Source organism: Leptodactylus fuscus, chromosome 5 (genome assembly GCF_031893055.1).
Source record: "Leptodactylus fuscus isolate aLepFus1 chromosome 5, aLepFus1.hap2, whole genome shotgun sequence".
Classification (NCBI taxonomy): domain Eukaryota; kingdom Metazoa; phylum Chordata; class Amphibia; order Anura; family Leptodactylidae; genus Leptodactylus; species Leptodactylus fuscus.
This window is the reverse complement of record NC_134269.1, coordinates 49,499,240-49,562,652: the sequence shown is the minus strand read 5'-3', so window position 1 is coordinate 49,562,652 and position 63,413 is coordinate 49,499,240. Positions and strand designations below refer to the sequence as shown.

Here is a 63,413-nt window from a genome sequence, read left to right as displayed (position 1 = left end):
GGTACCAATTGAGCATCGTTGCAACGCCAAAGCCTACCTGAGTATTGTTGCTGACCATGTCCATCCCTTTATGACCACAATGTACCCAACATCTGATGGCTACTTTCAGCAGGATAATGCAATGCCATGTCATAAAGCTGGAATCATCTCAGACTGGTTTCTTGAACATGACAATGAGTTCACTGTACTCCAATGGCCTCCACAGTCACCAGATCTCAATCCAATAGAGCATCTTTGGGATGTGGTGGAACGGGAGATTCGCATCATGGATGTGCAGCCGACAAATCTGCGGCAACTGTGTGATGCCATCATGTCAATATGGACCAAAATCTCTGAGGAATGCTTCCAGCACCTTGTTGAATCTATGCCACGAAGAATTGAGGCAGTTCTGAAGGCAAAAGGGGGTCCAACCCGTTACTAGCATGGTGTACCTAATAAAGTGGCCGGTGAGTGTATATATATATATATATATATATATATATATATATATATATATATATATATATATAGGGGTTTTACGGGGAAAGAAATCTTTTTTTTTTTTTTTTTTGAAAGGACTGTTAGTGCTAGTAATGGGTTGATAAGTATATCCATATACCCTTAGCAGTGATTTCTGGGTGTCTCTGACTGCTACCGCATCTTCTGCCTTTGTTCACATGCTGTCACTTCCTGCTGTGCAGCTTCCTGTGTAGCTGCTACACTAGTTCCCTCTCACTCAGCCCCCAACCTCTCTCACTCTGTTACAAAACCCTCCCTGTCTCACGAACCCATCCCATCCTCCCTGTCTCAGTAAGACTAGCGATCCCGCCCATTACTGGCTCTGCCCACTCTCCCTGTCTCAATAAGCCTAGCAATCCCATCCATTACTAGCCCCTCCCACCCTCTTCCCATCTCCCTAGATTACCTATTCCGCCCACTGCTAGAAGACGGTAAGAGAGGAGGAGCCATTCCCCGGACACAGGGAGGCTTGGTAAGTATTGATGGGGATTGAGGGAGAAGAGTGATGGTGATGTTCTGTTTTGAAAGTGGTGAAACAGAACGCCACCGGATTATTAGAAAGTGTCCCTGGGGTGGTCACATGACTACTACAGGGATATTAGTAATTATAGATTTTTTTTCAATTTAAGCAAATTAGAAGTTAGGGGAGGGGGTTAGCTTAGAGGTTCATTCTCAGTTTATCCTGGATGAACCCTTTAAGTTTCTATTCCCCAGATGTGCCAGTCTATTCTTACAAGCCTCAAAACTGATGTCCTGCTTTTGCAATAGAGACAATTTCTCTCAACTCCTTACCTTGGGCGCTGCTTGCATTTAAGAGTGTGTTTAATGCCCCATAAAGCCAACCTGTAGGATTCCCACTTGTGAGAACCTGAGGAACGAATCCAAAGAGTTGCCTTAACCTTGTAAATGCCACTGAGGTTGTCTGACCGCTCACTACACATCGAGGGTCTGTCCCTTGCAATATTAACACCAGGTCCTGAGCAGTACGAGGAGGCCACTTTGGGGAGACGGAATCAACTGAAGGACCTCCTGTAGAAGGTGCTGGAAATCCAATGAGACCTTAGGAGAATGACATGATAATAGGTAAATGACGTCAGCTGAAATGGAAACTATCAAATTATATACAAAAGTTTGATATTGTTGAACTATACTTAGGAAACATTGACAACATCTGATTGGTGGGAGTCCAACACACCAGACCCACACAGATCAGCTATTTAAAGAGACCACAGCATTGAGTCTCTGAATACCACAGCATGATATATTATATAGGCTGTGCTCGGTATTGCGGCTCAAGCCGATTCCCTTGAAGGGAACTGAGATGCACACAGGTCATGTGACAAATGGACGTGACATTACTGACCTGTAACGCAGAAGCGGTACTCATTGAGTGGTAATGGTTCTATGGAATAGGGGAGTTGTTGGTTAGAAAGGGACAAGTGCTATCAGGGGAGTAACAATGGAGGGTTTGGGAGTAACTGTTGCAGTAGTGCCCTCATCCTGAGAGGGTCCAGATGATACCCTACCAAATAAGAAGACACCATTAATATCAATAACACCTGGTAGACGTGGATGGGAGAGCGCTGGTACAGATCTTGCATTGGTACCCAGAAGATTCAAGTGCTGTCGTATGGACCTTCATAAATATGGAGTGTTCCAAGAAGCACCAAAATTCTAACTCAAATATCATCCAACTACAAGTGTCTTGCTTCACCACGAGACAAATATTTGGCTCAAAACTTGTAGACCAAAAAATGTAACTTGTGTGCTATAAAGAACAAATAAATGGCACATACATCAAAAACCTTACAATTTTTGGTGCAAAGTAAGCAGAATCAAATCATCTCTCGCTTACTGAGAAGACAAACAGGAACACAACAGGAATTTCTGGTGCACCAAGTAATTTGTCATAAATTCATAAGTTTACACCATATAGACTTGGTCTACTTTGCACAAGAAAATCTGTGCCATATTTGTTCTTTGTTGTTTCATAAATGTGCCATAAAGTTAGAGACTTCTAAACCGCGTCCATTCTGCTGAACATTTTTCGAAAGTGTCACGCCCCGTCGTATATTTCTGTTCGTTCTGGTGCAGACTGTTCATAAATATTTTGTAAATGCCGTGCACCATAAATTTTGGCGCATAGGTAGACAGCAAAGTGTTGGTCTTCTATCGATAAATATGCCCCTATGTTCTGTTCCTTGATCTCACATATTGAAAAATACTAGAGATGAGCAAGTACTATTCGAAACGGCAGTTTCGAATAGCACACACCCATAGGAATGAATGGACGCAGCCGGCAAGCAGAGGGTTAAGCGGCAGGATGCCAGCCCTGTCTGCGTGGCGGCCAGCTCCATTCATTGCTATAGGTGCGTGGAGAATCTCCTTTCTGGAGAATCTATGAAATTTGATTTTACCTTCTCCTCATATTCTTATATCCTCCATGCTCTATTATTGCAGCTAAACATCATATTCTTACCTGTCATAAGTCCCAGGAGAAGAAGAGACCCCATATGATCCATTGAAACTTCAGAGATTTCCCTTTCAAATAGAAAACATAGTAAATTAAAAAATTTGCAGAGCATCCAAAAGATTTTACCCTGAAAATTAACAAAAACTTCTCATAAATATTCTATAACAGATCCCAGATTGCTATGGGACTTGTAATAAGAGGAGGCCGTTAGAGGGAGTCTATCAGTCATTCCGTTATAGGGAGTCTATCAGTCCAAAATGGCTCCCGACTCAATGACAGTGCTATGTAATGGCTGTGAATAGGAACAAAAATATCTCTTTGTGGCAACAAACCGATGAAGCAATGCAATGATCACATAGCATACATAGCTCACATAGAACTCAATGGGAATCCATATGCAGAGAATTTGCCCAAGGTCAGTGACTGAGGACAGGTTTTACTCTATGTCTTTGTGGAAGGAAGCTGGGATCTAACATATCAATTTTTGGGTAAAGACGACAGTATAGTGTTATAAGTGGATAGAAATGGTTTAATACAGACATAGATGTCTGTAGATGACAACAAACCTAAGTGTAGGATCTAGTGCCAGACAGCTGCTGCAAAGGCAAACAAGATCCTGGGCTGTGTCGAAAGGGTCATGGCTGCACATAAGAAAAAATAGTTCTGCTACTATAGAAATAACTTGCCAGACCACACATGCAGAGGCGTAACTTGAATCTCCTGGGCCCTAATGTAAAATCTGTAATGGGCTCCGTATCTACTGTGCGTCATATAGAATAATGGAATATTTTATGAGTCTTCTAAGAATCCAGGACCCGGTAGCAACTGCTGCTGCTGGAACCCCTATAGTTACGGCACGGCCCAAATGGAATATCATGTAGAGTTTTTGGAACCTGTGCACAAGAAAGACATAGGGGAGCTTAAACTGATTCAAAGGTTGGCAACCAAAATAATACATAGAAGAGGTGGACTACCATAACCAGAGAAATGATCAAAACTAGGGTTATTTATAAGGCTGTGGAGTCGGTAGGCCAAACCACCAGCTCTGACTCCTCCATAAATGGCTGATAGCCATAGTCAGACACAAGCATTAAAGCTCTTCTTATTCAGGAAAAATCTTGTGAAAAGTAAATAAATAAAGTAAATGAGCGAGTACTATTCAAAACTCCCATTTCGAATAGCACGCACCAATAGGAATGAATGGACGCAGCTGATATGCAGGGGGTTAAGCGGCCGGCCCCCGGCAAAGTCGGCGTGCTGGCCATTTCCATTCATTCCTGTGGTTGTGTGCTATTGGAAACAGCCGTTTCGAATAGTACTCGCTCATCTCTAGTAAATATGCAAAAAACTATACATGGAATTCATTATATAAGATCGATAACGAAAATAATTCATCTTACTCTTTTTATTTTGTAGCCAAAGTTAAAGTCTGTAACTTTTTTCTGACTCCACCCAAAACTGGCAAAGTCCGACTCTGACTCCCCATCCGGGGTTATGTAATTTGGTACAAATCTAAATATTTGCATGCAACTCAGAAGATGGATGAAGGCTCTGCTGGGATCGAACATCCTATTAATAAAATATATCTGGTGTAATAGAAAGATATTTGGATATCTAGCCATGCGGCATGTTCATAGTATCACTGTACAGCAGTGTCTGTGCTTCTTAGTATCCACCTACTGACCCTAAGCATGCAGTCACTACATATAACCCTGAATGCGGAGTACTCACCGTCTACTAGGGCAGATCAGACACTAGATCAGGACCCGCGCTTCTTTGCCATAACATCCTGTATTAGATCATGGAGGTTCAGCTGCAGGAATATCTCTGATGGATCTGGAAATATCTGTGTCTTTCCTTAAACACTTCTCCATCGTAGGATCATAAATAATAAATCTTTTGTAGTGTGTGGGAGAGATGACACCGAGAAGGTGCAGCAATCCCCTCAGCTCATATTGACCATGCAGGAGAAAAGGTCAGGTTACCGGATTAGGCGAAGGATTATGTCGCTTCAAAAGCAAATGATGTTTTGTAGATCTGCAGTCCTGGAGATTTTTAGCCTTGGATATTTATCTGCTGTAAGTCCATTATACAGTATATGTTGGTTGTATTTTTAGGAATAGCATACAGTAGATCGTGATCATATGGAGGCTGGAGGATACATTGCAGAATTTGTCTGCAGTGGCGTAACTAGAAATACAAGGACCCCAAGGCGAACATTTGACATGGGGCTCCCCCTCATGTGAAGTCACCAAGTAGGCCCGAAGCCTGCAGGAACCTAGGAGAGGTAAGTAACTGTTTTTTTTTATGTTGCCTCACCTCTCCTAGCCCTTTATGATCATTATACTCGGGGGTCTGAAAAGATGGTTCATTATGACCACCCCCTTCCATATGACCTGTGGATTCCATGGCCCAGATGTGTGACGACTGGCATTTTCAACACCAGGCTTCAAATCCCCAGCACCTCATTTATAAGGAGGTGCACCCTCTGCCAGGCTGTGCAACTGCACCAAAATCTCCACCAGTTTCTATTTGGCATTAAAAGTTAGCAACTTTTTCATCCCTTGTATGCCAGAAAGTTGCCATATGGGCATCGTAAATATCCCAGAGAAAGTGAAGAGCTGCTCTTGCACTGACAAACCGGTCTTTCCATATAGACTTGCATGTACTGAATTTTCCCTATACTAACTGATGACAAGAACTATGACAATATCCATTGTTTGCTGGAGGTCTAGCAGATTTCATATTAAAGGGATTTTACCACCTCAGCAACTTATCTTCTATCACATTGGTGAGGGTCCGCAGGGACCCCCCGTGATCATAAGAATGGGGGTGTTCTCTCTATTGTGAACAAAGTGCTGGTCAAACAAGTGCACCCCCACTCCCTTCATTTCAATGGGACCACCAGAGATAGCTACAGTAGAGTGCTCAGATATCTCCAGAGGTCTCATTGAAATGAATGAGACAGGAAAGGAAGGGGTGGGGGGGTGCCCGTCTGACCACTGCTCAATTTGGAACAGGGAGTAAAACATCCCCTGTTCTTGTGATGCAGGGTCCTGTGGATTTGCTGAACTGGAAAAACCTCCTTCAGAACGGGACTACATGTGGCCACAGAAAAAAACGCTGCGTTTTACAGTCCCTGCAAAGTGGATGGGATTCGCTAGAATTGCAGAAAAAATATGCGCAGTGGACGCAGTGATTTCCAAAACTGTTGCAGTTTTTAGAAATCACAGCATGTCAATTATGCCTACGAAAATGATGGCGGTTTCCCTATGGATATAATGGAAGCAGAAAGTCCTCAGAGGAAAGCTCATGGCGTCCCCAGAATCGGTTGTTAAAAATTTGAGCCCCAGCCATGATTCATTTCTACATAATCTGCCACATGAAAGGCGTTATGTTCTCAGCTTTTCCTGAAACCCATCAGAAGAGTTTATGTATCACACTGAAAGCAAATGAGAATATATAACATGACTTCAGCCCCAACCCTTCACGGACGTTGCATTTACTAGAGTAGACACCCTGGATATTGAACGTCTTTGGCATCAGTCACTGCTCTGAAGGAAATCCATTAAAAAACCCCCAATCTCTGAAGGAATCCCATTAGAAACCTCCGCTCTCTCATCCAGTCCTCAAAGTTTATGTAGTGGATGGAAACTAGAAAGCCATAGCTCCTGTCACCTAATGATCTGACATCCTCAAACGGTTACACAATAGTGTTGTAGCAACAAGCAGATCAGTTACAGACTAGTCAATTAGAATTTAGTAAGACGCACTGGAGCGGAGCGCACTAGTAATACTAGAACCAGACTACAAGTTAGTATTCATGGAACATGTTTAACACACGCTGTTATTTGTACTAATCACGAATGTATTTTTGGGCTGTACCTATCAGGGTCAGGTAGCAGTGCAGCTTACCCAGTATACACTACTACATATAGAGAGACTCATGGGTGTCATCCGTGTGGGTCTGGTTATCATCGACCCAATGCAATGAAATGTGTTCTAAAAAATGGCTCCTGTTTTTTTTTTTTTTACAGAAATGAAAAATAAATTCGCCATGGGTTAAAACCACTCCCACACATCCCTAAGAGGATCTTTGGATGCCAAGTGGTTAGTGTATTTGCATCTGCAAAATAGCCATTGATGTATAAATAAAGCCTTAGGCCCAGGGTTCAAATCTGCGTTCGGTATTCTCCAAGCGGACTCCCCGATTGGAAACTTATATGCATTAAAAAGCAGTTAGCTAAGAAACCACACGGACCCCATTATAGTATATAGTGGTTTCCGTTCGGTACTGCAAGAACCACTTTTCTCTCTGTATGTTTCACACAGGAACCGAGCTGAAACCACACAGACCTCATTGTAGTCTATGCGGTCTGTGTGGTTTCTTAGCTAACCGCTTTTTAGCGTGTGTAGGTTTCCATTTGGGGGGTGTCCCTAAACGGACTCCCTGATTGGAATACCGAACACAGATGTTAATCGGAACTTGGGGTCAATGCTCTATCGAGTCATGTCCTTTAAATGGCATACACACAACATATCCATAAGGTATAATAGAGTGTTTTTAAAGAACCCCAAAAAATACACCACACTGGCAAGTGATTGCAATACGGCACCATCTGCTGGATTTTTGCGGTTCATTTTTATGTTACAACATTGGCCCAATAGAAGATCCTCTGGAGGGCAGTTCCAACACTATATTCCATGCATAGAAATTTTTTTTTTGTTATGTATATTTTTCGTTTTTTTGCATGTGCTGACATCTAATGGCCGGTGACTACACTGCACACTGCTCCAAAAGCAACTGCTTTTAGTAAAGATCCACTACTCGGGGTCTGCCATCAAATGAAGGTCCAAGCTCAACACATCCAGTATTTACCTTATTTTTCAGATGTTAGATGTGTCTGACTATATGACACACTTAAAGGGCTCTATCAGCAAAATCATGCTGATAGAGCCCCACATATGTGTGCATAGCCTTTAAAAAGGCTATTCAGGCACCGTAAAAGTTATATTAAACTACCCCCCCGTTTTAAAAAAATAACCTAAAAAAGAATGTGCTCTACTTACCGAACGTGCACACTGGGCGAGCACTCAGGGTGTATCTTCATCTTCATCCCCGCCTCTTCTTCCTCCGATGTCCTCCGGTCCCGTCTTCCTCCAGCGCTCGCGAACGGCCAGTGATAGCCGGGGCGCATGTGCAGTAGCCGTAGTAGAAGCCGCATGCTACTGGGCATGCGGCCAGGCCGTTTTTTCATATCAGTGTCAGCGAGCGAGCGCTGGAAGAAGACGGGACCGGAAGACATTGGAGGAAGAAGTGGCGTGGATGAAGATGAAGACACACCCTGAATGCCCACCCAGCGTGCACGATCCGTAAGTAGAGCACATTCTTTTTTAGGTTATTTTTTTTAAAACGGGGGGGTAGTTTAATATAACATTTACGGTGCCTGAATAGCCTTTTTAAAGGCTATGCACGCATATGTGGGGCTCTATCAGCATGATTTTGCTGATAGAGCCCCTTTAAGGTTTATACAAGAAAAATCAGAAAAAAATTATTTCATATTAATTTAACTTTCTTGGTGGTCATTAGTGTTTGGGAGTATTTAAAATACAAGTAATTAAAATAGTATTTGTATTTTGTAATGAAAATACTTTTTTATTCAGTATTTTGTATTTGTAATTAAAACACGTTTAGGAAGTATTTTACGTATTTTAATTACTGTATAAATTCAAAACAAATGTTGGAATTTAAATAACCCGCCTCATCACACTTAAAAAAAACAAACAACAGCGCGAGTGACTTCATCACTCTCGTTTCTCGTGCGAGGTGCGATGAGAGGAGGGAAAATTCCAGCGTGTTCCAGCAACACAAGTCCACCTTGTAGTGAAGCGTGATTTATTTTTAGTTTTTAATCATCACGATCACGTGATCCATTCCATAAAATTACTTCAAAAATGGAAGAAAATCGTAATACCAGTGAAGGGGACGCAAACAGCAATGATCCAGATCTCGAAGACCCACATCTCCCTGCAATTTTGGACAGAACTTTTTTCAAAATTAACAAGACTAAATCCAAAGCAGCAGGCGCAGGACAAAAAGAGTCTGCTTACTGCAAGGCTTGTCCAAACACGTTCATCACGGGTCAAATAAACTCAACTTCCTTAAGCACTTAAAGAGGACCTTTCATGGTTTGGGGCACATACACTTTAATATACTGCTGGAAAGCTGACAGTGCGCTGAATTCAGTCAGCTTTCCCGATCTGTGCCCCGGGTGAAGAGCTATCGGTCCCGGTACCGTAGCTCTTTACAGTCAGAAGGGCGTTCCTGACAGTCAGTCAGGAACGTCCTTCTCCACAGCAGCGCCTATCGTGCTGTACAGTGTGAGCGTGGGGAGGAACGCCTCCTCCCTCTGCTCACAGTGCTCGTCCATAGACGAGTATTATAAGGTTCTCTTTAAGGGTAAGTTATTTAATTACATCATGGTTTGGTTTTTATTTTACAATCCCCAACCCCGAAGCAAATTTTTAAAACCAGACGTACGGTTTAGGGGTGCGTGAGTTGACTATAGACAGTCCACCTCGTACAGATGTCTCGCTATGGCTGATGAGCTGAGACTATAGACAGACTCTATACTGCAGGGGTGCCAATACGTCGATCGCGATCTACTGGTAGATCGCAAAGGATGTATGGGTCGAACGCGAGATGCAGGGATCCCCGGTGTCTGCTTGTTGACAGTGAAAGGTGAGAGTCATCTCCGGACAGCGGGGATCCCTGGGCAGCCACAGAACGCCGCTGTCTCCTGCTGTCACGATCCGCTTGGCCCTGCCCACATGCCCCCCCCCCCCAGTAGATCTTTTGCCTTGGTCAGCTAATAAAGTAGCTCACACACTGAAAAAGTGTGAGCACCCCTGCTATACTGTATAGACAGGCCACCTCGTACAGATGTCCTCCTATGGCTGATGAGCTGGGACTATGGATGGACTCTATAATGTATAGACAGTCAGCCACGTACAGATATCCTTCTATGGCTGATGTGCTGGGACTATAGACAGATTCTATACTGTATAGACAGTCCACCTCGTACACATGTCCCCCAATGGCTGATGAGCTGGGACTATGGACGGACTGTATAGACAGTCCACCTCGTACACATGTCCCCCTATGGCTGATGAGCTGGGACTATGGACGCACTGTATACTGTATAGACAAGCCACCTTGTACAGATGTCCCCCTATGGCTGATATGCTAGGACTATAGACAGACTCTATAATGTATAGACATTCCACCTCGTACAGATGTCCCCCTATGGCTGATGTGCTGAGACTATAGACAGACTCTATACTGTATAGACAGTTCACCTTGTACAGATGTCCCCCTATGGCTGATGTGCTGGGACTATAGACTAAGTGATAAAAGACTTTTTTTTTTTTTTGGACGATTTATTTATTTATGTAGATTGTGAGCCCCACATAGAGATCACAATGTACATTTTTCCCTATCAATATGTCTTTGGAATATGGGATGGAAATCCATGCAAACACAGGGAGAACATACAAACTTCTTGCAGACGGTTTTTATGGCCTTGGTTGGATTTGAACACCAGGACTCCAGCGCTGCAAGGCTGCAGTGCTAACCACTGAGCCACTGTGTGGCGATTTATTTTTTACCACACTATTAAAAATAAAAATCCAATTTCAAATAAAAAATTAAATTATATAACATCTAAACAAATAAATTAATATTCTTTTTTAAAACAAGTTTTGTAAATAAACTTAAAATTCTTTTTCCATTTAGCCTATGTTCAATTGTTCCATTTTTTTGTTTTTAGTTAATTTTTTGTTTAAATTTTTCAAGTATGTTAGTATTTTTAAAATACTTTTAAAATAGTATTTAGTATTTCTATTTAAAGGGGCTCTATCAGCAAAATTTTGCTGTATGAGCCCCACATATACGTGAATAGCCAATAAAAAGGCTATTCAGGCACCGCTAATCATAATTTAAACTCCTGTCCCGTTTTAAAATAAAACAAAAACATATATGTAAATCATACCTGAACAATTTAGTGGTAAACAATACATTAAAAAAGACTTATTTTTTGTTTTCAAAGCCATTACCGGTACAGTGTGAATGATATGTTACCTGTATTTTGTAGGTCATTACAATTGCAGCTGTACCAAATTTATGTCTCTGTTGGTAATACATATATATTATACTGTATTGGGTTACACAGGACTTATAAAATATACTTTTATTCCATTTTTTTTTTTTTTTTTTTTTTTTTTTTATAACCCCAAAGCGACACAGGATTTAATAGTACATCCTGTGTCGCATGGAGAGCTCAGGGCGGATGCCGGCTACATAATACGGCCAGCACCGCTGCTAAAAGAAGGAATCGGTGCCCGCACTGATCGCAGCTGTTAATCCTTAGACACCGCGGTCAAATGGAACTGTGGCGTCTAATCTTTCACCGATCGCCGCCCACCAGAATGTCATCAGAGAGCGAGATTGGTTGACATGACAGCTGGGAACTTCTTGAAGGCTCTCAGGCTAGTCATTGCATTAGATCAGGGGTGCTCACACTTCTTCAGCATGTGAGCTACTTTATAAACTGGCAAGGCAAAAGATCTACTACCCACTTCTTGTGGGCGGGGCCGGGCATGTGGGCGGGGTCGGACGGAGCGTGAGAGCAGGAGACAGCGGCGTTCTGTGGCTGCCCAGGGATCCCCGGTGTCTGCTTCTTCACAGCGCAGGCTGAGAGTTATCTCTGGACACTGGCAGGCTGGGAGTGCTTGTTCACAGCGCAGGCTGAGAGTCGACTGTATGAATTAGGCCTGAGACTTAGGGTAAGTTCAGAAGGAGTTTTTTGGGCCAGAACCTGAGGCGGAAGCCACAACTGAACTGCACCGGCATCCAGCCGCACGCTCTGCATTTGGCCTAATGAATGGGCCTAGTCCGGAGGATGGTGTGTTTTCAGGCCGAATCGCGAGGCAAAATGGCCTGAAGAATGAGCACCTCTTGTCTTTTTTTCCAGGAGCTGGAAGAAACGACTCCCGGAAAAAAGACCTGAGTGGCTCCCATTGATTTCAGTGGGAGCCATCTTTTTGGTCAGGATTTTCAAGCGGATACGGCCTCAAAATCCTGACCAAAAAAATCCGTGTGAACTTAGCTTTAGTTTGGTGGTGCAAGGGAGTCCTCTGTCGTCCCTTTGCACTAAACCAGTAACCATACAGTTCCAATAAGCTTACAATGAATAGACCATACACAAAGACCAGACACAAATAGAAAGGAATAAAACAGCCACCCGGAGGAAAGGTTAAAATCTTCATTAATACACTGAAAATATGACAGAACTCATGCTTTTTCTTTAAAATCAAAAATACAAAAATTAAATGTTTTCCTAAAAACTTACTAAAAAAAACTCCTTACTTTAAGGAGTGACTTGAAAATGAATCCATGTGTAAATTTATACAATAAAATGGCATACAGTTAAACAGGTAATATACATAGAAACAAAAAAGGATGAACAGCCTCCTCGGTAGAGCTTTAATTTCCAATACTGTACTCTCTGAACAAGCTTACAAAATACAAACCTCTTTTTTTTTCTTTTTTTTTTTAGAAAAGGAGGAAGAAAAAAAAAAAAAAAGAAAGAAAAAAAGAAAAAAGGAAAAAAGTGCCTTCTCTTCTTTCTTTACACGGCGAACGCACCACTGAAACATAGTGCACCCGCCAGAAACGGCAAGCGACCTTGCACCCACACCTTCTGCACTTCTTCCCTGCAGGACAGAGCACCTCATACAAAAATACCCACCATTCAAATTAGCTGCATCAGTACCAGAGCTGTGGATGGATACGTCTAGGAGGGAGAGGCTGCGTGTATACATGTGTGAACGTAAATATATATATATTTATATGTGTGTCATGGGTGTACGGATCTGCATGTACAGACAGAGAGGAAAGTAGGTGAAAACAGAATCCTGGCCTAGTCACAGGTTATACATCTCCCTCCCCCCTGTACTGTACGCAGGCCCCACACCTTCTGTACAAGCCTCCATAGTCCCACTCTCTACTTTGCCTTTTAAAAGCTTTATGTTTCAAAAAGGTACTAGAATGGATTACAGATAAAATATAAAAGATATATGTATTTCTAAATGGAGCTTACATGGATTGAACCTTAAGAATTTAATTTTTATCTAAAAACAAAAAACTAAATAAAACAAAAAACACATTATGCAAGCAGAGAATAGGAACAGCCAAACATATCATACAAAATAATAAAATAAAATTTGGCTACTAGAACAGATCGAAGCGACTGAAATACAAGGAATGGATAATGAATAATCTACACTAATAAGGATCACTGTGTAGGAGGTTAAATCCGAAAAATTGAGAAAAACCTCTCCGTTCCTGCTGACACGGACAAACTATTCAACAGCGGATAGGATGCAATCTGCAGCTCACAGACAGCGGGGTTTCTCTCGGAGACATAATTCCTGGGAGGAGGCCAAGCTGCCCAGTGATGTGCCACCAAACCAGTCACAACACGTCACGGTGAAACCGTTCCTTTTTTTTCCCCATATATAATTTTTTTTTTCTTTTTTTTTTTTTTCGTTTTCTTTTTTTTTTTTTTTAGACAGCAAAGTAAAGAAATGCCTTCAGCAGTTATGGCAAATGGTTGTGTACATGTATGCTTCAGTCCTGTGGTTGTGCAGCTCTGCTCCCCTGCAGGCATCTCAAAGCTGCCCCCCCTGTTAGGGGATCCTGCAGGTCCTTGATGTCCTTCTAATCTGGCGGCAAACAGTCATGTAAGCGAAATCTGTCTCTGATGTGAGGCCGCACATCCTCATTCTAAGAAGGGGGAAACAAAAAAGCATTAAAAATAGAAAATACTAATTCATTTCCCAGGGCATAACTTTTAGGGAAACACAATATAAACTTCATGCTTTGAACCCTGCCCTTCCTATGCAGGGTTGACATTGTAACGCTGCTCTAGGTACCCTGTATTACATATTTTGGACCTGCCCCCTTATTATGGGTTTTTGGCAGGAGGTCAGAACATTAACTGACTCTCTCTTCCTACAAGGTGTAGATCCCCTTACATATATCTTGAACCTCCCTCCCAGGCACCTCGGTAGCAAGACTTCCAGATTGTTTCTTCACCTCTGCATGGCTACTAAGACTCTTATTGCCAAGCATTGGAGGAGCCCAGCCCCTCTTTCTACTACAGAACTCTCGGCCCACATTAAGGATGTGCGGAGCCTTGAATCCCTGACGGCCAGTCTTAACCATAATGTAGATGCTTTCAGCTCCGTCTGGTTCCCTTGGGACGCCTATTGTGCCATGCGAGGCCTGTGACCTAGTAACCCTCTCCCCAGTCCCCCCCCCCCTCCCCTCCTCTTTGTCTCTGTGTGTTTGTCCCCCTTTGTACTCTTGTTCTTCACTGCACCTTTCTATTGTGATTTATTACATTGTTTTATACTGCGGCACTGGCAATGTGTCTGCCCTCTATTGTTTTTGTATATTTTTCACCAATGTTCTTTTATTTGTCATGTTAAAAATTTTCAATAAAAATTACAGTTAAAAAAAAAGGAAAATACCAATTCATTTTAGTTATTTAATACTAGTAATTTTCTAACATAGGTTTGAACAGCTTAAACATATGGTCACTCATTGCTTATCTGCTTTGGACAATCCCTACTTACTAAAAAGGGTCCATTAAGTGAACTACAAAGAGTCTCAGAAATCAGCTGTACCTTGTGGTAAATATACAGGGTATCATAGGGTATTAATATCTGATTGAGGAGGGGATAACAACCAGCCCCCACACCAATCAACTGTGTTTTCAAGACTGGTGCGAGGCCTGGTACTATACAAAGTACAGAGATGAAAGCAGGGGGGCTCTGTACATGGTATAGCTGCAGTATTACAGCTGCGCTCCCATTCACTTAGAAGGAGCAGAGTATTCATCTAAGGTCGGGTCCCCACGGGCTGGAAACGCCATGGGAAATATCGCAGCGGTTTACAGTAAATGTAAAGTAGATGGGATTCATGCAAATCCCATGCCCACCTTGCGTTTAAAACCGCAATTATATCTATGGAAACACCAGCGGCTTCCCCATAGATATAATTGATACAGAAAGTCCGCGGAGGAAAACTCTGTGAACTTTCTGCTCAAAGCGCTGCAGGAAGAACCAAAATGCGTTCCCGCTGGATGGTTTATACATTGAAAAGAGCAGTGGCTTTTTTTTTTTTTTTTTTAAGCCGTCACCAGAAACGAAATAAGAATCCTTACCAGTTCTACAAGCTTCTCCAGGAAAGGGACAAGCTTCAGCAGCTCCTTGTCATTTTTATCCACAAACCAGCTCTCAATGGGAATCCCGTTGGAAAGCTGTAAGGAGAGCAGAGAGTCTATTCGTAGGGAGCAAATTTACTATAAGCAAAATAACTTTTACCTATCATCACCTCCACTGATTCCAGCACGGCTATTTTTTCTTTAGATCCCAAAAACATACACAGATCTACAACGTGGATACAGTGGTGTACCTTCCGTGAAGCCATACTATGCATCTGCTATACACTTATGCCTTAGGGAGCCTTCACATGGAGTAAACACGCGTGTATTTTTGCAAAATACACGTGTAAAAATAAGACTCCCATTGACTTCAATGATATTTTTTACACGTTTAAAAATACGCCTGTAAAAAGTCATTGAAGTCAATGGGAGTTTTATTTTTACACGTGTATTTTGCAAAAATACACGCGTGTTTACTCCGTGTGAAGGCTCCCTTATATTGTGGAAGGAGGGTGTGGCACTAAAACTTTTGCTTCCTGACAAAATCAAAAGCTATTCCTGCATTCTCCACTGGGGGGAGCTCACTGCATAGAGATTTTAAAGCTCCTAATGATTTCTAAGGAAGTTCATATGCACTGGTATAGACAGGCAAGGCTTAATCATTTACAATGTGAATGGAAACAAGGAATTTGGAGCTCCTTGTGGGGACACCTGAGTGTATTTACTTCCTGGTAAAAAAATAAAACTACATAGAAAAATATGGTGTTTATTTTTTTAATTTATTTTATTTTTGACGATTTACGTGAGCCATTTTTCTCCCACACAAGTTAAACTATGTCACTTTGTCAGAAAATACCAGATTTGAGGGGGGGGGGGGGGGGGGCGCGCAAAGGTCCATTTTATATTTTGCTATGGGCTCTGTGATTTTTGTGCAAGATCAGTAAAAATTAGAAAAGATTAGGAAATGGTCGGTAGAGCTAAAATCATGTCACATTTCATGTACTAGATGAACAAAGCACCCCAAGGGCATAAAACAGAATGAATATTAAAGACACAAGTGATAGTAAACCAGTCATGTCAAGGCTCTCCAACCCCACTCACTGACAAGCATTGTGGAAAATTGCAAAAATTCATAAACTTTCTGTGCAACAATGGCAGGCGCCAAAAATTTATGCTTTGTACACTCATGTGTCCTCAATTTCTAGCCATCAAACAAGCTGGCGTACATGCTTTACATTCTATTTATGGCTATAGATACAAAAGGCATGGCTCAAGATGCAACACAACGCATCAAATAAATCCATACCAAGTGAGCACTCAGGATCCGGAGGAGAGAGGAAGTGCACTGCATTCATCCTGCACAGGGGAAATCTGAATGCTTTGCAACATGTAATATAGACCAGTGCTTTTCTTAGCCACAACATGTACCCCCCAAGGACAGAGCATCGTGCCCCCTGGGGTAAACATACTGCAGCTTCAGAACCACTGATCTAGGTCAACAAACATACAGTGTAAAGTTAGTCTAGACAGTCTAAAGATACATCAGATTTATCATCCAGCATCAGCCTCTGCAGCGCACAGCAAGACTACATGCACAGTAAAGCCTAGTTACTGGCATCCTACACAACACCCAGATGTTAATAGATGCCCATCTACACAAGTACAAAGTCTGATCCTTCTTACAAACATGCTCACACCTCACAGGAACATGATCTTACAGATCTGTGTAGGGTGGCGGTAGAGAGAACTGTGCACTTATAAAACTAGTCTTAAATGTTTCAATATACACATAAAAAAAACAAGAAAAAACATTTTACCTGGTATGCAAAGGCTTGTGGTGAGTTATCAATGATGATTGTTTTAGAAAGATCCCTCCCCAAGATGTTTAGGTCTTTAATGTAATTCCCTTGGACACAAACACAGTGCTCTCGAAACAGTCTGTGTCTGAGAAACAAGAAAATAGAAAGGGGAGAAGCATTAGAGCTGCACAACGGAGGAAGAAAATATTTCTGGAGCTTGGTGGGTCATTGAATAAAGTGAGTGAACCTACCTGACCAGCCGCTTTTTGGGATCCAAAATATTCAATAATTTGTCTGCATAGACTTTCTTTGAGGCCGTGAAAAGGATTATCTGTGATGCACAAGAATAAAACATTTAGGAAAAGGGGGAAACATCTGTTTTATGCAGAGGCCACAACAGCGAGGAAAAAAAAGTTATATCAATCATAAGAGAAGAACTCAAGAGCAAAATCTGCAATAAATCAGTGGCAAAATCTGCATGCAAAACATACACATTTGCTGCGGAATTCATCTTTAATATTGAAAAGGGTGAAATCTGCAAAAGAAATTGGCATGCTGCAGATTAAATAACTGCACCCCATGTTTGGACATATCCTAAATGAACCAGTTGTCACGTATCGTATGTATCCAAAAAAAAAAAAAGGATTGCGATATGTTAAAGTAGGCTTGAGGCAAGGGTGGGTAATTTTCAATAACAGTAAAGCAAAGTGCCCTTTAAGGGACATTCTTGTAAGCCACAGCCAACCGATATACACAGTGTGCCAAAGTAATTATAAATCTGAATGTTCATTAGGTACTTACCTCATAAATCTGAGACATACGTTCTAAGAACTCACGAAAGAAAGGCCTTAACCGCACATAAACCTGCAATTAAATAAAGTTTATTAAAAAGCTAGGTCGAAGAGAAGAATCAAATTTGCAAAAATTAGACCAATTGTTCCTAGAATAAAAGCCATCGGTCAATCCTATTGAGGAAAGGCTACTTAGGGCCCCTACCCTGGATATTCTGCTGTAAACATCCGCAGGAGTCAAAGGCTGAAGATCCCCTGTGCCCAATGAGAGGTTCCGGCACGTGTGCAATGTGCCCAGTAAATAGAGATCAGTACACTCCGCTTCACCGTGCATGACAAGTGACTGGCGATGAACTGACCTCAGCTTCACTGTACACAAGGCACCTGCACTAGGATCCCTCAGCAGACTCATCTCATTGTGCACAGGGAATCTGCTAAGGATGCCTATGACAGGTAAGGGACCCTAAACCCCAGCTGATGATTTCAGTGATCCCAAACAGCCCAACAGATTCCTTTGTAAACATAAAAATGTTGACGATATCATAGAAAATTAATTTCATGTATAGGTTGCCAAACCATTCAAAAACTCATAATCTCCACCATCAAAATTGGCGCAATGTGTACAAACCGCAAGTCTCAAGGTGACGCCCACCTGGTAAATGACATCTTGGAACAGCACTGGAAATGTCAGGGCAGCATCTTCCAGCTCATTGAGGCTGCAGTGTACAAGGGTCTCATCCTGGAAAAACAATAAGAACATTCCACTAAGAATAACAACAAAAACCAGGAATGAATAAAAATACACATGCCAATAAAAAAGCCACAGAGGACCAGTTTCACACAAATAAATTAGACATTTTGCTGTGATGCCCCACATTTTTCTGAAAGTGGCTTTGGCTTAGTGGGGGGATGGTCTGACAGCAAGACACGTTTACTATAAACACACTAAAAACTAAAAAACTTGCAAGTCACACCAAAAACTGGCATAATTTATAGCTTAAAGCTTTGCCAGCTTTTGGCTGGTGTAGATTTGCATTTCTGACACACAGAGGGTACATCAAAGACCGTAAGAAGTGAGTTTTGATAAATCTCCCCCATAGACGCACTCTGAAAGTCCATAGAAGCAACATCTTACCAAGTCCAGGACAAGGGAGAACTCTGGTGTACTCCTGGTCTTTAAGGGGAGAGCTGGCTTCCTGTTGAGTTGCTCTTCAGTCAGGGGTGGTACGTGTTTAATGAAATAGTATCTACAGTAAAGAGAGGAGGCATTAGCGCTCTTACAAATGAGGTAGGACAAACAGACAGCAGAGATGAACGTTAATATGTTGTGACCGAGCTAGTAAAAAAGGAATAGTTATAATATTATATTTATGAATACTGTGTATCTAGATACATAGTGCGCAACATATTTACTTTTATAGGAATCAACCACTGGCTTTTTAATAAACTCGAAGTGTTTTACAGTTTCTGTCTGACCATGGCTGTCAGCCATTTATGGAGTTGGGGGCAGTAACTTGTATACGATCTGTTGAAGAACCAACACTAAATGAGTCCCTTCCCTTGTGCAAATGGGTTACAGGTGGGTTCCAACACAGTTTGGGTAAAACAGCATGGCACTTTTTGATAGAAAGCCAGAAGCTGATCCAGGAGAAGTACAAGTCACTTAAATCTATTTTCCATTCCTTTGAATTCACTTCTGGTTTTGGTAACAAACAATGAAAAACTGATACAAAAACTTCAGATTCTCAAATAAACAAGAAAACACAAAAAAAACAAAAGATGAAAAGGGGGAAAAAAAAAATAAACACTTCTAAAAAGAAAACTGTAACTCACGGGTCAAAGACCTCCCAGTCTTCTTCATATGCCGCTTCAGCATGTGCAGAGGAGTAACCGCTGTCGGGGGACACTGGGGCTAGGAGAGAAGGTAAAAAACCCAAAAACAAACACATCAAGATATGCGAGTTGTATAAACACACAATAGGTAGAACTTGGAATAAGTGGTAGTTATGTAAACGGAGGATGGAGAAGTGAATTGAAACCTAGAGCAACTAATAAGAATGTAGGCCTTACTTTCTCTTACAGGTTGTAGTTTGATTAAACAGTATTTTTCTACTGCAATAAGATAAGGCAACTAACCTGTTAATGCTGGGATGTCCCGCTCCGGGGCCTCCTCACCAGCCTCTAGCCAGCTATTGGCTGCTGTACGGACAGGTGTCACCTGACTGGGGTAGGACGTCCCATTAGTGGATGTGGTGGTGCTGGTGCTGATTTCATCCACCTGCTCCATTTCCAATTGTTTCACTATCTCCTCCGCCTCCACCGCTTGCCCGGGAGAGTCTGATCCAGACGTGCCTGCAATACAGATAATGAAGGTCAAAAATAATGAACTATATAAAAAGGTAATGCTAATACGATGGTCAATAGACAACTGATTTTACATGAAACGCTTACCATTTTTGTTTGCTGGTGAGAAAAAGTTGAAGACGGGAGAAAAAATGGTCCCCAGCAGTGTGGTCCTGGGTGGGCTGGTTGCAACAGATGCATCATCCAGCTTTCCATTTTGTTTCAGATGTTGAGGGGTCACCTCATAACTTGCAGCTTCTGCAATAAGATACAGGAAAGAAGGGTTACTGTAAAAACAAAGAAACGGACCATAAAATCTAAGAAATGCAATCGATGAGCAGGACGGCACACACAAGTCATATCTGACCCCTTGAAACTGGGCTACTGGTGTTAGGGTCCACTCCAATGAACCTGCAGCCACATGTGGATGAAACCCTACTCATACATGAGAGACAATGCTAGCGCTCTTATACAGGAGTCAACAGATATTGGCTTATATTCTCACAGTGAATTAGTCTATGACGGGGCATGGGGAGGTGGGTTTAATTCGACTGACTATGAATAAAATTTTGCACTGGATGAAGGTTTCCGACCAGTAACTTATTCTTTCCCCCATCTAGATCAGTCAGCAGGTACTTATCAATTACTAAAGGAAGCTGTAAGAACTGACCACACACATTGAAGGGAATGTATCGACAATTATATATTAGAACAAGAAATCTAATCTGCATTTGTATTTTTTTTAATTCTATTTCCTGTACATAACTAACATCTTGCCTGAACTTCTCCTCTGCTTTGGTACCAGCATTTAGTAATTTGCTTTACAGCACTCATGGCCATAGGCAGACTGGAGGCAACTCAACCTTTTTTTTGGTGATACATTCCCCCTTAAGGTTGATGGTGGGATCGCTTGTACGAACGATCTCATCATTGACTGGATGGCTGCAAAATGGCTGTCTGAAGTCTTATGTGTATGGCTGGCCTATTAACTCCACAAACATCTCACAAGGGGAGCCCAGAATGCTGCTCACGGCGAGATAATTTCTGATAAGCCAAGACCTAAAAGAAAACCACAAATACAACACAACACAATTGGTCAGTGAGAGCCAGGGTTGTAGTCGGCAAGACAAACCACCGACTCTGGCTCTTCTATTTCTCCACAGCCTAAGGGCGGGTTCACACCTGCGCCCCGTCTCTGCTTTCAGTTTTCCATCTTCTTCCCGAGAAACTGGACAGGAGACGGAATGGGTTTGCAAAGTGGCCGCCTGTGAGCATCTTCTGCCTTTCCAAGGCGAAAAAGTTTTTTTTTTTTTTTAACCGGACACAAAGTTGGACATGCAGGACTTTGTGCCCAGTTATTAAAAAAAACAACAAAAAAAAAAACTGTTTCGCCGTGAAGACCAGAAGACACTCACAGGCAGACACTGACTGCTGGGGTTCCGTCTCCTGTTGGAGGAAGACGTAAACCCACAAAGCGGAGACCGGGGCGCGGATGTGAACCCGCCCTATCTCCAGCTCCAACAGCCATGGACAGTAGAAGCAGTAAAAATAGTCAATGTTTTCAAGTCAGAATCAGGAAATTTTTACAGACTCCACCCAAAATTAGCCATAACATGGGCGCATTACCTTCAAGGTCTATCTACATAAATGATATTATGACAGGCCATTATAACGGACTGCAAAACTATGGGTCATGCTCAATTGTTGTCCATTTTTACAGATCTCTCCATACACTGGGTGCAAAACGGTGAAAAATAGACATTTTATACCATGGTTGTGCGATTGTAGGCCAACTCTATAGCTCTGGTGGGAGCGATCACTATAATTATAGGCAACTGAGTATGCTACAGATTTCCTATATATAAATCTACGTATGTTAAAAAAAAAATTGGCCAAGTACACAATGGCTCAGATTGGCCACGTATGAAGCTGGATGATAAATCTGCTGTATCTTTAGACCGTTTATACTAAGGTTATACCACCTTTTAGTTGACTTAATTTGAGCCATAATTTCAAGACACAGTTTTGGCGCATTATTGGGACGTCTCGGTGCATTTAAACCACACCCACGTGTCTAGCAAGTTGTAAAAAGTTTAGGTCAAACTATATGCACCAAATTTACACCAAAGTCAATTCGCAACCTCAACAGTAACACTGAGCCAATATTTCCTAACCAATAGGAACCAAGAAAATGAGTGCAATAACCTAGTATATGTGCTTGTCAAGGATTGCACAGTGCGCCTTGCCTTTACCTCCATTAACTTGACTTTTCCGCCGGACACGTGCAATGGGCTTGCTTGGTTTGTCACCAGTACGTGGAGTTGAGGTGATGAGGTTGTTATCGAGGTCACGCTCCACCCTACTCCGCTTTGCGGGGTTCTCTCGATCCTCCTAGTGATATAGAAAAGATGTCATGTAAGATCTTGTTACTGTATCAAACTAAAGACCAATGACAAAAACTGCACACAAAACCTCAGCAGTGAGTTTCATGCATACTCAGCTCACATTTACCTTTGTTGTGCTGCCTTTGATGAAATTTTTTATGGTGGACAGCAGACCAGTGTCTGGTTTGGACAACTTTTCTGCAAGAGGAGAGCTCTCCTCCTCCTCCTCTTCTTCTGAGTGCTTCCTCTTAGTACGTGCAGTGCGTCCGGCAGGCCCGTGACTGCTGCGCGGAGACCCCTTCCGCGTCCTTAGCCTCATCTTTATGAGCGCCACATAAAAGCTGCAAATGAAAATACTAGTTTAAAAGGGTAAATAAGACACATGTATACTTATATATAATCTTACAAAATAAGAAAGTCATCACGCTTCTAAAAAGAAGATACACTTCACACCAGGGTGTCACCCACAGAAATCCATAGACCATAGCCAAAGTGGTTTTGTAAACTTAAAGAGGACCTGTCGCGTCCTCTGACACTACTGGTTTTATATATCGATGGAAAGCTGACTGAATTCAGGGCATTGTCAGCTTTGACAGTATGCCCCCAGGGAGACCGATATCCCTTCACTGTCAGAAGGGCGGGCCTTAATACTCAGCGTCATCACTGGGTACTAAGGACCCCCCCCCACACTGACAGTACAATGCTATGGAAAATGCTATGGCTCTAGGCAGTAAGGCCCGCCCTTCTGACAGCAGAGAGATGTCGGTGGTGCACTTAAAGTGATTCTCCGAGGACTGGCAACAAAAAACAAAAAAACAAAAACAGTTCCCAACTCGTGCTTCAAATTTAAATGATTAAAGGGGTTGTTCAGACCAAGCAAATAAAGGTTATTGTTAGTAATTTTCTAATATAATTTCTGTATCAATTCCTAATGGTTTTCTAGATCTCTGCTTGTTGTCACCCCATGGCCATGAGATGGTCAGACAGCTCATTACAAAATATTGCACCGATTACTGAGCTGTGCCGTCACATGACCATGGGCCGCCCGTCACATGACCATGGGCCGCCCGTCACATGACCATGGGCCGCCCGTCACATGACCATGGGCCGCCCGTCACATGACCATGGGCCGCCCGTCACATGACCATGGGCCGCCCGTCACATGACCATGGGCCGCCCGTCACATGACCATGGGCCGCCCGTCACATGACCATGGGCCGCCCGTCACATGACCATGGGCCGCCCGTCACATGACCATGGGCCGCCCGTCACATGACCATGGGCCGCCCTGAGCCCCTGAGTAGAGTAGAATGGTTGAGACACTGGAGTGTAGGGAAATGGTGTGAAGGTTGGTGCACTGAATCATTTCTATGGCTCCTTTACTCTTGGGATATGTGAAGGCCCCAGAGGTAATGGAAAATAAAGTAATAGGCTATTACAGAAATGCCATCACTATATTAGATGGGAAAACTACTTTAAAGGAGGGCATTAGGTAAAATATTGAAGATCAACAAGTATCCCTTCAGCAAGATATTCACTGTCATGGAGATTGAGCCCATTAAAAAAAAAAAAAAAAAAAAAAAAAATAATATAACAAAAGAAACTGAATCTAGACAAAAATATTACACATAAAAGCACTGGCCATATAACCATTGTTACATATGGAGAAGGATGGCTTCAGCTGTCAAGTAACATACATGTAATTCTCAAATTACACCATATTTGTGCAACTTTATTTTTTTTTACATGCTTTCAATCTCGAGAACAAAGCCTCCTGCTACAAATGTCTGAATGGAGAGACAATTGCGCAGGCCGCCATAGCACAGCGCCGTACTCCAGGTGTCTTCAACAGTCTCATAGAAGTGAATGGAGCGTTTACATACTAGTTGCTCCATTCAGACAGGGGTACAAGGGAACTATTCTCTCGGGGTGGACAAGGGATGAGCTGTATTTATGAGCAAACCCCTTTAAGGTCTTAAATGACAACATTTTACACGGCATGTAGGAAACAGAGAATTGTTAGGACAATTCTAAGGGGTTTGTTCATACTAGTGTTGGTGTCCGCTCCTAATGGACACTAACAGAACCGTTAAAAATCCCACTGACTCCAATGCAATTTGATCTGCTGTCTGTTAGTGTCAGTTTTCACCCAAACCGTCACAGGTCCGTTATTTTAGTGCAGAGAATAACACAGGGTGCAGGACTTTTGGCCCTGTTCAAAATAACAGACTTCGACAGATGTGAAGTGGCCATTTTTAAAAAAAAACAAAAACAAAAAAACATCAGATGGTCATCACTTATACCGTCTGTTAGTTCTGTTTTGTTTCTGTGCATGCTCAAACCCCCCCCCCTCCCAAAAACTGACGGTACACAAACAGACATTAATAGAAACCAACTGATGTTAATGTGTCCGATAAAAAAAAACTGGGACACATTTCCATCAGTTACGCTAGGTGCACAATAGCGTTGGTCTCTCCGTCAAAAGTGGTTACCGTGGAACCCATTCATTATAATGTGGTCCGCCAGGTTTTCACCAATTTTATATGGAAACCATTGGAGAGCAGTCCCCCGTGCAATACTTCTCTCTCTGCCAATTTTAGGCAGAAGCTCAAATACAGATGTGAACCTAGCCTTAGTGTCAGTTATGATAGGTGTGCATTTATTTATTTATTTTAAACGGACCCTATAAGGGCGCATTCACATGGAGTAATGCGGCACTGATTCTGGTACGATATCTCGCGGCAGAATCAGCACTGATAAAAAATAAATAAAAAATCCTCCCACTGACTTCAATGTGTTTCGCGTGGAAAACGAAACCCATTGAAGTCAATGGGAGTCTTTTTATCAGCACTGATTCTGCCGCAAGTTATCGTGCCAGAATCAGCGTCGCGTTACTCCATGTGAATGCCCACCTAAGATATGGACATCCAACAGTAGTATGAACGCTCCCTTAGGGTATGCATAGAACTGAGGTATTTCGCAAGAGCTCCACCTTTCTGCACTTACATAGAGTTTTCTCAAATCCCATCACCTTGACATACATCTACATGACATATGGGAATTTCCTCCAGCTTAAAAGGTACATGTGGTTCTGGCAGACCTGACAGCTCTCCTAACATTGGGTAGACGGAACGTATTTTTCTACGTAATAATGTAGATCATCTTCTCTTCCAATGATGCATTGCAAAATTACTCTGTTTCTCCTCCTGGAAAAGTATGAATACACTGACGCTTAGGGGTATCTATCTATCCCTTCATCAGTAGGGACGTACACTTAGAGGGTAAAAACTGCCACTCCTGCCCCCAAGGGGTGTGAATAAAATAGCCATTTAAGAGAGCTGGTGAACTTACAAGCAGTTGTTTCACATCTCGCCAGGAATTTGCCAAGATTGGAATAACTCTTCAAGTACTGACCCCCTAGGACGAGACTTACAGTAACACAAACCTAGTCCCCATAACTCCAATAGAGTTGAATGACAGCTAAAGAAACAACATTGCTTAATGTGCAACATCGTTTCCGCAGCACCCATTCACCTCTATGGGAGTTATGGGAACACCAGAGTATGTAGCATAGCACTTATGAACAATGGCTCCCATCACGGCAGCAATGGTGGACAAGAGAACAATCCTTTTAATGGACAAACGTCTTCTTTCGTAGTCCCTTTTATCACAATTTAACCTATGACACAACACACAAATAGAACGCAAACACGACAGCACTGAATGTGAACAAGGGCCTAAGGCTGTATCTTACTGATTTAGCTGACATTTAAAGGGGTGGTTATGTAATTTACACACAGGTATGAAAAGGGACACATAACTTTCTGGCGTCTCACTTCATAGACGTCTCCTGTTGCTTCACACAGCTGGACAAGATGATGACGTAGATGGTTATCAGTCAGAACATGGATGCGGCCATTTTGTCAGCCACAAGTGACATCCTAGATGGCTGCTGACAGGTCACCTGAACTGGTTGGCATGCACTGCCTGCTGCAGGAGCTGAGCCAGCAACCAATGACTTCAGGAGTCAGTGTATATACAATGGTTCCTACTGATCACAGCCCCATGGGTACCAGCAGGTTTTATTTTTGTGTATGTGAGTCACACATGAAGGAGTTTTCTATATACTGTTTGGTGGTCAAAAGAGGAGTGTTCGCTTTAAATAGGATCTGCGACCTCTCCTGACACTTCTATTTTAGGAAATACTTGCATTCCCTACAATATAACAATTATGGAATACACTGGTATGCTGTCACTCTGTTATACCTCCTGGAAATTTATGGACAGACAATTGGGTGTTACTGTATGGTGGGTATCAATGACAAAGAAAACAATGCTAACACCCAGCTGTCAGTGGTCATGTATCCCTCTGTCTCCCCATTGAAATGCACTGGAGTTCCAGAGAGGTTGCAGTTGTACTGTGACTAACCCTAACCTTATGATCCAGACCCCTGCTGTTTTGGTGGGGAATGTACAAGTATGGTAAAATGTGCCAAAATTATTGGAGAGGTTTTTTTCCCACTCCTAAAACTTAGCTGTTCTCTTGTGTATTATGGCTGGGGATCCAACCCCTGGGACTCCTAACAATAATGAGTGCCCTGTGTGACTGGGGCAGTGGACGTGCGGGCATGGCAGTGTTGCAGATTACCATCACAGACGTTCTATAGAAGTGAGGGGAGAGGTGGCCACACTTGGGAACGTGTATCCTCATGATGACGGGGGTCCAAGTAGTCCGACCCAAAAGATCAAACACTTATCCCCTACCTTAGTTAGTGGTGCAAATCCTTGGTCTTAAAAAATATTTGGCACGACTGTGTGCCACAAATGAAAGATTCTGCGCTATTCACACCAGTTTCTAGAGTAAATTATGGTATTTTTTTTGGTGTGTAGCAGACCATACCTGGCCCTGCTGAGCCCCAACTATGTTAGTGCAAAGTTCTGAGAATACTGTGCTCTCATCTTCTAATAGCCATAACATCTAAGGGGTTAAACAGCCCATCGCAGTTATAAGAGGTGATGGCTGTATAATACAGATAGCATCTATAAGTGAGGATGTCCTTTATCAATATCGGAGCAGTGCAGATCAGACAACCCCACAGATCAGCTGCTCAATGTCACATGCATACAAGTGAATGGGTGAGAGCGGCAATAGGCACAGCCCCTATGCAACATAAGCAGCTGTAGTGAAGAAACTTTTAAGCCTCGGGCAGAGCAGACTGCGCATGCCCACGGCCACAAGAAAAATGGCCGTTTACACAGCAAGTATGCAGCCACTTTCTTGTGGCCTCTGGGCATGCGCAGTCGGCTCTGCCGGAGGCCTACAAGTGTCACCGCCTGCGCCGGAAGAGACCGTTTCTGAAGAAGATGGAGGCGGCGCTGGAGAGGTCTCTGGCAGCATTGGGGACGCCTCCAGTGTACGAGAGAACTCATTTGCATACCGGTGAAAACTGGGATTTCTACGGAACGGCGGCGCAGAGAAGACATCTAAAGGTAGGAGAAGAATAGCGTCTCTTAAGGCTATTCCTACGTGTTAGGGACAAAAAATTTGTCCTGAATGATAGGATCCCTTTAATGAAAAATTTCCTAGTATTTTGTCTTTCCAGCTCTTGCACAAATCTATGCATCTCCATGGTAACAGACAACAAACTAATCCTGTGTAGTCTAACCTTGTAGTCCCACAATCTCATGTCTGCACAACCTTTTCCTAACCCACCAAACGTACATGACCCTCAACCTGGGTCTGTTTATTGCCTTTTAATACGGACACATGTTACTACAGGGCTTATGCAAGCGAAGTTTATTTTATTAACACTTACTGCAACATTGCTCCCTTTCAGATGCAGTGGATCAATCCAAATCTGCTGCAAACATTGTCATTTCTTCATAGCTTGTTACACTTACAGCAGATTCACATCACATTTTTGAGCTGCTGATGTTCCCATAGGGCTCAAGAACTTTGCAGCAAAAGTCCCAGGTGCTTTACTGCTAATCGCTATGGTTCTATGGGGTGCGACAAGGACTGAAGCACAACCGCCATGTATAACTAGACCCTTTTACAGCAGCAAGTATTCATGGGTAATTACCATGTCGCCAAATCGCTGCCGAAATGGAAATAAAATGACTCCCAAGTTCCAAACCCTAGTATAACTGGAACTACGGAAACAGTGTAGGTCAGCTGTGCTCTGCCATTTCCATAGCTCCCATTCACCTCTATGTGAGTTATGGGAACAGCGTAAACCAGCACTCACAGATTGTAAGCTCTTGCGAGCAGGGCCCTCACTCTTACTGTTTGATATATTATTTTCTTTGTCACACTGCAATGTCTCATATTGTCCATTCATGTGTCCTCTGATTTGTAAAGTGCTGCGGAATATGTTGGCGCTCTATAAATAAAGTTATTATTCTTATGGATGGTGAACACTTACTCCCATCTCAGCAGAAATTTGGCAAGATGGGAATAACCCATTAAGCCGAGAATCAGCAGTAACACATCAGTCTCATCTCCATCTGCACTATAAGACTGAGGCCCCACATTGCGGAAACGCAGCTTTTTTTGTTGTTGCAGATTTTGTTGCAGTTTTTTGAGCCATAGCCAAGAATGGCTACAAATGGAATTGTAAATATATAGGAAGTATTTATACTTCTAACTTCTGCTCAATCTAGTCCTGGTCTTGGCTCAAAAAACCGCAACAAAATCTGCAACAAAAAAAGCTGCGTTTCCACAATGTAGGGCCTCATTATCACGCTGGTTTCATACTACTGAGTCGGGGACACGTGACTAAATCCCTATGTATGTGCCAGATTTAGCAGGTTATACACTATGTTGGGGGATGGACACCCCACAGTATAATTATCTATGACGCTAGGAGTCCCTGCAAAATACTGTCCTGTAGACTTGGGGGTGGATTCTGCCCCAGATTCCACCTCACACTGTTATCAATGGGCAGCAGAGATTGCAGCAGAGCGCTGAAAAGTAAGCGCCCTGCTCGATCTTGCCGCGAAGTCCACAGCTGGAGATTTCCTGTAGGCATAACAGCGGAGGAAAGCCGCAACGGAACGACAATGGCCTGCATTGGTAACCCAGAAAATGATGCAGGATTCCTCAGCAAAAATTCGACGTTCCATTTATTTCAATGGGAGTCTATTAGCTGAGAAAAAAAAAAAAAAAAAAAATTATATATATATATATATATATATATATATATATATATATATATATTGGCTACAAAATAAATAAATGAAAAAAATATCTGTTCTGTTTTTCAGGTGAACCCACCCAAGACTCTGGCAGAGTCCACTACAAAATCCTCCATGTGAACTCGTCCTTATTGATGCAGCCTCAATTGTACCTTAAAGGGATTTCCAAAACTGGATAGTTCATCACGATCACATCAGTGGGGGTCCAACACCTAACACCCCTTCGATCAGCAGTTTGGAGCACAACGCACAGCGTCAGAAATCGACAGCTCAGTACACTGTGTAGTGGCTGAGCCGTGTAACCGCAGCTCAGCCCCAATTCAAGCTTTTGTGCCTGCTGCACTATGGCGCCGTATTATTACAGCACGGAGTGTTAGCGGGGAACTCAGCACACTATAATAGTATGGCACAGAGCCAGAAGGGTTTGGGTAACATATAATCTGTTATTACAAGGAACAGAATGTCAGAGGTGAAAGGATCTATACAACTAAATGTATTTATCTTGCCACATGTAGATGGAGGTGCAAACACAGCAAGAACCCATGTATTGATCGACACTACCATGGAACTACTCAAAGAATAGAGCAGAATATTACTGGAATTGCCTCTTATATAAACAGCAAGGAGAAAGTAGCTGTACCTACTAAGTGGCAGCCTGTATTCTGCAATGGCAGACCTATCCTCAACAAACAATAAAATAGGACTACTCTCACAAACATGGAAATAAATTGGTGTAATTAAATTTGCACTGAAGACCATACAGAATCTGAAATTATATATATATATATATATATATATATATATACACATACACACACTATATATATATATGTATGTCAACGACTAAAACTCTGCTACATCAATCAACAAGTTATAGATTTTATTTTTTTTGTAGAGCTCACAATGTACATTTTTCCCTATCAGTATGTCCTTTTGGAATATGGGATGGAAATCCATGCAAACACGGCGAGAACATACAAACTCCTTGCAGATGGTTTTATGCCCTTGACGGGATTTGAACACCAGGAGTCCAGCGCTGCAAGGCTGCAGTGCTACCCACTGAGCCACCGTGTGGCCCGACATGTAATGGATTTAAGATCTGCTCCACAGGTCAATTTCTCTGCTGCGGATTCTACCCATCTCGCCCACTTTGCCAACACTGCGGATTTTTTTTTTTTTTTACCTGCCCAGCATAACCCTGGTATTGCTATCTCCAGAACAAGGAATCTAATATTTCCCATATAAAAAAAAAGTCTAAGAATAATTCCCATGTACTTGACAGGCACAGGCTGACCATGTCATGTACTTACTAAACAGAGGGCACCTCCATGTAAACAAGGTCAATGCATTCCTACGGATGGGACAATGACATATCAGGCCATACCCAAGGGCCTCACTAAGGGTGTGTTCACATCTGCATCATTTAATCCTACAATGGACCAGAAGAACAGATTAAACAATAAAACAGATCTGTCAAATAATGAAAAACCAGAGGGGTCCCAATGACTAGAATGTGGTCTGTTGGGCTTACGGGCAACACAGATGTGAATGTAGCCGCTTAGGGATTATTATTTTTATTCCCAGGAGTAACATAAATATTATTGGATGTAGTGCTGTAAACAATGGATATCTATCTCCTATCTATCTATCTATTTATCACATATCTATCATCTATCTATCTATCTATCTATCTCCTATCTATCTATCTATCTATCTATCTATCTATCTATCTCGATACACACACACCTGCTGTGCTGCTACACTTGCCCATGTGTATGTACAGTCACATGGTAGAAATCAGGACAGCCAGCGCACCAGGGTATAAACACAGCCTGTACACTATATACACATATGCGCATAACATACAGGTAGCTGAAGACTTTGTATTCACTATGTACAAGTGCCTGGATACTGTACATAACACATAGCAGTACATGTATACACACAGTGATAAGACAGGTACCTGCACACATACAGATACCCAACACAAGTATCTACACACACAACTGCACGCTCATATACATCTCACATACACATTATATATACGCACATCTACAGTGCACAGGTACCCGCACACACACATATATATATACACTGAGCACAAGTAACTGCACAACACATACAGGTACCTGCATGCACACACATACATTACACAGCAAACATACAGCAGGACACAATACATGTTTGTGCTCACATATACACACACATATATAAATACATACATATAGCCATTCCATGTTACAGTAGACCTATACACATACATACATGCCATCTAGCAGTACACCTACATACATAAGTACACAGGCATGCCATCTAGCATTACACACACACACACATGCCATTTAGCAGTACACATATATACACACAGACATGTCATCTAGCAGTACACACACACACACACACATGTATACACACACAGACATGCCATCTAGCAGTACACACTATATATATATATATATATATATATATACACACACACACACAGACATTCTATCTAGCAGTACACACACACACATACACACACACACACAGGACATGCCATCTAGCAGTAGACATATATACTTACATATATACACACAGACATGCCATCTAGAAGTACACACACACACAGACATGCCATCTAGCAGTATACATATATATATATACACACACACACACAGACACGCCATCTAGCAGTACACATGTATACATATACACACACACGCCATCTAGCAGTACACATATACATGCCATCTAGCAGTACACCTATATACACACATACATGCCATCTAGCAGTACACATATATACACACATACATGCCATCTAACAGTACACATATATACATAGCCATGCCATCTAGCAGTACACCTATATACACAGACATGCCATCTAGCAGTACACATATATACATATACACACATACATGCCATCTAGAAGTACACCTATATACACATGCATGCCATCTAGCAGTACACCTATATACATACATGCCATCTAGAAGTACACCTATATACACAGACATGCCATCTAGCAGTACACATATATACACAGACATGCCATCTAGTAGTATACATATATATACACACAGACATGCCATCTAGCAGTACACCTATATACATACATATACATGCCATCCAGCAGTACACATATATACACAGACATGCCATCTAGCAGTACACATATATACAGACATGCCATCTAGCAGTACACATATATACAGACATGCCATCTAGCAGTACACATACATATATACACAGAAATGCCATCTAGCAGTACACCTATATACACAGAGCGCTGTGGCCGCACATGCCCGTCACCTGGCCCGCACACACCTCGGTGGTCCCCGCCTCCCCCGCACACTACACGGCCGCACAGGAGGAGGGAGGATTCGTGTGTGTACACACACCGACCGTTCCCGGGCCTCTCTCCCCCGAAGGCCTCTCCCCATCCACAGCCTATATTAATCTCTACCTGGAGTGTCCCGGTGGGCTCCGGGTAAGAAGCGGTGAAATCACAGGGTGTTACTGAATTATTCTTCGCCTCCCCGGGCCGAGTGTCCTCCGTATCTCCGAACCGCGGCAGCTAAATCCCGGGCGCCATTTCCCGCCGACCGAGGGAACGCAGGACCCGGATACAGCGCAGTGCGCATGCGCGGCCAGACTGTGCGTAGGGAGGGGGGAGGGAATGTGGAGAGTACAAGGAGGGAGGGAGCTGTGTACAGTCTGTGGGAAGGAATGGATGGAGCGCCACAATGCCCTGCTGCTCACAAGTGTTACCGAGCACCTGTGGGGAACCATGTCAGGGCTACCAGAGAAGCCCAAGGGGCGAGTGCTCTGAGCAAGGGCGAGTACAACCCCACAGGCATAACAGTGTAGGATAAGGTTCACATAAAAACATACTATATTCCAGTATGAAAAACATGTACACTGCCCCCTAGTAAAGAAAAGGTATAAACTATCACAATACACAGTGTTACAAATATATACCATGTACCTAAAGTGTATGATGTAGCCTAATATGTTCATGGACCCAAAATATGCCAACCAATGCCAGCAATGTGCCCTCCCTGAGAAAGAGGGGTACCAGTATTCCCAGTATGAAGAGAGTGGTGATCACATATGTACATTGCCAGTCTATGATGCTGGACTTTACTATGTCCACCCATTGGCACACTGGGGACACATACCGCTTAGGGAGTGTTCACACTTGCCAGACCAGAGTTTTTTTTGTTTTTTTTTTTCCATTGCTGAGCCCACTACATGAGGCCTTCATGATCAATCCTAAGGCTGGGGTATCAATACTAGACTGGTGGGTTCAGATACTTGGGACCCAACTGAAGGGAAGGCCACGTGATGACCTGCCAGGACGTCAGTAGCCTGTGAAGTGGTCCTCACCCCAGTCCTGCTGTTGTTTGAGCTGCTCATCTGTAGGAGGTCCCAGGTATTGGATCCCACACCGATTAGATACCTCAATACTGAACTTCCAGAAAAACTCCCTTTATATTAGTTTCTATTAAATTCCAGTGTTTCGTATTGTTGGACAACCCCCTTAAGGTTAATAGATAATCTAAAGTAGAAACAAGATGTCATCCAAGGCTCTAGAAAATGTAGTAAAGATGGAAAGACTGTAACCAGGGATTCCTGCACGTGTGGCACTACAACAACCAGCAACTACATAAGATGAAGGTCCTGCCTCTGGGAGCAGCTCCCTCCCCTAAAATGAGTGCTATGTTGTTTCTATAATCCCTACCATGGGTGTTTACAGTAACAACATAGCACAGAGAGCTCAGCTCTTACCATGATCCAGCATGGATGTCGCTGAACCTGGGTGTAGAATCTAAGTCTAGAGCTTAGCCTGAAATGCAGAAATAGACCCAGCATGGATCAGATAGTTATGGCAATAAAAAGTAACAGACTGTAACTAAAGCCAAAAGAAACAATAGTTACAATAAAGTTATGTAAAGAAAGATTTCTTGTAGTGCACCTTGATACATTGTAGAGAAGAAAATAATAAATAAATAAATAGCAAAAGAGAACTTTGTAACCTTTTCTCCTAAGGGAAATAGTTAAAGGGATTTTCTAACCCCTTATACATGTCTTCTATTAATGGCCTGGCACAGACCCTGCACAGATGTGTGCTGGTGATGAAAACTACAGATAATAGGGAGTGAAAGAAGCTCTGCTCCAATTCAAGTAATAGGAGCGCAGCTACACCCCTCCACTGTACAGTACAGTGGTTGGTTTTAGGGAATAGGAACACAGTTGCTTCTGCTCACTGTCCACCACTGTAACTTTTGGCACCCTGATGCTGTCAAAAGTAGCTGATCTGTGCAGGGTCCCGATGTCGAACCTCCACAGATCAGATACTGAGTACCTCCTGTGGATAGGTGATCATTATGAAACATGCGTTTCTTTAGGTTGGGGCCCCACGTGACGTAAAAAAAAACACTGCATTTTTCTAGCGAATCCCATCCATACATTGCAAAAAAATATATGCAGAAGAAGGGCCACAACAAAGCCCCCACCCCACAATTCACACTGAACGGCTCCACACTGGAGAAAAACAACAGCTACACCTACCTGGGGCTGGAGCTCAGCCAATCAGGAAGCTTCAAAGCAGCAATAGAAACCCTGAAAGCAAAAGCCTGCAGAACCTTCTACGCCATCAGAAGACAACTGTACCACCTCAAACCACCGGTGAGGGTCTGGCTGAAGATATTTGACACAGTCATCGCTCCGATCCTTCTCTATGGCAGCGAGGTTTGGGGCCCAGCCACCTACCCAGACCAGTCAAAGTGGGATTCCAGCCCAACAGAGAACTTCCATCTAGAATTCTGCAAGTACCTCCTCCATGTCCACCGCAGCACCTCCAACTTCGGATGCCGGGCAGAGCTGGACAGACTCCCCCTATGGTTCACCATACAGAAGAGGGCGCTATCATGCTGGACTCACATACAGGGCAGCAGTCCTGGCTCTTACCACCACCAAGCCTGGCTGAGCCACAGAGCCTAGAGAAAAACTGATATCCCCCAACCAAGCATCAGCCATCTGCCAAGCCAAAACCCCCAACATGCCCTGAACAAGGCTCAAATAAAAGGAGTAATTGAGAGAGACAGAGAGTGGTACATTGAGGAATGGAGAAGCACAATAAATAACTCCAAGAAACTCACTGTGTACCAGTAGTCATTGCAAAGAGACTACACCATGGCCACCTACCTGGAGAGAATACGCCACCCCAAACACAGACAGACCCTGAGCCGGTACAGACTGAGCGCCCACAACCTGGAGATGGAGACGGGGTGACACAGGCAGACGTACAAGCCACGGGAGAACCGACTGTGCCAGCACTGTGACCAGGGGGCCCTAGAGGACGAAGCCCATTTCCTGCTACACTGCACCAAATACTCAGCTGTGAGGGCCGTCTACTACCAAAGACTCTCTGCCCACATCCCAGACTTCATATCTGCAGACGAGAAGAGGAAACTCTACATCCTACTGGGAGAAGAAGAGGCCACTGTGGAGATCGCTGCCCAATACGTGTCCAGCTGTCACCAAACCAGAGGAAGATGAGACTCCATGGACTGTTATATTTATCCCAATACACCCGCCCCACCTCCCCATATAGCGGTCACCAACTAAGAGGAAGATGAGACTCCATGGACTGTTATACCCCAAATCAGCCACCCCCCCCCCCCACCCCATACTCTCCCCCTCGACTCCAACTCCCCCCCCACTTTAATAGCTTTGGCAATGCGAAATATCCATTCGGACGTGCCAATAAAGCCTATTTGATTTGATTGATTTGTGCAGTGGAAATCCTGTGATTTCTAAAACCATCTCGGTTTTAAAAATTGCAGCATGTAAATTATATCTACATAAACGCCGTTTCCCTTAAAGGGATTCTACCACTAAATATGTATTTTTGTGCTTTAGATGTAGGAATAGCCTTTAGAAAGGCTATTTGTCTCTTGCCTTTAGACGTGGTCTCCGCGCCGCCGTTCCTTAAAATACAGTTTTTTACCGACATGCAAATGAGTTCTCTCGCAGCGATGGTGGCGGGCCCCAGCGCTCAAACGGAGATGGGGGCGTCCCCACTGCTGCCAGAGAACTCTCTCCAGCGATGCCTTCATCTTCAGCTCCAGTGAGACACTAGTAGAGCTGACTGCGCAGGCGTCGGAGCTGACCCAGACAGAAGACGAGAAGAGAAGGGGAGGATGCAGCTAAAGATGGAGGCGTCGCTGGAGAGTGGGGACGCCCCCATCGCTGTTTGAGCGCTGGGGCCCACCCCCATTGCTGCGAGAGAACTCATTTGCATACCGGTAAAACCCGGTAAAGAACGGTGGCGTGGAGACCATGTCTAAAGGTAAGAGATGAATAGCCTTTCTAAAGGCTATTCTGATGTCTAAAGTACAAAAAAAAATATATATAAAAAGTATAACTGAAGGAGAAAGTCCACAGGAAAAGCCTGCAGACTGTGAAATGCGCTTCAGGATAAACCACAATGCGTTTCCGCCGCAGTTTTCCTTCAGGACTTTTTCACTGTGACCCACTATGTAGGGCCTCAGCCTTAAAAAGAGGTGCTGCTACTTTACAACAAACTGCAAATGACCTTGTGAAGCCCTAATCTAAAAAGGAGTACTTTCACAAAACGAAGCCAGCTCCTCTCACCCCTGGCCATCAGCGGTTATGGTTGGATCAAGCCATAGCTAGGCATAGGCAGGAGTAATGTGGTATTATACGAGAGTCATGTAAATGAATGGCTGTCCAGGTAATGTATGGATATGTCCCGTGTGCCATAAATGAGCTCATAAATGGGAGTACCAACCGCAGGACCCCCATTGATCTTCATAATCATTAAGCCTCTTTTTTTTACTCTGCTTTCCCAACACATATAGCAAACATGTTCTGCCTAAGTTATAGCATACCTTCAATTCTAAAACCAGGTTTCATAAATAAAATAGCACATATGAATATAAGAAACTTTGTAATACATCTTATTAAAGAAATCTATTTCCTACTACGCTGCTCTTTTCCTTATCCTTCGTTCACATCTGCGTTTGGTAATCCGTTCAGGGAACTCCGCATGGGAGACCCCACCTGAAAGCAATACCAAACACATTTGCAAGCGGTGTGCAGTGAAAGCACACGGACGCTATAGACTATCATGGGGTCCGTGTGTTTGCCGGCAGATCTCCGCAGGAAACATGCAGACAGGAAAATAGTTCACAATCTACTTTCCTGTCCACATGATTTGTGCCAGCAGTGCGTGGCAAGTACACGAACCCCATTATAATCTATGGGGTCCGTGTGCTCTCACTATACAGTGTTTGCAAATCCGTTCGGTATTCCGTTGGGGGGGGGGGGGGGTCCCCTTGCAGATTCCCCAAACGGATTACCATATGCAGATGTGAACGAGGGGTAAGGGTAAATGCACATGACCATGTGTATCTGGGGGTCCATGGTAAACCAGCACAGATGGCACATGGATGACGTTCATGTACCCTCCATGTACCCATTCATTTGTGCAGTTAGCCTGGGCAGCAAAATGGAAACGAATAGGACTTGTCCTGAATTTTGCCTCCATGCTCACAGCCCCCTACACACACCCGTGATAATACAGGGGCCACAGCAAATAATTGGTCAGCGCAAGAACTATTAAAATATACATTTAGCACATTGACAAAGTGCACATATGAGCATGGAGCCGGACCTTGACTCCTTACTTATATGAAATCATCTCTGTATCCAGATCACACACATAAGTCTATGGAGAAGGGAGGAAGCGTTGATGGATTTATTGCCTTGTAGGTATAGCAGTCATATTGGCGTTTATGTCTCTGTTTGAAGACTCCGCCACTGTGTGTGTCAAAAATCGCTGGATGATAAAGCACTGCAAGTCCGTCTGTTATGTCTATTGGTTTCAGTTTAAAGAACAGACACCTGATGGATCCCATAATAGTCATGGGGCACATTGGTGTCCACTATTTTAGCGGTTTGCAGGTTGTTGTTCTGGTCCGTCGGCGGACAGAGCACTGCACCGTCATATAACATATAACTTCTACTATTCATTCTTTATAACTGGAGTTACAGTAAGAAGGTAACCCAATAGGCATATGAAGAGGGATTGCCATCCTTAAGCAATCCCTTTCAAGATTACTTCAACTATAAATCAAAAAAATACGAGGAAGTACAAAGACAATAGGGCTTTGTGGCATTACCCGTGAGTCGCTGTAAGAAGAGGAGACTGCGTCACTGTAAACTTTCAGGTCACTGCAACTCACAAATGAATTTGTAGAGACCGAACCTATAGAAAGGCTCAGGAACAGAAAAATGGAATCCATTCGCTTCAAGCAGGGAGTGCCAATAGGGGCCCTGACCACACTCACCTTTTGAACAGCTCAGTCCATGTCCGCTTCTAGTGAAATGTAAAGCAGACACGTGCCCTGGAATAACACACTCAGAATAAACCATTTTACTACCTTTATTAAGAACGTCCTGGACAGGTTGCTCTCCCACACTGCAGGACAAGGACACAGGTATCAGGGCAAGTTGTAGACAGTACCAAAGCCCTGCGGACCAGCTCACACACACAAATATACAAATGTTAAAACAACCAATAACAAATTTTCTTAAGTTGGAAATGTAAAGTTAACAGAAGAAATAGGTGTTTAAAATGGGTATTGCCAAGGACAAAAAAAATCTCTGCAACAGAGTTGTATAGGTGCCCTGTCCTCACAGTTCCTGAAAATGAAAAAAAAAAATGAAGTCCTGCTTTTCACAGATCCTATTCAACTGAATCTTAGGTTATATCCAGGGAAAAGTAGTGCGACAACTAAAGTGACTGCGCACTCGGCATCCACTAGGGCTATGCAGGGATACACAACTACTGAACCAGGCGACTTTCCCAGTGGCAACTAGAATGGCAGCCATGTTTCTTGGCACTCACCCTTCCTACAACCCAATACATTCAGGAACTGTTTTTCTTATAGCACGGCCAGACAGAATGTTCAATGTGAGATACAGGAGGCAGATGATTCGTTTAGTCCTTCTTCCTTCATTATTTGCATAAAAGAAAGTGTCCTTGTGCTCAACCGTAGCTTGACATGTTTCTCACACGTTTGCTGCACCGGTATGCCGCCTGTCGATTTGCTGCAAACTAATTAAATAAGACACTAAAATAGTGAAAAGGCCAAAAATATCACATAAGTGAACAGACTACTTTATGTACACTTAGTTCAGCCCAGTAGGTGGCTCCACTAAGCACCAATGCTCATATAGGGAAGGGGGAGGGGGGGTTCCTTCGAAACACACACCAGCGGAGAACAGAAAGGTCTTCATTTCTCTACCACTGGGATCCAGTCCACCTTATGGAGTCTTGCATTGTCATGTGTGGCAGTCAATTTTACAGGTGTGAACAGAGCAAGCTGGGCACTGGGCTCCAGAACTAGAATAGTCTATACTAAGAGGTATCAATTTGATTCGGTTTTAATTTTAGGCGTTAGATTTCTAGATCCTTAACTATTCATGCACTGGAGTAAATTAAGGCTGTATGTGATGTTTAGTGAAAAGAAACTGCTTGTGCCATCTAACCCCTAGGGTGGATAGAAAAAAAAAAAAAAAAATGCCCGCTGTAAATGTGTACTATCCAAGGAATTATCTAAATCGGATGATCGCGGCAGTCCATCATTGGGCATGTGCGGTGAGTTAGCCAGTAGCAACACCCTTAGATTCCTAATGTACTGATATGTAGAATTGGATTATTGATCTGAACTGAATTTCAAGGCGCAGGATCTGCTTGAACAACATAGGTGTTACATAGTACAGTGCATGAGTCTATTTACACATATTACATACAAAATACAAAGATTTTATAAATATATTTGCAGAGAAACTGGTACTTGGCGGCACTGCTTACACTAGGAAGATTGGACCCTTCTTCAGAAAATATCCTAAGACACAGCCCTTCAATTCACATAGAACCGGGCACGTAACTCCCATGATATGGGGTCTGCATCATAAAGTCAGAATCCATAGGTGATCGTGTATCAAATGTACCAGGAGAGTACATATCCTAATACAGTATATCCAACAATGTGATCATGTGCGCAGTGGATCTTCTACAGGCAATGTTCCTGGCAAGAAGATATGTACAAGACAGTCATTGACTCCAGGTATTGTTGGGCGGCTTATGAACCTACTAGGTGGGAACTGAATCCAGATCAAAATTTCCAGCAAAAAGTTCATATTTACAGCCCCAAAGAAAAAAAAATGGTTAAAGAGTCAATCAATCAAGGAGGAAGCTCAACATCTACAGCCACAAGTGGTCTGTGTGATGGCCACTGCAGGAGTAGTCCTACTACAACCAGGTAGTGCCCCGTCCAAAAAAGAAGGGGGCAAGTAACTATAGAACAGGTCTGATCCTCCCCTGCACCAGTATGAACATGGTCTGTTCCTGGTCTTTGAGCCTCCTCTTACAGTACAAATGATAGACTAGAGAAAGACCCCAGCACTTGGCACGTATGATTCCATTCTTCCGTATATCCAGGTCACAGGTTACAGGGTCTCACCGAAATGATCTTTTCTGTATTCGGCTGCATCCACTTGTCCATCATTTTCATCATCTAAATAAAGAAGAAAAATGTTATTCCAGATCCAGTAGTATTAGATGCAAAACCACAAATTGAATAAACTAAAACAACCTGACCTACAGGAGACTGCTGAAGGGGAATGGGGTCAGCACGGAGGCATTGGGTCACTGGGATAAGTAACTAGTTCTGCACAGGAACACTAGCAATATGTAAGGGTAAAGGAGTACCAGAGTTTATGCTTCCTGCAGATCATAATGGGGTCAACTTATTAAGGATTTTCTGGGACATATATAGATGGGCCATCAGTATGTGATCGGTGAGGGTCCAACCTGATAGATTTTGCTGACCAGGAAATTACAGAGGCCGCAGTGTTTGGGTCAGCGCTGCAGCCCCTTCACTTAATACTAGGCACATTGCCATACAAAATTGTAGGGCCTGTGCTTGGTATTACCTGAATGGGACTCAACTTCTGCTATACCCATGTGACATCACCGCCACAGGGAAGAAGCTGTAGCCTCTACAAGCAGCTGAAGGGCAGGGGTCCTGGGCTTACTATTCTAAGGAAAGACCTGGTAAATCTCTTTAGGACCGGCATGTAGTATACCAGTCATAATGATCTGCTGTGCTTGTAGAAAATGTGGCAACATTATTAAGCATTGTACATGGCCTAATAATTGTGGCACATATTGGGACAACTATGTCCTACAATCTGGAATATGGTATGTATCTGGAATACAATCTGGTTACTGAAGACTTTTTTTTTTAAATAATTATCTTCTCAATCCAGTCTAGAACAAGAGGGTAGGTAGTCAGACTACAGAACAAAAGATAGCTCATGCAATAAGCTCCCTCCAAAATCCTGAGGCTGAGTACCCACATAGCAGTTGTACATGGTACATTTGCCAATACTGGCAGTGACCCTGAGAGATAATGGAGTTTTCCGTTATACTCTTCGTTCACTTAGTGGTTGGCGATAGATATATATATATAGATATATATATATATATATATATATATATATATATATAGATATATTCAACCAAGTACTTGACAAGGATGTCTATATGTACCATACCTGCTTTATTTTACCAGTGTAGCCCTTGGGTACCTCTAATAGGTGGTGACATTAATAGTCCCTTGTACTGCCATAAGGAGTCAGGAATGGTCATGGGCACGATTTCCTCAAGCCATGAACTGTCCCTCACTATGGAACCCTATAAGGATTGATCGTAAGCTGCAACAAATCCAATATTGTACTGTTCAACTTTCGCATGTAAGGGTAAGTTCACAGAGTTATTTTGCAGGCGGATTTGAGTTATTTTTTACTGTCTCTTTCATTTGAATGGGGTATGCAAGGCAGAATCCGCTGCCTGAAGATAAATCCTAAGGGTCCAATCATATGGAGGAAAATGGTGAGGAATTTGGTGTGGAAGCAGAAAAAGGAACCCACTTAAGTCAATGGGAGGCTTTTTTTGCAGCGCTGAAAATATAATTTTCACAACCCACCAGATATAGTCTGAACTGAAGTATATCTCTCCGCATATGGCGGACCTAAGTTTACAATGGGTAAGTATGTTGTGCCAAATATCTACAATAATCGTGCAATGCAATCTATATGAACTCCATGGTTTCCATAAACTCCTTTAGGTGTAGACTACATTGGGAACAGTGTGTGAGTCTTGATAGAATTGTGTACAGCATCTGGATATTAGAACCCCCCTCCCCATCCATCTTGGCCAAGACCAGAATGAATGGAGTAAGTACAGCAGGGAGGATGTAACTGCTAATGGGGTGCTCATGTAAAACAGAAAAATCCTTTAAAGGGGTATTCTATATATGTGAAGCCCGCCCCTATCCACAGGTCAGGGTGTAACTTGTTGATCACTAGGGGTCCCATCGCTGGGATTCCCCCCCCAAGGGTTAATGAGCATGGGGGTCCCTTGTAATTCCATATGACGGGAGAGGCTTGTTGTACATGCATAGATCTATGGGACTCCTGGAGATACCCAAGCACTGTACTTGACTGCCTTCAGCGGTCTCCAGATACCTCCTATACAAAATGAATACCTGTTCCTGTGATCTGTGAGGGGCCCAGAAGTTGGACCCCTACCAACTAGCAAGTTACCTCCTATCCCATTAGGGGACACTTAAAATACCTGGAATATTGAACTTATTGCAGAAATTTCTGCAAGTGCCCCATTCATCTGCAGAAACCAGTCCAACCAGATAAATGGAACTAATTTGCAATTTTTGCAGCAAACTGCGACATGTGAATTCACATTTACCATATGAAAAACTGCGATCACCACATGCACGACCATATATAACATGAATAACGACATAGACACATAACCCATGCTGTTTATAATGAATGCAGAGAAAGATGCACTGGCTATAACACCACAAACCAGATGAATCCTGTATACAAACACATGACTGATGCCGGTGAGTAAAACACGACGTATGTAGATTAGCAATAATACAGAAACATGCAATCTAGTACTAAATGTACAGAGCATCATACAAAGGCGGTAGTAGAGAGGTCATGCACAGAAGTCGGCATGCAGAACGAAGCAGAACACCCCACAGTCATCCAACATCTCAGCGATAAATGTATTGAAAGCCATTGCTGTGAAATGGTTATAAATAGCAGACACTCCTGGTGACGGCAGTCACGTGACTTGGATAATCCAGAGCTGGATTGTGTACAACATGGGGATAATTTGACGCAGGCAGAGCCCACGCTCACCTTGTACGTCTTCTTCTCCCCCATCACCATCCTCTTCCTCATTGTAGGCCAGCTCTGCCTGCTTGTCTGCCTCGTACTCACCCACGTTACCATCATCCCCGTTATAATCTGCCACTTTAGAACCATGTTGAGCATCTACAGGGGACTCATTCTCATCAAAAAACCGACCTGGGAAGTCGGGAGCAGGAAGGAGCAGAAAGGGATAGAAGAGGAGAGAAGGAAGGAAAATGTGAGAAAATTAGGAAACATCAGTATAGACAGGACAGGACTTTAACCCAAAAGACTGAGTCATCTGAAGATCACTACAATGCCGAAATCTAAAAAGGAGTCAAGAACAGGAGAGGCATAGTAGCTCTTTATATTAGACAGCGAATTGGTCCGACACAAGGGGAAGGGGGCAGGGTCTCGTAGCCAAATACATGAAATAGGACACATACAGTAATGCTAGACAAGTATAAATCACACATTTATGTCTGCGCAAAAAAACTTTATATAGATATCAACAAAAAACTAAATAGGTGTAGATGGGGAGCGTGCACAAATCCAGAATATATGGCACATGCATGGTAAATGAATAATGGGAGCATGCACTGAGAGTAGGGAGTCGGAGGCATTGTGCTGCCAAAAAAAGGAGATCTATATTGGAGCCACTTGGCATAATAAAGTCCTATACAAGACAATACAATTATAGGATCAGAATCTTTCCCCTTGATAAGCAGGAGCGGATCTAACGGTAAAGGGTCCAGCAATTGTAAGTGGCGAAAATTCCCAGCCGTCCGTGGTGGCAATGACAGCCTGAGCTTGAAGACAATACCTCAATGTTATCGGCAAAGTCATTGTGTGCAGTCAAATCCCTGGATACCCACAGCAGCCATTTTCCAGGATGTGTGGCCGTTCATGAGGCCTGTTGGGCTATGAGGTTATCAGATTCCTTGCAGCTTAATTTAAAGGTGCCGTTTACACCAAGACATCCCCCAAGATCAGCAAAGGATAACAAAATGTCACCTATATTTTGAGGACTTAAACACAGCGTGGCCAAAAATCTAATTTGTCCATCGTTTAATAGGCCAAGGGGTAACTTGGACAGGTCCCTATCAGGCTCCTGGTTTTTATTCAGATTACACCAAGGATATATATGACAAATAGGTGTTACCAGCTAAGGGGTGTTCCAACACAGTCTGACACTATCCAATCAGTGTTGACAGTTCAGACACACCCCTTTGAATGGTAACACCCAGTTGTCCATTTATTTATAAATTTCTAAGAATAATAGAGGACGAGCATAACATGCCATTATAAGAAAAGATGCTTCAGAATTGTTATCTTATGGGGAATACAAGTATTTACTTAGACGGGTCAAGCGAGGAGACAGGTCCTCTAAGCCGTATAATCATAGGTATTTGTTACCTAGGTATAGTTCTGTACAGATAGAAGGAGAGACAGCGATGAGCAGTATCACAAGGAGAAGAAAGGGTTACAATTCTATTAAAACAGTACAGGTATATAGAAAATCGTAGAGTGAGACATGGCCTATATATAAGTGTGGGAGCTTCTAACATCAGCCCCTGGCATATGAATAGCAATATCAGCTATACTCAGATAGAACATCCTGATCAATATCTGGACAACTTTCTATGTTACACTATAGTCCTGCCGTGTGTAAGCCAAACCTAGTTCACATATGGAAGTCAGAGACTAAAACTTTTTCATACTAAAACCAGCAAAGCCATCAGCGCACTCTTGTGGTTCTGGTTTCTGAAATTCTGTGCAAATAGTTGATAAGGACCAAAAAGTGTAACATTGCATGCGGACCAGTCACAATGGATCATATAGTAGGTGGTCAGGCTTACGCCATCCGTGCAAGAATTGCTCTACAACACCCATATTCCAAAAAAGAAGGCAAAGAGCCCCACAATATAGGGCGACTACTGACTACTATATTCTAGGACTAGATGTATCTTTACCAAAGGGAAAACTTCACGCCATAACAAAATTTAGTTTCAGCCTTTCGTCCGTATATGTAGTACAATACAGTATTATGTAAGAATTATGGAGAAAGAAAACGGTCCCTCTGGTAACTCCTACAGAAAACTACCCTGTAAATCAATGCCCAACCCATAGAAGAGCCTTGAAACATCATATAGCCGTCCAAGAGTCTCCTCCAAAAGTTAGAGGCACCCATTTGGTTGTGGTGTCCTCACCCCTGGTCAGCACAGAGCAGGGTACTAGTTGGTTAGGTGAGAGGCCTTTCATACAGCTTTTGGGGATTTAGTTTCTCCTTATGGAGAAAAACCCTGAAACAGATCTAGTCTACAGATGGGAGACTCCGGCTTGGCCATGTCTCAAGGTTAGTTAATGGGTAAAACAGTGACTTACATACAGGGTGGCTACCTAGAGAAACAGATTTCTTACTTTTAGAAAGCAGCCAATTTGTATAACCTTTCCCAAGGAGCATTTCCTGGCCCGGCTGGAAGGAAAGCCACAACTCCTTCCTATTGTCTTAAGGATAATAGAAGGATTCTGTGTGCGCCAATTCTATGGGTTTTGGTAAACAACTGTATTGTAGTGTAAAGGAATTTTAAAAAAATGCAGTTTATAATAAAGGAAAGTGAAGTGGAGATTGAGGTAAGTGTTCAGCCTCAGACTCCTCCAAAATCTATCGCTGTGCATCCCGCAGTGGAAAGCCAGAGCTTCAGCTTTCTGCCGCAGGTTTACTTGCTGCTTAGCCACAGAAATGGAATAAAAACGCAGTAGTCTCACCCCGCGAGCTCTATGGCTGCATCAAACACAGAATGTGCACCAAGATGGAGCAAGATGCAAGTTTAAAATGTTCTCCATCACCTCCTAACTAAAAACTGGCGGAATCTGCCTCAAAATAAATCTGAAGTACAGCCATACTGTAAGCTGCTTTCCAGAGCATGATAAGCGTGAATATTGCCTAAAGTATATCACTGCTGCAATGGGTTAAAGCCCGGATCACATGTGTGTTCGGGCCACTTAGTTCCCCTCTCCGCATGAAAAATGCAGAGAGAAAAGCGCAAGTAGCACTCTTCTCTCTGCATTTTTCGTGCAGAAACAGAGCGGAAACCACATGGATCCCATTATAGTCTATGGTGTCCACAGGTTTCCTTAGGTAAGCACTTTTTCATGTGGATTAGGTTTCCGTTTGGAGGGTCCCAAAGCAGACTTCCCGAACGGAAATCAATGCACAGATGTGAACTGGGGCTAAATGTACCCTGGCATTATCACCAAATGTACCCTGCCATTACCATGTACAACTAGGATTACACCACACACACACACACTCTACTGGCTGGCACAAAGAACCACAGACATCCATCTCACTTACAGAACGCCTGCAACAACTTCAACATGAAGATATCATCGGACCACGTCAAATCAGACATACACTATAGAAGACAGGCTGAACGGCAATGCCACTCTTGTGCCATGATACATTTGTGTTTCTATGTACCAAATTAATAACCCGCTCATTGCCAGGTATACCAGTCATACTTCTTATACGCCCATCATATTTGTGCATTGCATAACAATAGATTTACTCCATAAATTACAATAAATGTTCAAGAGCCAGAAGCCTGAATGTCCCATCATCATCCGTAAAAAACAAAGATTCACCTCTCCACCACACGGGAAGTAAACATGGCATCAGTTTCCATCAATCTGCCATAGTGATATTTGCTGGGTAACTGTAACTCCACACTTCATATATTATTTCCACATACGTAAATTATTAATGCAAAGAGGCCAAATGTTAAATTAACCAAGTCAAAGCATGTGTTACATGGGAGAGTATAACAAGGTGGTATAAATGAAGAGGCCGGGCACATAGTACAGAAGGACCACTGGGCTGGATGATCGTATACGTCACACACGCATTATATCAATTCTATACACACCATTTAGAAAAAACAATAGGACATATTTTATAAGGCTATGTTCACATGTAACTTTTTTGTATTTTGGCAGTGTGAAAGCTACTCATAAAAGAAGCAAGAAATCTCTTTTTGGACTGCAATTCTAGATTAGAGCTACAGTCATGGCTTCCGTTCTTAACTGGCATGAATGATGTCATGTATGCCATCAAAGGTAACCTCTTCTTAAAGGGGTTGTCCCATAATTAATACACAGGATAGGTGATGAATCTGAGAAATGGGAGTCCCATTAGTGGATCCCCCAATGTTCACAAGAATGGGGATACCCCCCTTCTGCTTCAATGCAGCGATTGTTGAACACATGCACTTGCCACTCCATTCACAGTCTATGGGACTAATAGTTAGTCAAATACAGAGCTCATCCCTCTTTGTCTTAGACCTTTACTCTGTTGAAACGGTGGATACAGAACCCCCGTTTTCATTATTGGTAAGGGTCCCGGCCATAGGAACACTTACCAAATACTATGTAAAGGTGATAAGTGTTTATTATAGGGCAATCCCTTTAAAAGGATTTTCCAGGACTTAAAAGTGTAACAATACAACTTTTTAATTTCCAATAAAAAAAAATATATATATATATCTATTTAATCCAGAACAACCCCTTTATTTATAGAATGAGGGGCTGTATTGTCTTTAGGTACCAGCAACTAAATAAACTAGATTATTTTGTTTGGAAATTTTGCCATCCTGTATTCGCAATTGTCAAAAACCCCCCCACAAGATATGGAATCACATTTGATCTATTCACAAACCAGCATCTCTACAAGTCTTTGTAACACCAAATCGGACCACTGGATGGCAGCAAATCCCTTGGCCATCTCTCGTCAGGTCTGCACTGAAATGAATAGGTTTCCACATCACATCGTCTGTTACTTCCAATATACATTATATTTCTAATATAAAACACAATGTACTTGCCAGTGGCGACAATGCTGAAAAATGGAGATTATAAAACACCATGAGCCGCAAACATGCCAGCAGGATAATAATACTGGTAAGTAACAGTAATAAATGACACGGCTAGCGATGACGTTTCTCCACCACAGACAGTACAGCGTGTTGCGGCTTCATTTACAGTACTGCCGTCCTTGCTGTGATAAGATAATGATTTGTAAGCTATTCATAATATCGTACTCACTCTGCTTTATATTTGGAAATATCATGGATTTCGGCTCTTTGGGGATTTGCTTCTGAGGCAGCTGACCAAAGTGCAGAGCGTTGTCTTCCACCGGGGAGTCCTTCTTAATACCAGGAGGAAGGTACTTGGCTAAGGAAGTGGAAAATACATAACAATGTTGTCTTAAGGCGGTTTACACAGCATTTTTATAGGTCTATCTTTTGTCTACCGTCTGTACTGCATTATCTGTATTATTCTATGTTGCTCTAGGTCAGACAGGGTTTTTTTTCTGGCATTCTTGTCATAGGCTTCTCTATAGGACTTGATAAATGCAAGGTAAGAAATAAAAATGGTAAAAATGGAAAAAATTCTTAAAAAATAAATGCAATTTTTTGCCAGAAAAAAACAAACAAACATACTATGGGGTAATTCACTATTCCCCCACATCAGAAAACTGGTATATATGGGAATAGTCATGGTGCACAGGCTATTTTTACGCCACTTTCCTCTTTTTGCGTGCCGCTCACCAAATTACTATAACGCACGCCAAAAAATGGTGCAAGTTATATAGGAAATCTATGCTAGTTCCTGACCTCTGTTCTCTGGCACAATATACTAAAATATATTCCAGATCTCAATTTTTTAGCATTATTTCACTGGGCCTCATGAAGAGAGAAGCCTCTGAGGGGGTCCCCTCGTGAGCCAACTAGCCACACTCACATTAGCACCGCTCACTGGGACCACAGCCCATGAAAGACCACTTACCTTGGGCGTTTGCAATAGAATCTGGTTGCAAAGAAGGTTGTTTCTCAGATTCCCCAATTTCATTGGCCAGGGCATGTAAGTCTACCTTCTTCTCAGCTACATAAGAGACACACATGAGTAAAGAACTAGAATATGGAGAACATATGGAACAATTCATCCCCCATTGTGCTCTTCAGACTCACCAGTGGGGACTGCATCTGGTTTCATTGGCTCGCTGTCTTCTATTTCTGGCATTCCTGCATCTCCACCAGCTTTGGCAGCATCTAAGATGTACCAGTCCAAATCATAATTCTATTTCATATATATATGTACATTTGTAAATGAATACCGCATTAAGGAATTTTCAGTTTTTATAGTGGGGTCACCCAATCAAGAAGAACTTCTGCTCTGGAGACACATACATATGCATATGCATTATGCAAACACTGCTGATATTAAGGGTAAACATGCAATCCCTTATTTCTCCTAGGGAGGCGCTGGAGGGAAATTAAGCACTTGCTGCTGAAGTCCCTCAGAGATTACCATCGCTAGGGGATCATTCTACCAAGAAAGTTTCATCCAAAATGGACAAGCCCATGCGGGAGAATTTGTCCTTGCCTAATGTCACAACAGGCAGGAGCGAAACTGTGAAAGGACATGTTAACCCATCAGATCATATATGAAAAATCCCAAAAATTAAATAGAGATGCAGAGAAAATGTGAAAAAAAAAAACGACTAGGAAAATCCTGCTATGGTAAAGTATGATTCCTGTTTACAGGTACATGATAAACTATGGACAAGCAAGTCCAAAACTACACAGATGGTAAAAATTCTTCACCTCTCTCAAAATGTAGGCGGTTACTTGAAGGGTCTTCTACGCGTTCCTCTTTGACTATGGCAGGTACAGTGTGCATTTTGTTCTCATTTTCAACTGCGGCCACGTCTGCTTTATCTGCCTCCACCTACAAAAAAAAAAAAAAAAAAAAAAAATGCAAACTTTACTCTGCACATTGGTATGGGCTCAGCCCGTGATGTAAGTGGTGTCACTACATTGCGCCTCCTGCTCCCAGGACACCGGGAGAAAAGACAGCAGCCGCGTGGTGAAGCAGACGGCTCCCTACTTCATCACTGGCTTCAATTCATTGGCATCCAGAGTTGGGGCAGCAAGGATCCACTGCCCTGGACAGCAGGACAGCAAATGTAGGACTGTCCCGCTGTCCATAGGGCCTGGTGCAAGTGCACCGTTGGCCCTATGGTTAAAGTGGTCCTGAATAACATGGTTAAAGGGATTTTCCAAGTTTGATATATCATCAATATCTGATCAGTGGGGGTCTGACTCCCTGCACCCACACCATTCAGCTGATTGGGAGACGCAAAGTTTCATGAGCAATGTGGCCTCTACTGTAAATCAGGCCCAACTCCATACAATGTATAGTACCTGTGCTTGGTATAGAATTTTAGAAGAATTTTATGTCTGTGGTGACATAACCCCTTTAATAAAAACTGCACTTGTAAAAAAAAAACAAAAAAAAACTACAAAACAATATATTTGTTGTATACAGCTAAAAGTAAATGGTATCTGAGCTGCAATAGTGCTCCACAGCCAATACAGTGTAGGGGGCTATGTGCTTCTAGCTCTGTACACTGTGCAGATATCAGCTGATTAGTGTGGGTACTGTGTATCGGACCCCCAACCATCACCTAGTGATGTAGTAGTCATGGACAAACCCTTTGTCACTACAGAAAGTCGCTGTGTTACTCTGGTCTAAAATACATGAATCAATGTAATCCACCCACCTTGTCTTTGTCAGCGTTCTGTAGCCTCTTTATACTGTCTTCGTACTCGTGTTTCTGATCGGCCAGCTGCTTTGTGCACTGTAAACTTCATAGAACATCATAGAATTAGTGGACTGGTTAATGTGCAGGTTACCCGTGTACAGGTGTACAGAAGAGTTTGCACCTACCTCTCTTCCTTCATTGCCTTCTGGAGCAGGGTGTTATTGTTCTTACACTCGCGTAGTTGATCTTCTTGTCGCATAAATTCCTGACGGAGCTCATTTAACTGTTCTGTAAAGGAAGGGACACAGAGAGGACCTTCCTAAATATTACACCAGCCAATCAGATGAAAGAAAAATCGGTTTATAACATTCTATAATTAAGGTATAACTTGATGTACAGCTGTGGAGTTGGTAGGCCAAAGCACCAACTCTGACTCCTTCATAAGTGGCTGACAGCCATGGCCAGCCAGAAGCAGTAAAGCTCCTTTAATTCAGGTAAAACTAGTGACTGACTTCCTATGAAAGCAAATACATAAACTATACATCTAATACTAGAATGTAATTGTATAATATAATTAGATATACTGGTAATTCATCATTTTATTTTGAAGTCGCTAACTTCCGCCCCTCCCCCCACCACACAGCCCTAATATAATGTATGCATTATAAGGACTTCCATCTGTCTATGCTGTATACACGAACATATTTTGCTGTAAGTGGGACAAATTTGTTATGGAAATTAATTCTAATTTTTGCAAAAGATATTAACAATTGCATTTCCACACTGACCTACATGAGACATTCCTGTCTGTGCTACAGTGGAAATAATGCCTAAGGATTTTTCATGTATGTCTGACAAATGTTTGCATTTATAGAGCAAAGTTCAGACATGTTAAATGGTGTCTGACAGCTACTTCTATGCCGTAGTAAATATGCATGCTCAGGGTGGGTTCACATCTGTGCCCCGGTCTCCGCTTTCAGGTTTCTGTCTTTTGCCGACAGGAGGTGGAAACCTGGCAGACAGTGTCTGCCCGTGAGCGTTTTGTGGTCTCCGCGGTGAAACCGTATTTTTTTTTAACTGGACACAAAGACCTGCATGTCCCACTTTGTGTCCGGTTAAAAAAAAAAAAAAAAGTAAAACGGTTTCGCCGCGGAGAGCACAAAACACACATGGGCGGACACTTTGCTTGAAAAGTGACTGCCGGTTTCCATCTTCTGTTCAATTTCTCGGAGACCGGGGCGCAGATGTGAACCTTCCCTTAGCCAATCCAAGTAAGCGTGTCTGTGAAGGAGGTAACTGTCAGACTAATATTAGTACAGCAGACATTTCTTATGTGTAATGCCAACTTTATGCTCCTGCTTCACAGACTCATTTGCAGGCACTGCAGATATAAAAATGGATTCTAACCTTTTTTTCTAAAGCCGGCCAAATACAAACCTCTGGTGGGCAAATGCTTGTTCAGCTGATAACTATTTCACCAAGCTCCCCCATACACTTGCATGCTTGGCCAAGCACTGCATGTGTCCTGAATAGGAGAAAGCCACTGCCAGACTCATCTGGCAATGGCTTATCTGTCCAAGAACAAACAGATTGGGCAGCTGAAATCCAACTGCCCGACCATTACGTCCCAGGAAATCTGACATTAATAGGGAGGAAATCTGTTTGCTATATAACGTCTAAAGCGACATGCACAAGACCACGTGCGTGTAGCGGGGCCGTGATTAAATGGCAGGGACGATACACGTATGACATCTGCGTGCCACCCATACCTCATTCACTTATGTCGGTGACCAAGAGCCACAAAACGGAAAGGACCTATCTTTTGCCCACAGCTCACAGCCCCATATGTGGGACTGTGAAAATACACAGTCATGTGTATGGGGCTATAGAATGAGTAAGCATGCTATCCGTGGAAAACACAGGCAGCACAGTGACAACGCACACAGTCGTGTACATGAGGCTTTAACTTGCAGTGAGACAAGCAAAAAATTCAGCAATAACCGTTTATAATGTTGAAAAAAAAAAAAAAAAGACACAGTAAAATGTAGAAATTTGTCAGTGTCCTATAAACCCACACTACATGGAGAGACAGACATTAGGATGACAGTGCCAGGGCATACAAATATCTCCTACCCTTCAGACGAGTGATGTCTGCCATCTGGAGTGACACGTTGGCCAGCAGCTTCTCCTGTAAAACAGACAAACAATGTTTATACAATGAGACCACACTGTGATTAAGCCGCACAATCGTCTGCTGGTGCCTGCCCAAAGCGCCGACAGGACGGCCGCAGCGAACAAATTAATTCTCTTGTTACATGTGAGACAACACGGGAACACACAATGGCTTATTACTGACAATTGTGTATATCCAGATGATGGCCAAGACTGTGCAGACTAGGACTATAGACAAGTCGCAATGTTACTCCATCAGTAGCGTCACACTATCTCATCTATAAACATACAATAGTACTATTATCCATGAACCCATGTCCAGTCATCTTATGGAGGTCACAGAGGTTCCCACTTACGATACCCCCTTCTCCTATGAACCAGAGCAGAGAGCGACTCCCCTTTTGGCAGGTCCAGCCCATCCTTTATAAAGGATTTCCAAGGAACATATTTACATTTGCCGAGAATTAAAAGTTAAAACATTTCTGAAAATAATAAATTCTACAAAATAATTGTAAAATGTGCAGAATTTTATAGGTTTTCTCTGTCTTAGTGGAGACAGTCTGCTGATTTAATCAGTTGCCAATGGATAAGACCAGGCATATAAGAACTTTCTATGGTCAGAAACCAAGCCATGATGTCCTTATTGCAGCTAGGTTATCTTTTCATACCTGTAGCGTCCCTGCCTGAGAACCTGGGAAATAAATCAGGGTTAAGTTTCTGAAAAGTCCCAGACCATAGAAAGTCCTGCACTCACAGTCGTATCCACTGGCAACTGATAAAGACAAAAGACTGTCAGCACGAAGACTATAGTCACATCTGGGTTCAGTGACCCTTCTGGGGGGTGGGGGTGGGGGGGTGGATTTTGGCGTCACTCTCAAGTCAAAACCCGCCTGCCACGACCGTCGCGGATTCCCCCTCCGGAGTTGGCTCAAATGAATGGGCCGACACTGGAGGTTGCTGCCACCAGGCGGAAGCTGCGGAATCCGCCTGAAGAAAGGGCAGCTCGCTTCTTTTTTCCACGCTAGTGGTCTCCATAGACCACCATTGTATGGAGTCGGATTTTGAGGCAAAATCCACTGTCAATCTGCCTTCTTGCCCCCGTGTGAACTAGCCTTTAGACATGATATCCCACACATTAAATGTCTGATAGATAGATGTCAGTACCATTCTACCTCCACCTTGTCAGTCCCATCCTGCCTGGTAAGGCAGCCACCAAATGTGCATAACTTCCATGAGTAACCACCCCATCACATATGTGTTCCAAGAAGTGGCAATGGACACGTCAGATTACACAGTGTACATATATATATATATATATATATATATATATATATATATATATATATATATATATATATACACACACACACACACATCATCCTGGGGCCATATGAGTTAAGGCGCATTCACTCGACAGTTTCATCCATGAAACTTGGTCCATGTGTTGGCTGGATTTGCCAACCTGCACCTTATGCCAGGAGTGGGACCCCTAGCAGTATAGTCATCTATGATACCAGGAGACCTTGCCTCCCAGTAACATACTGTACTATAATCGGTACAGGACAGTATGTTGTTGGAAGGCAGGGACGTTATATATATATATATATATATATATATATATATATATATATATATATATATATATATATATATATATATATATATATATTAGAGGTCCCTCTTCCGCCGTTAGGTGCAGGTTGGTAAATCCACCCAATATGGCTGAAACTCAATTGTATAATGACAGGTGCTCCCTAAAGATAACAACTTACGTGATCTGATGTAATACTGGGTCAGAGAGGAAAAAGACATTAGTCACCTAGTTATCTACAAAGCCTATGAAGTTGTGTCTATTATTACTACTATGTGACTGATTCACATGTAGGTGAGGTGTGTAATGTATACCCAGCTACCCCTATTGTCCCATTACAGCTCAAATACAAGAGGCACACCTTTGGAATTTAATACGGAGAAGTTTTATCATATAGTGTACAGTAGACTAATACTAATAAGTCTTGCCAGGGCTCCAGGTTCAGTCTCCCAGTTTACATAAAAGCCTATTCTGTTATCTCGATTATTTTAAGGTGTGAACAGTACAAATGGTTATCTACATCCATTATCCAGATTACCATACAGTGCAAAGTCACTATATAAAGAATCCAAGACCTTAGGACTTGTAGAAGTCTCAGTAACACTAGTAAGAACACCATAGGGTGTCAGTATATTACTGCCATGTGGTGCTGGAATAGTCCTTGAAGGGGTTTTTCAGGCGTCCATGTTTGGACGAGGACCCCTGAAGATTAGCACAGTGACTGGAGCACGACACTGGCAATATACATAAAATTGGAGGAAAAAAAAAAGTAGATATAGTTTTGGGGTCGTCCTATTACTGGAATGGGAAGCAAGTTAATAAACTCTAAAATATATTAAGTTACACTAGAAGAAATAATCAGGAAAACTGCACAGAAAAGCAAATCTACAAACCCCTCAATCTTCTTACCGAGCAGCTGGGAGACGAGATATTAAGGATGAGAAGACGGCATTCTCCTGGATCAGCTCGAAGTCATGAACTATTGATGCATGCATTAATATCAGAAGGAAAGAAAATTGCTCTCGGACGGGTGTAAATACAGCGTGCAGCTACTTAGTGGGCTCAGCAATCTCCATCCAAGCCACTGCCAAGATGTATATACACCTCAGGTATATAGTCATTTTAAGGGATTTTCTTCTGATCACCAACATTTTCTTACACACTCAGTCCTACAAAGGGATCCTAGTGAACTTGGCATAGGGGCCAACAATTTGTTCTTTTGGTCATATGGATGAGATCAATGACAGCAAAAATTGGTTACTGTCATTCTTCTTATTTAGGATACAAACAAACATTCTCCTGTATCTGTTGTTCTGGGGGGATCTGCCCGATCCTGCATTAATATGAAAGGGAATTTGTACTTTGTAAAGCTGGTTTCACACGACCAAGTTTCGACCATGAAATTTTGTCCATGTGCGAGTCGGATTTGCCTGCCTGAATCATAGAAAACTATAAGAGTAAGTTCATACGGGTTTTTTTGGTCAGGATTTTGAGGCCATATCCGTCTCAAAGTCCTGACCAAAAAGACGGCTCCCATTGAAATCAATTCTTTTTTCTGGGAGGCGTTTGTTCCATCTCCCGGAAAAAAGAAGCGAGGTGCTCATTCTTTCAGGCGGATTCACCTCGCGACATCCGCCTGAAGACACTCCCTCCCGACTAGGCCCATTCTTTTGGCCTAATCCGGAGCGGAGTGCACGACTGGTTGCCGGTCCAGTCGCAACTACCTGTATTTTGGTCCAGAACCTGAGGCAGCCTCCCCCTCAGGTTCCAGACCAAAAAACCCCGTGTGAACTTACCCTAATGCCTCACACACAGTTCCGATGCTCCATTCCGATGATAACAGAGCAGGTCCTATCCTGTTTGCCATTGGAACGGAGCCCCCCATTGCCATCAATGGAAGACGGACGACACTCAGATATTATCAGTCTAGAAGTAGGCAGTAAAACCAACTCACGCACACACTGAAACACTGTTGTGTGAACTCTGCCTTATGCTTGGTTTCTCCCTTGTTGGCATTGCAAGAACGTTGAATATTTAAGGCCCTATTAGACTGGCTGATTTAACAGCAAATTGTCAGGAATAAGCACTTTATTCAAGCGTTCATTCCAACAAATGACCTGTCTAATAATGCCGACAATCACCAGATGAACCAGCGTTTGGTCGTTCCTTGGCTGAAGGGAAGTCAGAAATTACCACCTGACGGCAGCACATGGCCCTGTGTAATAAGGGCTCTGCTACTGACAGGCAATGAAAGTATATGCTTTACAGATTATTCCCACTGCATGGCCTCCGCATCGGCCTGTGGAAAATTGCCTGATCTAATAAGAACTCTACTGCCAGGTCTACCATAGATAACAGCTCATCATTGGGGGTCTGGATAATTGGCGTTTGGCTGCTTTTCATGGATTCGATTGGGAAAAAAAAAAAAAAAGTCTACAAGTTCTCCTGTAAACACAGCGACCCTGGAGGTCGTCTCTTCAGTGCTGTTAGTTTTGGTCCCTGATATGCAACTGAGGCTTGGTTCACATCTGCGTTCAGGTCACTCCATTCTCCTCTCCACATGAAAAATGTGGAGACGTCCTGCAAGCAGCACTATTCTCTGCGCTTTTTTTCTTGCAGAAACCATACCGACCCCATTATTGTTTAGGGTGTCCGCCGGTTTCCCAAGGTAACTGCTTTTTTTATGCGAATTAGGTTTCCATTCAGGTTTTCCCCAAGCGGGCTCCCCGAACGAAAACCCATGAAACCCACGCGCAGATGTGAACCAGGCCTTAAACTCTATATGGTCAGGAAGGTGGTGTCAGATTGGAGCAAGAAAGAGAGGAGGTCTAGCCAACTTTACCGATATTGGGTTTCATGGTAGGATACTATACTCGTGTGCGCGTGTTTATATATATATATATATATATATATATATATATATATACATATATATATATATATATATATATATATATATATATATATACACACACACACACATATATATGTGTGTATGATCTACTCAGCTTTGGTTAGAAGTCAGGTGACTGCTGTAGAAGATGAAGCAGTGCTCCAGTCGTTGTGACTAATGATCAGCGACTACATTACAGAAATCCAGGGAGACAATAAACGTATTTCATTTTTGCCTTATCCAGCCATTGTCAAAGCTGCGAACACTGCAAGTGCATTTGTCTTAGTGATGTATTGACCTTTATTTTATGAAAATACAAATTGCCTTTACCTCTTCCAAAGCAACAATAGACATTGCACCATGAGTGGGTGGTAAGCGTCCTGTCAATAAGTAAGCCGGAAGCATCTATTCAGGTTACCAGCGGGTTATTCACAGCTCTGTAGATTATTATCCTTGCAGTAACTTATCAATGAAGGTAGGGCTCAAGATTAGAAGAACTGGGTAACCCCTTCTGACGCTGCACTATTACTCAGGGCATGTCCTCACTGGGTGCTAGACATACTCTAACAAGGTGTATCTACATCTTCTGGCTGGCCAGAATTCGGCCAACCCACAATGACCACTGACAGCACATTTGTTTAAGGTAATACCTCAGACGTCTCTTTAAGATCCTTCCAAATTGGAGGGGCCACACGGTGGCTCAGTGGTTAGCACCGTAGCTTTGCAGCGCCGGAGTCCTGGTGTTCAAATCCCGCCAAGGGCAAAAAAACATCTGCAAGAAGTTTGTATGTTCTCCCCGTTTTTGCATGGATTTCCATCCCATATTCCAAAAAGACATACTGATGGGGAAAAATGTACATTGTGAGCTCTGTGTGGGGTTCACAATCTACATAAAAAAAAAAAAAAAAAAGATCCTTCCAAATTGGCCATATTGAGTGGACTGGGCTCCGGCTATAAGCAGTAACCAAAATATACCCCTAGTGGCTTTTCAGTAAAAGTTGTTGGGTTCACACCTGCGCTCAATGAGATTCTGTGCACCATTCCTCTTGAAAAACGTGGATAGAACAATCCTGCAAGCATTTTTCAGGAAGAAATATAGTCTTGGGGTCTGTGGGTAACCACTTTTTATGCGGATTTGGTTTACATTGTTTGGGTCCCCAAGCGGACCAAAAAAATGTAAACCCCAATGCAGATATGAAGCTAGTGATACACTGCACAGATTAAATAGAGTAAAATCTGCTCCCCGACTCATTCACAAACAGTCCCAAGTCATGCAGGACATATGTGGAGAAGTACTAACATGTACTGATGTCAATAAATGCAATCTGATAGACATGACCTGTAGTTTATAACAAATATAACAGAGATTTCAGGGTGAAAGTCAGTTTAGCAGGAAACAGGGAGGGAAATAAGTGGAGATGTGAAGCATTTTTCTCTGATACAATGTTTCTTATATTCGTCTGTACTATTTAGTTATGCAATGCTTTCAGAAACAACAGTGACCATTTATGTGTACAATATACGACTGTTCATCGGGGGTAAGGGGTAACAACAACCAGTTAATCACAGTGTAGTCATAACCCCCAAACTAACAGGGGGCGTCTTCTGCTGTAGAACACCCTGCCTGTGGCTCGGACATGGCAGGTACTCTTTAAAAATAAAAATGCCATCAGTTTCTATAGACTTTGCATAGAAGTGGTGTGCATGAATGCTTGATGTCAACTTAGGGTTAACACAGGATCTCGGGACTCCCACTTTATTCTTCATGGAGCGCCAACAGTCATACATTTCACAGGATGATAATGCCCTTTGTAGGAATACCCCTTTAAGAAAGAACAGACGGCTGGTTCCCTTGGTGAGCACTAAGCAGTATATAATATAATGGCTTCTTTGTCCTATTTCAATGGCAGGAAAAATTGCTGATATTTTTTTTCTAAACTATTATGCACCCGTATGGAATTTAGTGTTTATTGAAGGACTTCTCGATATCCTGCTATAACTCGGATTACAAGCTATTCTGCCAGACACGTTTATCTACATTCACTCTTGCAACGCTGCTATTACATTGACCTTGCAATGCACAGTGTACTGGAAAACATGGATGCCCTAGAAATGGCATGAATCATGAATGAATATCACTTTATATGGTAGAGACATATTTTAGAGTCACGAGAAGCACTGAGCAGCTACTTCGGTATGGCGGATGAACCTATAATGTAGTAGCTGTTACTAGGTTAAGACATTATGGTCAATCGGTCACAATTCTGAATGACCTTGATATTCCAGTCTTGTAGTATTTCTGTTACCCTCTTATTCCCCTAGGATGTTCCAGCTGACCTGTCCATTGAACCGGATGTGTCACGTAAATATAATGTCATGTACATAGGCTTTGTACGTGTAAGTGTGCCTGCTGTTTCACAGCATTGTAATATGATTTGATGCCACTTTTATTAGACGTAAAGTGCACCTGTCCCTATAGTATGTTGTTCTCACATAGGACAGCATATGCTGGTGACAGATCCAAAAATTAAGTAGGAAAGGGTGCATAGACAAGGATCCATGTAGCCCATCCCCACACCATGTTACCTGATCAGATGAAAAATACCAGACTTGGGGGGCAGCATCAGTACACAGCAGAGGGTAGCGCCCCTCACACCATACTAGTGTCCTGTAACTATATATTACAGTAACCATACCAAATGCAAGTCATGAAACATGAACAAGCAATACGGAGAAAATCTGATCTATGGGGGTCCCAGACATTCTAAGGAGAATTTTTAGTCCCATCACTGTTTAAACCCTTTAGACTAAGATCAGGTGTAACAGGTCTGACACAGGTATCAGCAAAAATCAGCATGGTATTGTATATTACAGGTAAGCCACCATTATTCAGCCAAACTACACCATGTATGACCTTGGCCTCAAATGAAGGTCAACCAAATCCATCAGCCATGTACGGTAATGTGTAAGAGTATGTATGTCAAGGGAGAGAAGGACTGAGCAGTCGCATTTCAATGCCTGAAGTTTTATAAGGATAAGTTGTCTCCAAAGATAAGATAGCGGCCTTTTCCCCTCTTCCTATTAATAACACATGATCGTTTGAGCAAATGAGGCATGCATGTGTATGGGAGAGTCAGGAGGAATAGCCGTGTGCCTGGACAGCAGCGGCCTAAAAAGTATAGCCAGCCTTGGACAATACAGGATGACAGCAGCACATAGCCATGTACAGCAAATGGATCTGACATTTTTGCTACTAATGTAACATGTGTTTCTGGTGCATTTATATAGGTTTTGTGTTTCTTAATATTTTTATGTACTTTAATTATATGTAATTGCTACTAGTCCTGCAGGGATTAACAAAGCCAGTGTGATAAAACATGGCTCAAGGGCTAGAGACAGATTGCAAAGATACATTTGGATAGGGCATCAATGTGTGATTTCTGGGGGTACTAGGCAAGGCTACCTGTACGTAGGTAAATAATAAAGGAGTATGTAGAGCTGCGTCATGTTGCATACCTCTCACTAGTCATACATTGATGTCTTACATCAATATTTCCGTCCTGGAGAACTTCTCATATAGACAACTAATGTGATATAGTATTCATAAAGGACGTACAATTGCTGGTTTTAAGCTCCTTTTATGATGGGCTATACCTGGTGACTCAGTTTACTAGCTGCTTAACTCCAACATGACCCAGTCCTATAGTGAATAAATAATGACCCCCCCCTGTCACATATACCTAAGGTGTGTTCAGGATCTCAATAATTACTAGTGACTATTCCAGTATTACTACTCAGTTATCCCTTTATGACACAAATATCATTACAATTATAGTAAATGTACACCTTGGAACATCGTATATAGAGAAAATATCTAATCTGCTCATCCTACACGGACGTTGCAGTCAGTGTTAGAGCCCAGGGCTGCATTTACAATTCTGCCCCTTGCAGCAGTACAATGGCAGACTATATAGTTTTTCAGTATACGTTCTGTATCAAGTTCTAATGGCTTACATTCTCTGCTTTCTATCATTTAATAGAAATTTTCATTGCTTACGTCCAGGGGATAAACTGTGTATAGCTCTAATGCAGGGGTAGGGAACGCACGGCTCTCCAGCTGTTGCAAAACTACAACTCCCAGCATGCATACTTGCTCTGCTGTTCTTGGAACTCCCATGGAAGTGAATGGAGCATGCTGGGAGTTGTAGTTTCACAGCAGCTGGAGAGCCGAAGGTTCCCTACCCCTGCTCTAATGGATGTATCTCCGCTGTGTCTTGTACAAAGCCATACACCTGTGTGTCCTTTATATGACTTAAACACATTTGTATCCTCTAGGCATAAGCCAGCATTTCCCAACCTTTTCAGACTTACCGCACCCATGAAAAAAAAAAAAAAAAAAATTCTCGAGGCACCAAACGACATAAAATGTCCTAAGGATGAAGATAACACTGCATGAAAGCATGCAGTCATCTTCCCAGAGTGTCATGGGCTCCTGGTAGGCTTCCACATCACCCCGGTTAGCAATCTAGTTCCTATTAGGAGACATTCAGGCAGCGTTTCGGCTCATGCTAGGTAAGCGTGGACAAGTGACAGCAGGCAGAGATCTTGAAAACCCTGAGAAATTGTACAGTTCTCCATGATACTTTTTGTACTAACTTTTTATACAAAGAATGACATTTATTTATAAATGGTGGAGAGTTGAGAACCCAGTTCTAGGTAAGGGTTGGTTCACGTCTGCATTGGTATTCCATTCGGGGGAGTCTGCATGGGGACCCTGCGAACAGAATACCAAACGCAATTGCAAGCGCTGTGCAGTGAAAGCACAATGATTCTTGTCGGCAGTGCACGGCAAGCACATGGACCCCATTATAGTCAATGGGGTCCGTGTGCTTTCACTGCAGACCGCTTGCAATTGCGTTTGGTATTCTGTTTGGGGGGGGGGGGGGGTTTCCCAATGCGGACTCCTTCAAACGGATTACCAAATGCAAATGTGAATAAAGGGTCAGGATGTTATATAGGCCCTCATTCACATGGCTGTATTTTGAGTCACCATTCATAAACCACAACCA

The 63,413-nt window shown here is 42.7% G+C and overlaps 2 protein-coding genes across 3 annotated transcripts in view; both read right to left on the bottom strand.

The window, feature by feature from the left end:
• Positions 1 to 12,305: 12,305 nt before the first annotated feature.
• CTDSPL2 (CTD small phosphatase like 2) lies at positions 12,306 to 33,364 on the bottom strand. Its single transcript, XM_075273082.1, has 13 exons — positions 33,227 to 33,364; positions 22,706 to 22,919; positions 22,447 to 22,585; positions 20,303 to 20,452; positions 19,988 to 20,203; positions 19,685 to 19,763; positions 18,987 to 19,098; positions 18,504 to 18,590; positions 17,862 to 17,924; positions 17,312 to 17,391; positions 17,079 to 17,205; positions 15,262 to 15,357; positions 12,306 to 13,817 (listed from the first exon to the last, which is right to left on the bottom strand). The coding sequence occupies exons 2-13, from the start codon at positions 22,895 to 22,897 to the stop codon at positions 13,752 to 13,754; spliced, it is 1,407 nt and encodes a 468-aa protein (XP_075129183.1). The 5' UTR covers positions 22,898 to 22,919; positions 33,227 to 33,364; the 3' UTR covers positions 12,306 to 13,751.
• A 5,855-nt stretch (positions 33,365 to 39,219) lies between these two features.
• GOLM2 (golgi membrane protein 2) overlaps positions 39,220 to 63,413 on the bottom strand; it is a 28,769-nt gene continuing 4,575 nt past the window's right edge. The window contains exons 2-10 of one of the 2 annotated variants that reach the window (XM_075273080.1): positions 53,822 to 53,876; positions 51,874 to 51,976; positions 51,707 to 51,791; positions 50,748 to 50,871; positions 50,112 to 50,192; positions 49,930 to 50,025; positions 49,186 to 49,314; positions 44,092 to 44,259; positions 39,220 to 41,375 (exon numbers count right to left, since the gene is read on the bottom strand). In XM_075273080.1, coding sequence (XP_075129181.1) covers positions 41,308 to 41,375; positions 44,092 to 44,259; positions 49,186 to 49,314; positions 49,930 to 50,025; positions 50,112 to 50,192; positions 50,748 to 50,871; positions 51,707 to 51,791; positions 51,874 to 51,976; positions 53,822 to 53,876 — 909 coding nt within the window. In that variant the 3' untranslated portion in view covers positions 39,220 to 41,307. The remainder of the gene's footprint in view (positions 41,376 to 44,091; positions 44,260 to 49,185; positions 49,315 to 49,929; positions 50,026 to 50,111; positions 50,193 to 50,747; positions 50,872 to 51,706; positions 51,792 to 51,873; positions 51,977 to 53,821; positions 53,877 to 63,413) is intronic. The other variant, XM_075273081.1, reaches the window with a different exon arrangement.

What these genes read in the sequence shown, in the direction of transcription:
- CTDSPL2 (XM_075273082.1), bottom strand. Translation starts at nt 22,897, where the DNA reads ATGAGGCTAAGGACGCGGAAGGGGTCTCCGCGCAGCAGTCACGGGCCT. An exon ending in TCAAAGGCAGCACAACAAAG is followed by an intron (nt 22,586 to 22,705) that starts GTAAATGTGAGC and finishes CTATATCACTAG; the next exon opens with GAGGATCGAGAGAACCCCGC. An exon ending in GACTGGGAGGTCTTTGACCC is followed by an intron (nt 19,099 to 19,684) that starts GTGAGTTACAGT and finishes TCTTTACTGTAG; the next exon opens with ATACTATTTCATTAAACACG.